At 51.6% G+C, this 60,948-nt stretch overlaps 4 protein-coding genes and 2 long non-coding RNA genes across 7 annotated transcripts; 2 read left to right on the forward strand and 4 right to left on the reverse strand.

The window, feature by feature from the left end:
- Positions 1 to 944: 944 nt before the first annotated feature.
- On the forward strand, positions 945 to 8,958 carry LOC147003473 (uncharacterized). Its single transcript, XR_015048012.1, has 3 exons — positions 945 to 1,626; positions 2,599 to 2,676; positions 8,898 to 8,958. It is a non-coding gene; the product is annotated as an uncharacterized LOC147003473 (long non-coding RNA).
- Positions 8,959 to 9,651: 693 nt separating this feature from the next.
- Calm3 (calmodulin 3) lies at positions 9,652 to 18,247 on the forward strand. 2 transcript variants are annotated; one of them, XM_021166928.3, is made up of 6 exons: positions 9,652 to 9,862; positions 13,989 to 14,019; positions 15,913 to 16,056; positions 16,145 to 16,251; positions 16,425 to 16,560; positions 16,655 to 18,247. In XM_021166928.3, exons 1-6 carry the CDS (start codon positions 9,860 to 9,862, stop codon positions 16,681 to 16,683), a joined length of 450 nt encoding a protein of 149 aa, XP_021022587.1. In that variant the 5' UTR covers positions 9,652 to 9,859; the 3' UTR covers positions 16,684 to 18,247. The 2 variants fall into 2 exon arrangements, with proteins under 2 accessions (XP_021022587.1, XP_085698253.1); XM_085842127.1 differs by lacking the exon at positions 9,652 to 9,862 and adding an exon at positions 13,797 to 13,820.
- Positions 10,209 to 11,964, reverse strand: LOC147003474 (uncharacterized). Its single transcript, XR_015048011.1, has 3 exons — positions 11,822 to 11,964; positions 11,145 to 11,293; positions 10,209 to 10,258 (listed from the first exon to the last, which is right to left on the reverse strand). It is a non-coding gene; the product is annotated as an uncharacterized LOC147003474 (long non-coding RNA).
- Positions 18,248 to 23,043: 4,796 nt separating the features above from the next.
- On the reverse strand, positions 23,044 to 27,324 carry Ptgir (prostaglandin I2 receptor). The gene is made up of 2 exons (XM_021168939.2): positions 26,229 to 27,324; positions 23,044 to 25,188 (listed from the first exon to the last, which is right to left on the reverse strand). The coding sequence occupies exons 1-2, from the start codon at positions 27,078 to 27,080 to the stop codon at positions 24,793 to 24,795; spliced, it is 1,248 nt and encodes a 415-aa protein (XP_021024598.1). The 5' UTR covers positions 27,081 to 27,324; the 3' UTR covers positions 23,044 to 24,792.
- Positions 27,325 to 38,836: 11,512 nt separating this feature from the next.
- On the reverse strand, positions 38,837 to 40,531 carry Gng8 (G protein subunit gamma 8). The gene is made up of 3 exons (XM_029480112.2): positions 40,400 to 40,531; positions 39,250 to 39,335; positions 38,837 to 39,038 (listed from the first exon to the last, which is right to left on the reverse strand). Exons 2-3 carry the CDS (start codon positions 39,331 to 39,333, stop codon positions 38,910 to 38,912), a joined length of 213 nt encoding a protein of 70 aa, XP_029335972.1. The 5' UTR covers positions 39,334 to 39,335; positions 40,400 to 40,531; the 3' UTR covers positions 38,837 to 38,909.
- Positions 40,532 to 47,213: 6,682 nt separating this feature from the next.
- On the reverse strand, positions 47,214 to 59,001 carry Dact3 (dishevelled binding antagonist of beta catenin 3). Its single transcript, XM_021168766.3, has 4 exons — positions 58,698 to 59,001; positions 51,149 to 51,245; positions 50,862 to 51,014; positions 47,214 to 49,302 (listed from the first exon to the last, which is right to left on the reverse strand). The coding sequence occupies exons 1-4, from the start codon at positions 58,944 to 58,946 to the stop codon at positions 47,969 to 47,971; spliced, it is 1,833 nt and encodes a 610-aa protein (XP_021024425.1). The 5' UTR covers positions 58,947 to 59,001; the 3' UTR covers positions 47,214 to 47,968.
- Positions 59,002 to 60,948: the final 1,947 nt, after the last annotated feature.

The following is a 60,948-nucleotide window of genomic DNA, read 5'->3' on the forward strand; positions in this document are numbered from 1 at the left end:
GTGTTTGGGGAAGGGTGTACCATTTTGCATACCGAAATTGGCCAGGAGACTGTTTATGTAAGATTGTCCTTGACAGAATTATTTGAACAAAAGAATCTGAGATTCTCTTAGAAATTGTTGTCAGCTCTGAACAAAAAGAACCCCCCACCCCCGAAGGCTGAATGCTGATTGGTTGCGTCTCTATTATCTGTTGCTATGGTGACAAGGGGTTAACCCTCACCTCTATTTGGTAGAGAATAAATACCTGAGGGTTTCTCTATGAAATCAGGAAAACGGTTTTGTCTCTCCTTCAGTGAGACTGGGAGGACGAGAGCACGATGCTCTTCGAGATTTATATTTTAAGAAAATAGAGGTTGTTGTCTTATATAAATTAGCAAAAGCTTTAACTCAATGTGGCGTAGATTTAAATCCTGGTGATGGCTCCCAAATGCAGAGCGCCATCTGGTGGTCAGTAATCAAGAACCATGAGCATGTGTGTGTGTGTGTGTGTGTGTGTGTGCGTTCGCGTGCGTGTACGTGCATATGTGTGTGTGCGCGTGTGCGTGAGTGTGTGCGTGTGTGTGTGTGTGCGCGCGCGCGCGTGTGCAGGACACAGGACAATTATTTTCAGGAGTTGGTTCTCTCCTGTCATGGATTCTAGGGGCTGAACTTGGGTAGTCAGTCAGCCTTGGCACTTTGCCACTTTCCTGACATCTTCACCCTCATATTTACATAAATAAACTCAGCAGTAAAGCCCTTGCCTAGAATCCCCCAGTGAGGAGGCTGGCTGTGGTTAGGTGGTAGAGCCTCTGCCTAGCACACATCAGCTCCTGGATTTCATCCCCAGTAACACAAAAACAAGTAAAAATGAACAATTGTACTTTTTCTTTTCTTTATTTTCACTTGTTGGTTTCATTTTAGTTTTTTTCACAGGGTCTCACTCTGTAGCTCAGGCTGTATTAAAACTCACTATGTAGCCCAGGTTGGCCTCAGAATTACAGAAATTCTCCTGTCTCTGTCCCCCAAGGATTGGCAGCACAGGTAGGAGATGCCATGCCCAGCTTTATCTCCTAGTTTATTAGGGCATCGAGGTATCTGTGGTTCCCTCCAGGGGACAGCTGGCACTGCAGGTACTTCAGTGTGAACCCCCACTTCCTCACACTATCCCTGCAAGTCCACAGTGTGCTGGACATCTGTTCTCTCTCTCCTGGTGACTCTTCCCAGTAGCCTCTCACGAAGTGGCCTGAAAATGGGTGACACAAACCAAGTTTTCTTGTAATCTGATCCTATTCCTGACAACCCACCCTGTTTCCTGTATCCAAGTTTTGGATGCTGTCGTTTCAAATTGCATTCAAAGAGGCTTAGACCCCAGAACGACCTACTAAAGCTTGGGAGGCAGGAAGATGATCATAAACGTTACCATAGCGCCACCTGGTGATAAGCAGTAATTGAGAGAGAAGTATGTGATTGGGTTCTAAGGCCCAGAGCCTGTCATCTCAGCCACTCAACATGTTGAGGCAGGGGGATAGAAACGCCCGGCCTACATATGTAGTGATTTCAACATCGTCCTAGCCCGCTTTTGAGGATGTAACCTGAAAACTAAAAATGAAATTGAGCATGGTGGGTCCCCGCACGCAGGAGGCAGAGGTACGTGGATCTCTATGAGTTTGAGGTCAGCCTGCTCTACACAGTGAGAGCTTCAGGACAGCCAGGGCTATGTAGAAAGACCCTGTCTCCAAAAGAGGGGCGGGAGCCTCCTATATTGCTCAGTGAGTGATGGAGCTTGCTGGGCAAAGCTGATGGCATAAGTTTAGAACCTCAAACCCATAATGGAAGGAGGGAACTGACTTCAGTAAATCATCCTCTGACTTCTACATATTTGTCATGATACACATCGATACAGAAAGATAGATAATAGATAGATAGATAGATAGATATGGAAAAACACTTATTGAAAAAATAAAAGTAAGCTGGGTGGTGGCGCATGCCTTTAATCCCAGCACTCAGAAAGCAGAGGCAGGCAGATCTCTAAGTCTGAGGCTAGCTTGGTCTACAGAGCGAGTTCCAGGACAGTCAAGGCTACACAGAGAAGCTCTGTCTCAAAAAAAAAAAAAAACTTAAAATGAAAGCAAAGGTATGGGAGATGTGGCTTAGTGGTGTAGTGCATGCTGGGTTCAATCCCAGCATCTGAAAAAATAAAATAAAATAAATAAATAAATAAATAAATAAAAATTCTTGAAAATACAGTTGAAAGGAGTCTTGTGAAGTTCTGAAACTAATCGCCACCCTGAATAAGCTGATGGTTTTAACTGGCTGTCTGCCTTCATCTGTTGCCATGGTGATAGCCATTGTGTCTGATGCTGTTAAAAGGAAGACCTGCTTTTTAAGTTTTCTTTCACCAAATCAGAAGGGGATCGTTGGTTCTATTTCCCCACAAACAGAATAGAACCCAAGGTCTGTGCCTTTGACCCAGTTTGAGGTCAGGGTTCTATCAACCATGGTAGAAATTAGTTAGGAGAGATGGTAAGAATCTTCACCAGAGAGCCCTCTAGTGGCACATGAATGAAGTGCAGGGCTCTTGGATGTCTATTTCCAGCCTTGCCTGTCTGTGCCCTGCAGGTTCTCATTCGGTCTTCACTGCAGTCCTAGCAGAGAGATTAAGTCTCCTGCCTGAAATCACGCAGCCAAGTATGAAAGGTATGATGATTTTCATATATAAACCCAGGTCCTGGGGAAAGGAAAAATGGGAAAAAAGGGAAAGAAGGGGGGGGGGGAACCCTGCAGGATGATAATTTGCATATATCCAATTTGCATATCTCTAATTGCAGTGTTCCAGCAAGAACACAATAGTGAAACACTTGGAAGGTAGAGGCAGGAGGGCCCCTGTGAGTTCCAGGCCAGCCAGAGATACACAGTAAGACCCTATGTCAAAAACAAGCAAAAAGGGGCTGGCGAGATGGCTCAGTGGTTAAGAGCACCAACTGCTCTTCCGAAGGTTCCGAGTTCAAATCCCAGCAACCACAAGGTGGCTTACAACCATCCGTAACGAAATCTGATGGCCCTCTTCTGGAGTGTCTGAAGACAGCTACAGTGTACTTACATATAATAAATAAATAAATAAATCTTTTAAAAAAAAAAAGAAAGCAAAAAGAACCGTGTGGCAGTTAAAAGCATCTGCTGTTTTTCCAGAGGACCCAAGTTCCATTCCCAGAACCGACACCAGGCATCTTATCCGCCTGTAACTCCAGCTCCCAGGGCATCCAATGTCCTCTCTGGGCCTCCCTTGGCATCAGAGCACATATGGAACATACATACAGCAACGTACACACAGACTTAAAACAAAATTTTAATACTGTGTTTATTTGTTTTTTAATATATTTCTGTGTGAAGGAGAAATGGATGTGTGCTGCATACCCATCCTACAGTGAGGCCCCACTCACTGTGGCAGTGCCAGGCCAGGCTGGTGGTCCTGCATTCCATAGAAAGCAGGCTAAGCAGGCGGTGAGGAGCAAGCCAGTAACTAGTGGTCCTCCATGGCCTCTGCCTCCACTCCTGCCTCCAGGTTCCTGTCCTTCCTGCCCTGACTCCCCTCAGAGATCTTTAGCCATAAGCTATAAAGTGAAATAAATTCTTTCCTCCCCAAGCTATTTTTGGTCATAGTGTTTTATTGCAGAAATAGAAACTCTAACTAATTAAATCTGGCAGTGGTGGCGCACACCTTTAATCCCAGCACTCGGGAGGCAGAGGCAGAGGCAGGGGGATCTCTGAGTTTGAGGCCAGCCTGGTCTACAGAGTGAGTTCCAGGAAGGCTTTTTAAAGCTGGAGTTACAGGTACTTGTGAACTCTCCAATGTGGGTGCTGGGAACAGAACTTGGGTCCTACCAAAAAAAAAAAAAAAAAAAAAAAAAAAAAAAAAAAGCAGTATCTATGCTTAAGCACTGAGCCATCTCTTCAGCCTCCTTAAAAATTGTTTTTGTTTTGTTTTCTGAGACAAGGTATCACTAGGTAATCTGGGCTGGCCTCTCACTCAAAGATCCACCTGACTTTGCGTCCTGAGTGCCCAGGACTAAAAGTGGGCACCACCATGCCCAGAATATTTGAAAACTACAACTCAACAATAAGAAGACAGCCTGATTTTAAAATGGGTAAAAGGCCAAGTAGTGGTAGTGTATATCTTTAATCCCAGCACTCTGAGTTTGAGGCCAGCCTGGTCTATACATTGGGGACAGCAAGGCTACACAGAGAAACCCTGTCTCAAAAATCCAAATAGTAACAATAAAATAATCAGGGCTGGAGGGATGGCTCAGTGGTTGGAAGCACTGGCTGCTCTTCCAGAGGACCTGGGTTCGATTCCCAGCATCCACATGGCAGCTCACAACTGTCTGTAACTCCACTTCCAGAGGATCTGATGCCCTCACACAGACCAATGTGCAGGCCAAATACCAAAGCATATAAAATAAAAATAAATAATTAGGGCTGGTGAGATGGCTCAGCAGGTAAGAGCACCCGACTGCTCTTCCAAAGGTCCTTAATTCAAATCCCAGCAACCACATGGTGGATCACAACCATCCGTAACAAGATCTGACTCCCTCTTCTGGTGTGTCTGAAGACAGCTACAGTGTACTTACATGTAATAAATAAATAAATCTTTAAAAATAAATAAATAAATAATTAAATAATTAAAAAAATTAAAATATCAAGAGATTTGAGTCAACCTTCTCCGAACTGTGCAGACAAGTCCAAGACACACACAAAGTGGGGTCAATACTATTAGTTATTAGGGAAATAAAATCCAAACAATGGGCTATTGCACCATACCCTCTAAGGAGGCTGTAATTAAAAGGAAAGATGGGGCCTGCCGGCACACCCTGGTTAGTAAAGTGCTTGCTTAGGGTTCACTCCTTGGAGTCCATCCTAGCAATAGATATAGTGACCTCAGCACTTGGGAAGTGGAGACAGGATCAAGCATTCAAGCCAATCCTTGACTTCACAGTGAGTTTGAGCTGGGTGAGAGTCAAAAACCAAACAATAAAACAAAATAGCAAGATTTGCAGATGTAAGAAGAAAACAAAACAAACAAACAAACAAACAAACAAAACAGGTGCCCCAGGGTTCAAAAAGAAACCCTGTCTCAAAGGAATAGACAGAGTGTCAGTGGACACTGACACTCTTCTGCGCTCTTCAAGGAACACAGCTGGTCACACACTCAAACACAGTTGCACACATACTCACACAGACATGTACACACAAAGGAAGAAAGGAAGGAAGGAAAGAAGGAAGGAAGGGAGAGAGAGAGAAAAACCTTTTAAAGAAATAATCTGCTGTGATAATTGCTTAAACAATCTATCTTAGATCTATCTATCTATCTATCTATCTCCATATCTATATATAATATGTATGTAGTATATATCACATATATAATATACACATATACATCATTGATAGTTCTGGAAGTTTCGGGGCCACGGCAACCTATCTCCATTGTTCTGGGCCCATTATGAGGCATAGCATGTGGCACACAGGCTGGAGAGATGGCTCAGCAGTTAAGGGCACTGGCTGGTCTTCTTGAGGACCTGGTTTTCATTCCTAGCACTCAATGGCAGCTCACAAACATCAGTAACTCCAGTCCTGGGGATCCAAAGCCCTCTTCTGGGGACCTCAGGTACTAGGCACGGATGTTCTGCCAGGTCATGCTGTAGGCAAAAGACCCACAGACAGAGAGAAAGAAACAAAGAGAAAGGGAAAGAAACAAACTTCCCTTTGACACAGGAGCTACACAGCTCCCATGGCCTCTGATTTTTTAATCCTCTTGTCTCAAAACAAAACAAAAGCAGGTATGGTGGTGTTCATCTTTAATTCCAGCACTCAGGGGCCAGAGGCAGGTGGATCGATCTGTGAGTTCCAGGACAGCCAGGGCTACAGAGAAACCCTGTCTCAAAACACAAAAACAAAAACAAAAACAAAAAAACAAAAAAAACAAAACAAAACAAAAAAAACCTAGCACAATCCCTTTTAAAGGTATAACCCTGGAATTGAACATATAATTTCCACTTATCTTCTTCAGTAGAATTTAGTTAATCACACCTAACTGGCAGGCCATTTGGAAATGTTGCTCTTATTTTGAATGGAAACCCAGCAACTGTTCTGGAAGATGGGGAGAACAGAGTATGAGAGAGAAACACAATGTAGGCTGGCCCTGGGATCCCTCATAAGGTCTTCCAAAGACTGGGCAGGTCAGGGTAGTGCTTGAATGCAGGCTTAGCTGGAGTGTGACTGCCTTGCATGCAGAGGGTTTTCCTGGCATGCAGAGGGTCCTGAGCTCAGCCCTAGCACTGATCAAAGCCGGCATGGTGGCGGCACACCTACAATCTTAGCATACATTTAGTGGAAGCAGAAGGGTAAGAGGACTACGATCACCCTTGGTACATTGTGAGTTCGGGGCTAGCTTAAGCTTGGGTCCAAAAAATAAAAAACAAACAAACAAACCCTTTAAAAGAGTTATACACAGGGCTGGAGAGATGGTTCAGTGATTAAGAGCACTGACTGCTCTTCCAGAGGTCCTGAGTCCAGTTCCCAGCAACTACATGGTGGCTCACAACCATCTGAAGTGGCATCTGATGCCCTCTTCTGGTGTGTTTGAAGACAGCTATAGTGTATTCATATAAATAAAATAAATTTTAAAAAAAGAGTTATACACAAATGGTATGTGTTTGCAATCCCAACACTGAAGCTGAGGCAGGAGAATCAAGACTAGCCTGGGCTACATAGTAAGACCCTGTGTACAGGTTAGTTTTATTGCAACTCGACACAAGCTAGATTCATCTGAGAAAAGGGAACCTCAATTGAGAAAATTCCCCTATCAGATTGGCCTGTGAGCAAGCATTTGGGGAGTCTTCTCGATTGATGATCTATGCGAGCAGGTGGTTCAGAATGCCATAAGAAGGCAGGCTGAGCAAGCCATAAGGAGCAAGCCTCCATGGTCTCTGCCTCAATTCTTGCCTCCTAGTTCCTGCCCTGCCTTCCCTTCAGGAAGGACTGTAGCAAGCTAGGCATGGTGGTGCATGCCTTTAATCCCAGCACTGGGGAGGCAGAGGCAGGCAGATTTCTGAGTTCGAGGCCAAGCCTGGTCTACAAATTGAGTTCCAGGACAGCCAGAGCTACACAGAGAAACCTTGTCTCGAAAAAACAAAAAAACAAAACAAACAAACAAACAAAAAACAAAGGACTGTAACCTGTAAGCTAAACAGACCTCTACTGGCTGGCTTTGTGTGTCAACTTGACACAAGCTGGAGTTATCACAGAGAAAGGCGCCTCCCTTGAGGAAATGCCTCTATGAAATCCAGCTGTAAGGCATTTTCTCAATTAGTGATCAAGGGTGGAGGGCCCATTGTGGGTGGTGCCATCTCTGGGCTGGTGGTCTTGGGTTCTATAAGAAAGCAAACTGAGCAAGCCAGGGGAAGCAAGCCAGTAAGCAGCATCCCTCCATGGCCTCTGCATCAGCTCCTGCTTCTTGACCTGCTTGAGTTCCAGTCCTGACTTCCTTTGGTGATGAACAGCAATGTGGAAATGTAAGCTGAATAAACCCTTTCCTCCCCAACTTGCTTCTTGGTCATGATGTTTGCACAGGAATAGAAACCCTGTCTAAGACCCTTTCTTCCCCCCGGCTGGTTTTAGAAATGGCTTCTATTACAGAAATAGAAACCAAAGTAAGATACCCTGACTCAAAAACAGAGAGGACACAGTTTAATGTCATAAGTCTGTGGTTCTCAACTTTCCTAATGCTGCAACCATACAAGTACTGGGGACTCCAAATCATAAAATTATTTCATTGTGGGCTGGAGATACTGTTCTGAGATTAAGAGCACTGACTGCTCTTCTAGAGGTCCTGAGTTCAATTCCCAGCACCCACATGGTGGCTCACAACCATCCCTAATGGGATCTGGTGCCTTCTTCTGGCCTACAGGCATACATGCAGACAGAGCACTGTGTATAATAAATAAATAAAAATCTTTTTAAAAATTGTTTCATTGCTAGTTCAAACCTGTAATTTTGCTACTATTATGAGTCATTATGTAAATATCTGATATGCAAGCCACAAGGGGGTCGTGACCTACGGGTTGTAAATTACAGGTTGCAGACAATTAAACCAATGTCAACAAGATCCTCCCTCCTCTCTGCCTCTGCTCTGTCAATTTTATTTCCTTCTGCACTAGATACATTTTCTTTCCTGAGAGCAGATTTAAGAGATGTCCATAGGTGGCATTTACAGAAAGACTATATTCTCCCAGTCTCTCCCTCCCCACAAAATAAAAATAAAAATAAAAAAGAGTTTTCTGACCCTAGAAGTTCTCTCGCTCTCTCGCTCTCCCCCTCCCCCCCCCCCTTCTCTGTCAGTTCTTGCCCTGGAGTGGCGATGCATGCCTTTGATTCTGAAGGCCAACCAGGGCTCAGGGCTACACAGTCTCAAAAAATAAAAAATAAATAAATAAAGGAAGAAAATGCCAGCTCCCATCCTATACGAGGGCTCTGTACAGTAGTGTACAGTATATATGCTGTGGTATACAATACAGTTGTCTCAGGTGCCCTTAGCAACAGTTCTTTTTCTTTCTGTGCCTGGAATCCCTAGAATAAGAAGTGAGTCACGCTGTCTAGGTGACAAGAGAATGATTGAGAAGTGTGATGTCACCAGCACAGCCCGGCACCAGATCTGTGCAGACAGCAGTGCCCAGTTCATGTTTATTGGATGAATGAGTGAGTAAATGAATGAATGAATGAATGAATGAATGAATGAAAACATTCTGCATCCAGAGATTGTTCTGGGTACAGATCCTGAGATCAAGAGTCAAGTCGAGATCCCCACATGTTGCTTTTGTGCGTGTTTTAAATTTGTGTTTGTTTGTTTGAACGTATTTATACAGCGCGCATGTGGAAGTCAGAGGACAACTACTTGTGGAAGTCTGTTCTCCAGGCCACCACGTGAGTCCCGGTGATCGAACTCACAGGATCTAGCTTGCCTGCAAGCGCCTTCACCCACTCAGCCATCCCAGCAAATTGTACGCGTCAGGGGTGGAACCTTCAGGAGACGAGCGGAACCTTGAAGAGCCAACCACTGTGAAGAGCCGGGCCAGGCCAGGCTCCTAGACCCCACGATTTTGGATTAAACCATCGTGTATCTGCTCAAAGGGAGAGAGAAGAAAGTCCTTCTGCTTCTTCCCCCATCCCATTTGCTATTTCCGAGCCATAGAGACAACGTATTTGCATCTCCAACACCCACCCTGTTTCCGTCTTAGCCCCTCTATTCCTCGCGGCTCCACAGAGCCACACAGGTCGTGCTGCCCCCCGCACACCGCGCGGTGGCTCGCCCCAGTTTGACGCATTGCAGGGAAGGCCGGACCAATCGGAGTTGCGTTCTCATTTCCGCCACGAGGCGGGTCCAATAGCGGCGTGGCTCACACAGGGACGTGTCACTCTCCGTAAACCGGTGCCCTTCCGCCAGAGAGGAAAGCGGAGCGGATGCAAGGGGCCGAGAGCGCCGAGAGCGAAAGTAGTCCCCGCGGTGGGGCACGCGCGTGCGCGTGCCCGTGCGACAGCAGATTCGCTGGACTCTGTGGAAGGGGCGAGCCGCGCGAGCCTGGCGCGAAGGGATCCGTAGGAAGCCGCAGTGCAGCGGGAGCGCGCGAGCCGTCTGGGGCGGGGCCGGGCGAGGCGGGGCGCGCGCGGCGGCCGTTGAGGGACCGTTGGGGCGGGCGGCGGCGGCGGTGGCGCGCGCTGCGGGCAAAGAGTGTGGAGGCGCGGACGCGCGGCGGAGCTCGAGCTGCTGCAGCTGCTGCCGCCGCCAGAGTAACCTCGATCCCCGAGCTCCGGATACCGGTGCCTCGCCATGGTGAGTGAGGCGGCCGAAGTCGGGTGGAGACCCCCCCCAACCCCGAAGATGGCGAGCGGACCCTGGGAGGGAGAGGCCGGGCCCCTCGGGACCTCCCATGCGGCCCTCGGGACTTCTAGAAGCGGTTTTAGCTGCAGATGGAATTGGTAGGACCCCCAAACAAGAGGCTTCAAATGAGGAGCTCCAGGACATCCCCACCCCCGCCACCTCCCAGGCAGCATTCGGATCCCTCTCGGGGCGATTGGTCTTAGAATCACATCTACCGGGTCCCCGAGAGGAGGAAATGGAAAACGCCGGCGATGAAGGCTTTGGGTGCTGGAGGAATGCAGGAGGCTGCTCCTGGAGGGGTGGCTGTGGGTAGCAGAGAGGGGGACCGGTCGGTTCCTAGGGAGTGTTCTGCAGAGAGGATAGATGGGGATCCTGGGTCACTTGTGCACTGTAGACCCCGGTGGGGGAGGGGTCTCCAAGGACAAGCATTGCCAAGGAGGAGGAGGAAGAGGAGGAGGAGGAGGAGGGTCAGGTGCAGGCTGAGGTAAGGAGGAGCCCGAGGTGGGTGGCAGCAGAGGCTAGAAGATGCTCTTGGAGCCTGTGAGGACCTAGAAGGGGATTGAGGAGAGTTGGGGGTCGTAGAAATGTTTTAAAGGAGTGGGGATGTGATCACGGGTAGTGTGGGGAACCAGGGAGCCTTGTGGAGAACTTGGTTGGGGGTAGCTAGGAAGGATTCTGAGGTCTAGGTTGTTGCACTAGAAAGAGAGATTGGGGTTTGTAAGGCGTGTTTTGTTTGGGTCAGAGAAAAACGGGGTTTCCAAGGTGAGGGCTAGGGGAGGACTTGAGTTTGGGTGGTGGGGGTGAGGTTGGACAGCCTTCTAGAGAAGTGTAGGAGACACTGAATGGTGGCTGAGGTAGGACTAGGTTTAGAGGTGGGTGTCTCCGGGGAAAGGTCCCGACACAAAGGCCGATGAGTCGGGCTTGGTCATGGGCTGCAGCAGAGGACCTGAAGGAGTAGCTGTGTGTTCCCCTTGCCTTGGCAAGAATGGGGATTGGGCCAGGCTGAAGGCACCGAGGCAGTGGGAGCAGGTGGGCGGAGTTGTTCGGGGCCCTATTGCGCACTGAAGCTGCATGATATAGGAGTGGGGTCAAAGTTTGGGGTGCATCAAATGATGGCTAAGCCAGGAAGCTTGGCCCCCTCATTGTCCCTTCCAGGCTAGGAGGACTGCCTTTCTCCTCCAGCTTCATGCACCTGCTTCTCCTCACTGTGCCAAATGACAGCGCAATACAGTACCGTTCGGGTCAGTGACAGACGCCCAGTTCCATCCCCTCAGGGCGGGGGCTGCAGTGCTTGTCCAGAGAAGACCTCCAAGGACCCTCTCGTTGACTCAAGGGCCACTTGTTCTTTCCAGGCCTCTTCCCCAGTGCCCAAAGCTAAAGCTTCTAGAAGCAAAATAGAAGATTACTTCTCCTCTGGTCCTGCCACCCACAACACCCCCAGCCCTCCCCACCACCACCCCCTCCCCCAGGCTCAGGCTGGGAACCGCGTGCACCACCCTCCCTGGCAAAGCTGGGGAGGACAGGCAGCCGCCACCACGTATCAGATCTCATACTGCTGACACAGACCTGAGGGCTCTTCTTGCCGCCACCCCATCCCCCCCCCCCCCCAGCAGAACCTTGCTAAAGGGGCCCTACAGCTTGGGCAGCTGCCAGCAACCCCCACTCCCCACCTCCAAAGGAGGGTCCCAGCTTTGGCCCTGACCAGGTTTTCTCTTCCTGTTTGTATCCAGCAAGGTGTGGAAGGAACTAGCCCTGGTAACTGGCCCTGGACTTTGGCCTGAGCTCTGTGGCTCCTCCTTGGCCCTGGGTGAGGGACCCTGGCCTTGGTTTCTGAGCTCATTTAACATTGCTTTCTGGCACCTGCTGGGGGCTGGGGCAAGACCGAGAAATAATCCCCTCTTTCCTCCTCACCTCAAGCTGATTTGGCTTGTCCAGCCCCTCTCTGGAGCCTGAGATGAAGGGTTGGAAAACTGGAGACAAGTGGCTTATTGTGCAGTGAAAGCTAACGATCTAAGCTGGGAAGGGCCACCAGCAGCAGGCAGTCTTGCTTCTTGGGCCATCAGTTTTCCAGGCCAGCAGCCCTGCTGTGGTATCTGCGGCCTTTCCTTGGTGGAGCAGGGGAAAGGGCTCCTGGATGTCAGGGAGAGTGTCTGACAGGCCCTCCACAGAGCCAGAGCCACGCCTATTTGCAGCAACCGTGACAGTGCCGCCTCTGCAGCTTCCAGCTCTTTGGGGAGAAATGGCACATAGCAGACTCCAGAGCCACCCTTGGCCATTCCGTCTGCAGCCTGCCTTGGCCTCTTTGCTCCCACCGCCTTTCAGTGTCACCAAGAGGGGAAGGCAACAGGGCTTCTTGCAGACCGCACTGTGTGATGGGAAGGTCCTTGAGTGGGCTGGCTTTTCCCAGCCTAGGCCCATGGAAAAGAATGAAAAGCAGATGGACTCCATAGCCTCCCTCCCCACTGCTCCTCGGCCTCCTCCTCCCCTCCCCCAGCACAGGCTGGCCTTGGGAACCAGAAGCCCATTCTCTTCTCACTTTCTGGGTGCAGCCAGCAGCAGTGTCCTCAGGTGTCAGAACCAGGGGGTGGGCCTGATCATCTTCAGGGGCCCTTGGGCTGGGGGCGGGGGATAGGTAGAACAAGGGCCCTTTGGCCCAGGCCACAAGGTCAGGATTAGGAAGCCCACTACTCAGTCTTGATAGCTGTGCAGAAGGCTGTCCGTTTGGCCTTCACCATCTCTTTGCACCTCCTTCTCCCCCGCCCATCCCCTCTGCAGGCATCTCCCATCTGTTCTCGTCACTGATCCTCCTCCGACACGGCCTGTTTGGGTCTTGGTCTCTAGTTTCTCTAGATTAGACAATACCCCTGCCCCCCATTGCATCACTTATGAATATAGAATGTGGAGGGATATGGATTATGGTTTTTAAAAGCAGCTCAAGGGTTAGGGGCAGGCGATAGTTTGTAGCCTCAGCTGGGACCTCCAGAGCCTTAGTAAAATGATGCACGCTCCTGCCATAGTTTACTTCCGCTTCAGGGACTTGCAAGCTCAGGCCAGGATCCTGCTGTGGCCTTGGTACCCTTTGCCTTCATGGGAAACGGAAGGGCAGCATTATGTGGACTACAGTGACTCCAGGGCAGAGGAGATATATATATATATATGTATGTATGTATATTGGGGGGCAAGATCCTCACACACAAAGAAAACTGGCCTTATTAACTATTCAAAGCTTGTAGTTGGGATCCAGCTCTCGTTTTGCCCCTCCCTCTAGGACTGCCACACCCCACCATAACCAGGGTTCCAGTGAAGGAAAAGCTGAGAGCTGTGCCTCCTCCGGGAAACCCTGGACACACACAGTAGGACTGTCTGCCATGGCTGGCTAGGCCTCAAGTAGTCCAGACTAAAAAGGGTTAAAATCTGCAGTGCTGAACCTAGAAGGCCAAAGCCCAAGCAGACTTTATTTCTTTGCCATCATTGCTGCTTGCTGCAGGCCCTCCCTGCCACTTGGCCCTCTTGTCTAAAAGTAACAGAGCAGGATGCTGTGCTGCATCTACTCTGCATGTAAGCAGGGAGAGCCGCCTATTCTTGCCTAACCTGGGTTCTCTAAGGCCCTGGAGCAACTTGGAAACACCAATTAAAAGAGATCTTGCCACTTGGAGGCACAGTGCCTAGGCCTAGTACCCCAGATAGGTAACAGAAACTAGCAAAGACGGCCCCACACGGCTTCCCTCTGCCCTACCCACAGTGACTGGCCTGTTTTGTTTTGGAGCCTTCTAGAGTGCTTGATGAGGCCTCTAGGGCAGCAGCTTCTTGCCTCAGCCTCTGGGGCTCCTGGAGTAAAACCTGAGCAGCGCACAGGGCCGGAGCAGCTCTGGATGCTGCCCAGCCTGCGTTGGGCAGGCCTGTGGTTCCAGTGAGTTCCAACTAGCCCAGGGCCTGACTCTGACGCGATCTTCCCTTGCTTAGCGGGAATGCTTTAGGAAGCTGGCCTTGGCAGAGGGGGCTGGGCAGGGGAGGAGGCCACGTCCAGGATGGATGGGTAGGTTAGCCGAGTGACTTATGCTCCCTCCTCCTTTTCCAGGCTGACCAGCTGACCGAGGAACAGATTGCAGGTGAGTTTGCCACTCTGTCTTAAGCCGGATCTTAGCTAGCCCTGAGTCTCATGAGATATGTGTCCATTATCACCGCACACCAGGCCTGTGGCCAGGATGTTGGTATATGTGTGGGGGGAAGAGCTTAGCCAGGAACTGCCACACCTGCCCCACGGCCTGCCACAGACCTTGGCCAGGCTTCAGGGGCTGAGTGCCCTCCCTTGCTATAGCTCACCTGGGGCCTTGAAATGGACCTCTTATGGCAGGACCTACTCAGCTGTGTCCCAGCCCCCCAGCCCCCCCAGTACTAGCCAGTCAGACTGAGAAGGTGCCACCTGCCTCTCCTGCAGTGGGCTGGCCACACCCACCTCTACTCCTCACTTGCTTCCTTCTACCAGAGCTCAGCTACCCTGACCCCAACTCAAGCAGGCAGCCCCTTTCCCTCCCTCCCTCCCTCCCTGTGTGGTGCAGGCTTGTCTGATGGGCCACAGGTGTTCCATTTTCTCTTCTGTTGTTGCCTGGCACCAGGAATCAATTCCTAGAGCACAGAACTTGGTTTTGTTGATTGCTGCCGTGTCCTCAATGCCTGGTGCATAGTAGGCATCCCATACATTCTTTCTGCATAAACAATAAGCACTCACCTCCCATGAGCTAAAAGAAACTCCCTAGCTCCCGTGTGACTTTTGTGGCTCTGCACCCCATCCAAGCTCCAGGAAGACTCACTGCAGGGCTGATGGACTATTATGTTTCTGTGGTTTTGCCCCTCCACAGCCTATGCTGCCAGAAGGCCTGAGGCAACTCCTGGTGTATCTGTCTCCTAACAGCAGGTTGCTGCAGCATTGACCAGAGGCCAAAGTGAGGAAAAAGGTCTCTGCCCTTAGCTTTGCCTGCTCTGTGACCAGGGACCTGTGACACAGGACCTGCTGTCTCAGAGTCACACATTGGCCCTAGGCAGTAGAGACCCACCCAGAAAAGCCAAAAGATTAGACTTTGCCTCGTGGGTCACATTACCCACTCAACTGGCACCCCACACCCCCTACAGCCAGGTCTCAGCACACGGAGATGACAGCATCCCAAAGGAGACGTGGGCTATTGCTCCGGAGTCCAGAAGCTTGGGTCACAGCTACCCAGCCGTGTGTGTCCCTCCCTCCCACCCCACCTGCCATCCCCTACCTGGCTGTCCTGTAAACACAAACACACAACTCTTTTTACCCAGTGCCCATTAGCAAAACGTCCACACTCCCCTCTGTCACCACCCCCAGCCCACACCCTCTGGGAACAGGCTGCAAGGCATCTGTTCTCAGAGGGTTTGGGGGTGGGGAGCTCTGGGTGCCAAAGTGGGCCCAGTGGGAGGGCAGGAGCCACATGCTTCGCTCCCCGCTCCTGATGCGGCCCCAGCTGCGGCCTTCCCACACAGCGCCACACTTGCTCTTCATCCTCCTGGCTTGGCAGCCATCCTCTCAACCCCACACACTGCCCATCAGCCAAGCCCTGCTGTGGACCACTCCCACACATCACTGCCCCCACAGGTTTGGCTCCTCCCTGGAAGTTGGTGGCGCCCACAGCTGGAGACTGGGCTGGCAGTGCCCAACAGAAGGAATTTGATGGCACAATTCCTTTTGAGGCTGGCCAGAAGACTCTGCAGCCTCCCGTTTCCCTCCTGCCAGTTGACCTTGGAGAACTAGTGAACTTCAGATGGAGAATTGTCCTGCCTCTTACCCACTCTATAACTTTGGTCCAGTGCATCATTTGAGAGAGAGGTCAAAGCCAGGGACCAAGAAGAAATGAGATAGTAGAGGAAGCTGTCCGGCCAGATCACTCACTGGATGGGCTGAGGAGATGGACAGTTTTCTCATGCTGCGGAGAAGGCCCTAACCTGAGGCCTGACTCCTGCACATTCCTTTCCTTCCCCAGAGTTCAAGGAAGCCTTCTCCCTCTTCGACAAGGATGGAGATGGCACCATTACCACCAAGGAGTTGGGGACTGTGATGAGATCGCTGGGGCAGAACCCCACTGAGGCGGAACTGCAGGACATGATTAATGAGGTGGATGCTGATGGTGAGTGCCCGCCCGCTCACTTGGTGACCCAGGGGACCCTTCTCTCTAGAGGGCTCCAGGCAACACCTGCCTCTTTTCCCTCTGCTAGGCAATGGGACCATTGACTTCCCAGAGTTCTTGACCATGATGGCCAGAAAGATGAAGGATACAGACAGCGAGGAGGAGATACGAGAGGCCTTCCGTGTCTTTGACAAGGTAAGCAGGCAGTCAGCCCTAGGACAGATGTCAAACAGCAAAGCCACAGCACCACCCCCGCTTCAGAGCCCCCTCACCCAGTGCTGTGTGGGAGTGGCAGCTGACAGTCCCTGCCCTCTGCAGCCCTCCCAGCAGGGGAGCCTGAGTGACAAGCCTTTTTCCCCAACCCCCAGGATGGGAATGGCTATATCAGTGCTGCCGAGCTGCGTCATGTCATGACGAACCTGGGGGAGAAGCTGACAGATGAGGAAGTGGATGAGATGATCCGAGAGGCCGACATTGATGGAGATGGCCAGGTCAATTATGAAGGTGAGTTGCACTGGGCTCATCGTCCGTGTCCCAGAGCTGGGAGGACTGTGAGGGCTTAGCAGGTGACAGACTCAACCCTGTTATCTCTTGGCAGAGTTTGTACAGATGATGACTGCGAAGTGAAGGCCCGGGCAGCTGGCCATGCCCGTTCTCCTGATCTCTCTCGCGCTCTCCTCTCTTCAACACTCCCCTGCGTACCCGGTTCTAGCAAACAGCAATTGATTGACTGAGAATCTGATAAAGCAACAAAAGATTTGTCCCAAGCTGCATGACTGCTCTCTCTCCCTCCTCCTGACTGTCCCTCCACGCCCTCACCGCTTCCTTTGGCCTTCCCCTTCCATTCCCAGTCTTCAGGCCTGATGCATTCACAAGGTGAACCCCATTGCCCTGCCCTGGGGAGCCTCTGCCCTCCTCCTCCAGCCCGGATGGCTCTCCTCCGGTTTTGGTTTGTTTCCTTTTGTTTGCCCTTCTTTTGGGTGCCAGGGTGGCCACCATTCCTGTCCCTGCTCAGTGAGGAGGGGAGCAAGGCCTTCTGCCAGGTGGAGGAGCGTGTCCCCTGCCACTGTCGCATGCACCCCAGCCCTGTGACTGTGTGCAAGCCCAGCAGCCTATGGGGCGGGGTGCCAAGAGGGGATGACGGGACGTTCCAGGACCGAGGGAATTGAGGATGTGACCCAGGACGGGGGCAGGGGGGTGGGGTGTGTGTGGAAGGGTGGGAAGGGACAGGAAGGCCTTGGAAGCTAACATGCTTTCGCTACTGGAGGGGGACTGCATAGAGTGGACGGCACTTGGGTCTCGCTGACGCTGTTCTGAAACCATCTGGCTGGCTTTCTGAGGTCAGGCTGGGTGGGGGGCTGTCCTCCATCGGCCATGCTGCTGATGACACTCAACCGCCCTCCAGCGACGTCCCGCTGTTCTGTAAATACCTGGTGCTAACATCCCATGCCGCTCCCCTCCCCGTGGCGCCCCCAGCCACCTGCCCAGTTCAGGGCTGGTCCAGGAATGGATGTGGGGGATGGTCGCTGTGTAATGTGCCGGTCATCTTTTTTTCCCCTTCCCCTTTATGCCCCTTAAAACTTTGATTTTTGTCCTAAACATGCCGGGCCAACTAAAGGGTGGGGAGAGGAGAGATGCACCCCACCATGCTCACAAGAACCAACCTGCAATAAACACTTCTATGGGCCGCCGCGCAGAGCACGCCGCGGGCACCTCTTGCCCCCTCCGTGGTGACTTGGCATCGCTTTCTGCCCTCGCCCTGCCTGCCCCACTCCCCAGCGGAGAGCATGATCCGCACCCTTGCTTCTGACTCTAGCCTCTGGGACATGTCAGTCAACGCGGGCAGTTCAGTCTGGGTTCCTTTCCTTTCTCTGTTCTCATCTGGCCCCCCAGGGTGATCTTGTTGCTTTTTGCTGGGACCTGCCCAGCTTTGAGACTCTCCACCCCTTGGCACCAGCCTTAAGGGAGGGAGGGACAGAGCATATCAGGAGACCCAGCCTAGAGTTGAGGGCAAGGGCAGGTAGGCGTGAGGCTGTGGACTTTGCGGAATGTTTCGGGGTTTTATTTTGGTTTTTTGTTTTTCCTTTTTTGTTTTTTTGTTTTTTTAAAAAAAACCGGGCAATATTGTGTTCAGTTCAAGCTGTGAAGAAAAATATATATCAATGTTTTCCAATAAAATACAGTGACTACCTGTCTGGACTCTTCCATCTGTCCTCAGCCTTCCTCTGTGGACAGGTCACCAAGAGGAAGGTACTGCCCTGGCTGGGCAGTCAGGGTCTGTGTATGAAGACTGAGAAGAGCGGCCCGACACCAGGAGAGCACCTGAAGGGCCCTGACTCAGGAGAAGGAAGGATGCTACAGCCAGAGGAACTACGGAGACCTTGTAACGGACATGGGTGGGGAGCAGAGGATGACAGGGCCTTCGTACCCATGGTGGGTCTCACAGGTGCCTTCTGGGTATGCCACCCAGGAGCCTGGAGGGGCACTAACAGCATCTCTAGTAGCAGTACAGCAAAGGGGATTCGACTTGAAGTGAAAAGCAGAGCAGCTTTGTCCCTGAGTTCGAGGCCAGCCTGGGCTTCAAGAGAGACCCAGTCTCAGTTTCGAAGCACAGCTGCTCACTGACACCCTGTACTTCCATGAGGCTGTGGGAAGAGAAGATCTCTAAGTCACCTGGGGCTCCAGTAGAGGAGGGTGTGTGAATGGGGGTGGGAGAGCTCCCAGCTGCAGACCCCTCACCTCCTAATGGCAAAGGCTGAGCTTTAGATAGAGGCTACTTTGGGGGCCAGAGAGACAGCTCAGCACAGAGGGTTGACAACCCGTGTTCAGTCCCCAGAAGCCAGTTACTGGAGCACACATCATGGTCCCAGCGCTCCTGTGGGGAGGTGGGACGTGGAGGCAAGCCGGCAGACAGACCCCTCTTCAAGGCAAGGGGGGAGAGCGCATGCACAACAGCACCTGCACGCATGCAGGATGCAGATGGGGGAGGCCGCGTGGCCGCACCGGGCTTGCTGACTGTGACTCTCGGCATGAGTTTACACATGGAAAGTAACTACCGAAATAGTAAAATGATCTCTGGGTTGTGCCACTGTGTGTTCCCATTCCTGCCTGGACCAAGTGGCCTGTCATGCTGATGGTGGGCATGCTCTGGCTTATGGACATGCTGCTGCAGTCAGTGGGAGGGTTTGGTTTGGGTTTTTGAGGCTGAAGGCCCAAGCAAGTAAAACCTCCCATTTCTTGGAAATAGTGCATGGCAAGATTTCCCCTCCCTACTCTGGCTCCCAGATACCAAGCATTTATGCACAACGTGCTCCACCCCAGCCCCCACCGCCTGTGGTTCTGGATCCTCATTACCTGCAGACAGACAGCCACATTGTTAAATATCCATCATACTGCCCCCTCTCAGGTTTTACAAACCAAAGACAAGAACTACATTCCAATTCCAGCAGCCCCGGGGTGGGCAGGAAGGTCTGATCTGCAGCCCGAGGTCATTGACATCCTTGTCAGGGTGTGTGTCCAGGTCAGGCTCCTGGATCTAGGCCACAGTGTGCCAGGCAGGGTCCCCTCCATGCCCAGAGGGCAGCCAATGAAGCTAGCCAAGGCCCCTTCTAAGTGTCATTCTCAATGTGACCAGCAGATGGGGCTATGAGGACAGAAGGCCCGCAGCTCGGCCTCAGGCCTGGAGTGTATTAGTGCTGTGTTGTTTAACAGTTCATTATAATCTAGTTTGTTTAGCAACCTAGGAAGCTTTTAGGCGTCTGAGATGGGCAGTGTGGCTGGCCTTGTAGGTGAAGCACATGGTCACCTTTGCTAGGGCTAGCTCTCTGACCTCCCTGGTTTCCTCAGCAAACTGGCACTGTACCTCAACATGGCTCCTGATGTTCCTGGTGTGTGTGTGTGTGCGTGTGTGTGTGTGTGTGTGTGTGTGTGTGTGTGTGTGTGTGTTCTCTGCACAATATAGCCATGACCATAAAATGCTAATGGATTAGTGGCATCTTCCTTCACAGCTACCTCTCTATCCATCACGCTCATAAAATTTTCTAACTTTTGCTCTCTAGGAACCTTTTTCATTGCTCCCATAGGTTCAGAGCCACTGTATGGCATTGCTACCACCGGGTTACAGCCACTTTCTGCAACCTGTTGTGTTTGACTTTGCTTTTATGTAATGTCCACGTCCCCAAAACTTAGTGGTGTGTTACTTTCTCTTTGATTTGGTTTGAGAGAGGGTCTCATGTAGCCCAGGTTGGCCCGGAATTTGCTATGCAACTGAGGGTGACCTCAAACTTCTGATGCCCCTGCCTCCACCTCCCCAGTTCTGGGATTACAAGCCTTTACCACCACACCCAGCTTCATATGGTGCTGGAGATGAAACCCAGGGCTTTGAGCGTGGCTAAGTCAGCAATATGACCATCTGGGCCGCATCCCCAGCCTGGCTTTGGTTTTATTGAGTCGGGGTCTTGCTATGTAGCTTAGGCTGTGGCCTCCCCAGCCTCCAAGTGCAGACAGTAAGGGTATTTGTCACAAGCCCAGCTTGTGTGTGTGTCAGTCAGTGCGGGGAGGAAAATGAGTAGAGAGATGGCTCAGCAGATAGAGATGCTCGCCACCAAGCCTAAAGCCTAGGTTCGTTCAGTTCCCGGAACCGACACAGTGAAGAGAGAACTCAGTCCTGAAAGCTGGCCTCTCACCTCCATGCGCACACAAAAAAATAAACGTAGAAAACTTATTAAAAGGTTTTAGAATGAATAAAGTCAAGAGACATTAAAGTGGAAGGGGGATCAGTTGCACAGAAAAAAGGGCCAGCGGAGCAGGAGAGGACGGGAGAGGGCCCTCATTTTTTTTTTTTTTTTTTTTTTTGGTTTTTCGAGACAGGGTTTCTCTGTATAGCCCTGGCTGTCCTGGAACTCACTTTGTAGACCAGGCTGGCCTCGAACTCAGAAATCCACCTGCCTCTGCCTCCCAAGTGCTGGGATTAAAGGCGTGCGCCACCACGCCCGGCCGGCCCTCATTTTTGTAAATGAATAGTCTTCATGATGGAGACAGACCCACTCCCAGCAGCCTGTTCCTGACTCCACCAGACTTTGGCAGGTACCCGGGATTCTTTACAGACATAACTCTGTCCCGTGCCCTATCTGTCCACAGCCCAACTTGAAATCTCACACAGATGCTTTCTGTAACACACATTGATGGGATTATTCATTTGTTGTCCCCCTGGACTGTGAGCCAAGCAGGGCCAGTTATTGCTCCATCAGACACTGAGTGGCTTCCGGCCCACAGAGGGCTCAAGGGAAACTATGATGAATTAGTAACACATGAGAGGCCCAAGAAGCCAGTGAGGCATTGGACACCAGAGTCAGAAATAAAACACAACAGAAACACGCCCTGCTACTTGACTGGATTGCTTCCTAAATCCCTGGCTCAGGGCAGCCTCCGCCTCCAGGAAGCCCTCCCTAGTGTCCCTCTACCCTCTCCAAGCCCTGTCCACCTGAACACAGGGCTGTCTTCCATACTGAACAATGAAACCCAGGAGGGCAGAACCAGGGTTGTGTCTGTCACTGGCATGTCCCTAACATCACAAAGGACACGCCACAATGGGTAAGAGGCCAGACATAGGTATATTCTGACAGGCTGCCATCATGGGACTAAAAGGGGTCAAGGAGGAGGCAAAGTTCAAGTATGGTCTTTTCTTCCACACCCATGAAATACGTGTCTCACCCCTGCCCTGCCCGCATTCCGGTACTGAAGATTGACTATCAAGTCCAGGGCACCTATTAGGCAAGAGCTGACCATTTTTTAAAAGAATTATTTATGTAGTTTATGTATATGAGTACACTGTACTGTCTTCAGACATAACAGAAGAAGGCATCAGATCCCATTACAGATGGTTGTGAATCACCATGTGGTTGCTGGAAATTGAACTCAGGACCTCTGGAAGAGCAGTCAGGTCATTGACATCCTGAGTGCTCTTAACGACTGAGCCATCTCTCCAGCCCCTGAACCACACACATTAAAAGCCAGAGTTGGCCTTAAACTTTCTGTGGCTGAGGGTCACCTCAAACCTCTTCTAGCCTCCTGCCTCTACCTCCAAAGTCCTGAGACAACAGGAGGGCACCACCTCACTTTGCTCCTGTTTTTAGAGAGTGCTTCTCTAAGTGGTCTACATTAGCCTCCAACACTCAATCCTCCCTCAGCCGCTCCAGCGCTGAGATTTACAGATGTAAGCCACCGTGCCCAGCTGAGTTTTCATTAATAACTTCATCCAACACACTATTATTCCTCTGGGACATGAAACTGCGCTTGGTGGTCTACACCTACAACCCCAGCCTAGAGAGGTAGAAGACGAATCAGGAATTCAAGGTTATCATCAGGACTATGTGAGACCCTGTCTAAAAAATTTAAAGGTGATCTAGGTTCAGTGGAAAAGTTAGGATGTGAGGTCCAGGTCTGAGCACCCCCATAACATACTGTACATCCCAAACCACTTATAGCTCCAGCCCCAAGGGATCCGGTGCTTGCTTCTGGACATACAAAGATGTCCAAACATACACATACGGGTAGGAGGAAGAGAGAGATGGGGGAGAGAGAGACACACACATGTAGAGCAAGAGGGAGGGGAAGGGGGACAGAGAGGAGAGCAAGGACGAAGAGACGTAGAGCAAGAGGAAACACACACACACACACATCTTTAAAATCAAACAATTAAAATCACGCTGGAGAGATGGCTCAGTGGTTAGGAGCACGGACTGCTCTTCCAGAGGTCCTGAGTTCAATTCCCAGCAACCACATGATGGGTCTCAACCCTCTATAACTCCAGTTCCAGAGAATCTGAAGTCCTCTTCTGATCTCCTCAGACACCAGGCACACAGCCACAAATGCAAGCAAAAACCCATCCACATAAAATAAAATAATGTAAAAAAAATAATAACATGGAAGTTTCTAGAAGTCTTCGTTATTTTTTCAGTATTACATTTTTTTTATTGTGGTAAAATACCCGTAAATAAAAATTACCATTTTAACCATGTATCATTCACAGCAAATTATCCATTCAGTGGTAGTTGAATCATTTACAAAGTCAGCAACTGGCATCAGATAGTACCTTTCAGTAGCTGAGGACTGACTGATCAACTCAGACTGGTTGGTTTTGTGATTTTATCTGTTGTTGTCATTTGGTTTTGAGAGTCTCAAATACCCCAGGCTGATCTTGAACCCTCTATGTAGTGGAGGATGACCTTGAACTCTGACCTCCTGCCTGATGAAGGGCTGAGGCGTTGTGGCACACACCTCCACACCCAGCTTACCTCTGCCTGTTTTCTCTTCTCCCGATTCTCTTTGCTTTTTCTGAGTGTGATGGAAATATACTTACTTGGGAGAAAAAACTCGGGAGAAATCCTTGCCTTGTTTTCTAGTTTTCTGTTTCTATGTTTGCCCAGACAACAGTAACAGATAAGAGTAACACTCTCTGTGGCTTCCTTCCAGGTCCTGTGTTAAATTGTTCTTTTGGGAGAGAGTCCTTTCATCCTCAAGACACCCCTGTCAGATTAGAGCTGAGGAAACTGAGGCACAGAGAGGCCGTGAGAAAGTTCTGTTGTGTGGCCCAGGCTTGGGCTTTGCCCTCTCTGGGCCCTGGTTCCACTTTCTCCGGAGAGGCTTTGGTAATATACTGCCGAGCAGAAGGAGTGGGAGGACGAAAGACCGACCGACCGGAGTCTAAGAAACAGGAACCAGGAGAAACATCAGCAGGAGCACTGGCTTGCCCTCCCGCACGCAGCCCGGCCCTCCAGCTGACTCACTTCCCCTCATGCCAGGCAGCTCATTTCCAAGCACCCAGGGTTCTTTGCTTGGAGGCCTGGGACTTTTCTGCGACCCTGCCTGATCCGAGGGAGGAAGAGTGAGCGCCGGCTGACTTCAGGGTCCCCCGGGAGTTTGTTGCATGAATGAGGGAAACTTTTGTGGGGATTCCGAAGATGGTGAGTCGTGGTTCCGTTCTGAAAGGTGGCAGTGAGTTGTTCCAGGATGGGGGGACAGGCTTGGGACATGCATCCTAGGAAGCATTCCTGTGAAGTCCTTTGGAGCCTCTGCATGCTAGATCACCACCATCTCCGCCTTGTCCCTGTGCCCTCCTCCAAAGTTCACACAGTACAGTTCCCCAAGATAGCTGTGGCATTTCTCAGACCATTTCTGTGCCAGACATGTGTCCAGCAATGTCACCTGCAGTGCAGTGGCCCTCCTTTCTTCTCACTTCCTCTTGGGGGTTCAAGATTTCCAAGTCAGATAGGGGATGGGAAATGGGGGAGGCAGATACATTTCTGAGAGAAGTTGCTGGAATGCCTTGTGTCCCCTGGGGACCTGGGGTGGGCAGCCAGAGGCCCCCTCAGTGGAAGAGGAGAGCAGACACTCTAACCCCAGTAGACTCGAGTCCACAGAAGCCTCTGGGAATTTTTCTGCTCCCTAAATATTTAGACAGAGAGATGGATGGAGGAGCCCAGGGGCCAGAGCAGCCTGCCCAGGCCCTGGTTATTTTGAGAGAATCCTTCTTGAGAGCCATAGAACCTTCGGCATCCCTCACCCTCTTCCCAAGGCCTCTAGCCACCATACCGAAGGAGGAGAAGCAGCAGCAGACACCCCCAGACTCTGGGGATCAAATATGTGGTTTCCGCTACCATCAGTTGAGTCCCTGATCTTCTGGCTTCTGGTCCTGTGACACTAGGCTTAGGATGACATGCAGGACCAGCTCAGATATCAGCAGAGGGAGCAGGCAGCAATGGCCTCTGACTTGGATGGCATTCCCACAGAACAGCCGTCACCACCAGACAGAGGCACAGCAGTCAATGGTGCCACCTGTCTCGTGCCCCAGGACGACAGGGGCACCCAGCTCCCTTCCTTAGCCTGGAGAGAAGTAGGAGCCAGGGGGTCTCTTCTCCCCGATGCAGGCCTGGAAAGGGGCATCTGCAAATCCCCATGGACAGAACGGGCACACAGGCAACACAACCAGAACTTGAGGCGTTGGAAGACAGCCTTTCGGAAAAGGATGAAGACCCAGGGGTCCAGGATGGGGTTGAAGGCATTGAAGCGGAAGGCGAGGAGGTCCCCCATCTCTCTGCTGTCTGGGGCGATAGCCTGAGTGAAGCCTCGGATCTGAGGGGCAGGACAGGTGACAGATGCATCATGGGTGGTCCTCCCCCATCCTTTCACCCCACCTCCCACTCATTACCCACAGGGATGGGGACTTATGCAGCCGGAGGGGAAGGAAATGAGATAAGATGAAGAAAGATGCAGGCTGAATTGCTAACGTGTGCAGGCATCCGGGGAGCAGAGGACAGGAAAGCCCCAGGACACAGCAAACATCGGGCAGGGGAAAGACAGGGTGGGGCAGTGGGTACCGACCTACCAGACCCACCGTTTGCAGCTGAGGCGACTCCCCACCCCACCCCCAGCCCACACAGAAGCCTGAGCCCACTGAGGCTCCCAAAGCCTCGTGTGGAGCCACCCTTGGAGATGCGTTTGTCAGACATTGTTAATCCTCAAAAGGCTCCAGCACCCCCAAATGCACTCCAAACCGTGTTCCAACCCCCAGCATAAGAATGTGGCTAGCCGCACTGGCTGCTATAGTGGGAGGGGATAGCACAAGGTCCCCGTGAGGCTGAAAGAAAGGTGTGGGGGACAAGGGCAGGGCCCAGGCTCCGGGAGAAGAGAGCCAGGATGGAGGAGACTCGGCCAGCCTTGTGTGATCTCGGGCAGCAAGCACTATCATCTTTCTATAAAGAGGTTGACAGGATGGGACTTCAGTGTCATTTCCTGCCCAGTGCTTCTGAAATGATTGTGTAAGGTCAATTTGAAATTCATCTGAAGAGGCATTTGGAATGCCATTAAGCGTTGTGTCAGCAGAAAGCAAGTGCTCGTGAGCTGTGGATCCTGTTATCACAACAGTGTGTTTGATAGGGGAGCCGGCTGAGAGGTGTTGACAGGACAGCTAAGGGCTGGAGATGGTCTAGTGGAGCGAAAGAAAGCAGAGAGACTTCTTGGAGTGCTCAGGAGTACATGGAACACAAAGTCACCATCTGACCCTTTCTGAGCCTCAGTCCTCACATCTGTCAAATAGACACTACAAGTGGAGAGCACTGATGGATGTTGTCCTCCCCTCCTCCCCCTGCACCCCAGCTCCGAGGGACACTCACCATGAGAGGCAGGGAGCACACAGCCATGATGACTGTCATGAGGGCCAGCAGAATCAGGTGGTAAACTTCATCCTCTCGAGCCCGAGAGGTCGGTACAAATGAGCCATGGTGGCGTCTCTGTTGGCGGTACATGTGATAGAGGCTGAGAGTGACAGAGCCGTTGCAGAAGAAGATGGAGGTCACCAACAGGGCCATGAGACTGGCGTAGGCCAGGGAGAAGGCACAGCCGCCAGGCTGGGCGGAACGCATGCGGATGAAGCACCAGCTCCCGGGGCAATACTGCTGATGCTCGCCCAGGCCCAACAGGGGCAGTGAGCAGAAGAGGCAGCAGAAAGCGTAGATGGAAGGCAAGGCAAAGCGGGCGCAGCGGGGCCCGTCCAGCTGGGCGTACAGGTAGGGGTGACTGAGTGCCAGGCACCGCTCCACAGCCATGGCAAAGAGGATGAGCGTGGAGGCCAGGCCGAAGAACGTCATGGCGAAGGCGAAAGTGTCACACAGCATCGTCCCACCGTGGGCCAGGCCCAGCAGAGAGCTGTTTCGAGCATAGGCCACAAACACTGCAGGGCTCAAGAAGCACGTGCCCAGCAGATCCGTCACGGCCAGCCCAGTGACCAACACCGCAAAGGCCGATGGGTGTGATCTCCGTCGGGCACCCAGGATGCCCAATGCCAGCCCGTTGCCCACTACACCAGCCACGAACATTAGCGTGCTGGTGGCAGGTCCTACCGAGTCTTGAACGTAGGTGATATTCCAGCAGGAGCCTGCCATGCCCTGCCACTCTCTGCCACCTGCACTGAGAGGGCTCCCAGGAGTGACAGAAGGGGGTCCAGGATGTCCATCGCTGGCCATCATCTTCACAGGATCTGGGATCTGCCAGTCAATTCCTAGTTGCCGTGTGTTTCTGTCTTTTGTTTCTGTCTTCTCCTGTGTCTGTCCCTCTCCTGTTTCTTTCCTTCTCTGTCAGGTCCTTGTCCCTTGGTGCCTCAGTGTTCCCTGTCCCCTACCCCCTGTCCTTTTCTCTACACTTCTCTGTCACCTCCTTGACATTTCTGCTTTCTGGACCCTCCGGCACCTCTGCCTTCTGAAGTCCCTCAGTCTCTCCTGTCTGTGTGCGAGTCTGTGTAGATCTCTGTCAGCTTCTCCCTCCTAGGGCCCGCCCTCCCCCTCCCTCCTCATCTTGCCTCCTCGCCCCAGCTTTTTTCATTTCCTCTCTGCCCCGCCCTCCTCCCCCTGTGCTGGTCTCCAGAGGCCCCCTCGGGCTCCCTGCCTGCTTTCCCTGGCTTGTACCCCATCTCCTTCTCTGAGTATCCATCTCTTGCCTCTGCCTCTCCTCCTGCCTCTTCCTCATACAGTCTACAGCACAGTCACCTGCTGCCACCTCCACCCCACTCAACTTTTTCTGTTTTTCATACGTGCCCCCTCCTCAGCATCTCATCTCTGTGTCTATATGTCTATCTGTCTGTCTCTATCTCTGTGTCTGTCTGCCCCACCCCTCTCCAAATGCATTCATATCTAAGTCCCTATTCGTGTTACCCAGGATCAGAACCCCACCACCACCACCACCAACAACAACAACCCAAGGAAGCCAGACAGGTCCTAGTGCTGAGTGGTTCTCCAGCTTAGCCATGGCCTGAACTGCGTGTGAACAGCCTCTGAGAGCTATTCTGGGCTTCAGGCCCTGGGGTGAGGCCCCGGCCCTGGGATTGAGAAATGACAAGGAAATTCCTCCATGATGTAGTGTTTTCCAGACACCATGGAGAGTCCTGGACCCTGGACACAATTCACTCCTTCCAGGAGTTGAGGAAGGAGGCCGCCTGACCAGACCTCATCCGTGGGCTCCTAGCTCAGGATCTCAGAGTCCTGTGTCTGTCAGGACGCACAGTCCATGCATGATCTGCAGTTCACAGGGCTTTGGTGACCCACCATTAAAGGTTGACCTTTCCTTCTCACCATAGCACTACCAGGCCCCAGGCCAACCGCTCATGACACTGACTTCCGATACTAACACTTTGGCGATGGATAGCCATCTCAGGCTCCAGCTCTGCTCCCACACACAAGGCTCCATCCGTCCTCCCTCAGCAACACCACCCCCCACACACACACCATGCCGTCTCCCTCAGACCAGTGTCAGCCCAGCTGTCAGTACAGAGGTGATGGGACCTTCACTGACTCCACAGTCCCTGCTGGAGGGTCAAAGGGGACCTTAGAGACCCCAGTCACCTTGTGTAGCTTTTCTTTTCTTTTCTTTTCTTTTCTTTTCTTTTCTTTTCTTTTCTTTTCTTTTCTTTTCTTCTTTTCTTTTCTTTAAAAATCTGTTCTTGCTGCTGCTGCTGTTCTGCTGTTTTTTTTAAACAGATTTCATGTGGCCAAGGTTGGCCTCAAACTTTCTATGTAACCAAAAAATGACCTTAACCTTAAAAAAACAAAAAGATATGTGTGTGTGTGTGTGTGTGTGTGTGTGTGTGTGTGTGTGTGTGCGCGCGCGTGCTTGTGCGTGTGTGTATGGGTGCACCCATTTCATGGTGTAGAGTACAACTTGCAGGAGTCTCAGTTCTCTCTCTCTTTCCCCCACCCCCGTGTCTCTCTCTCTCTCTCTCTCTCTCTCTCTCTCTCTCTCTCTCTCTCTCTCTCTCTCTCTCTCTCTCTCTCTCTCTCTGTGCGTGTGTGTGTGTGTGTGTGTGTGTGTGTGTGTGTCCACCCTGTGGGTCCCTGGGATAAACTCAAGTGTCTGCTTGGCATCAAGGCCTGCAAGCTTTGTTTTCTTTTTTCTTTTCTTTTTTTTCTTTATTTCTTTTTTTGAGACAGGGTTTCTCTGTGTAGCCCTGGCTGTCCTGTAACTCACTCTGTAGACCAGGCTGGCCTCGAACTCAGAAATCCGCCTGCCTCTGTCTCCCAAGTGCTGGGATTAAAGGCATGTGCTACCACTGCCTGGCAACACCCTTGTTTTTCAGGGAAACTGTTTTAGTGAAGAGGTCACACATCCATTTGACTTTCATTTCTGTAGCAATGTGACCCATCACCTTCTGATGCATTATGGCCCTGGGCAAAGGGTGGCTCACCCTAGTCTCTTCCTCCATGATATGGGTCCCAGGCATATGACTGAGTATATCCAGTATCCCACCTGCCGAGGAGCAGGGGAAAGGCCAGTACAGAGATGTTCCATGTCCAAGGGCAGGGGAGTTCCTGATGCAGGGCTGGACTGCAGGCAGCTGCTGCCTTGCCCTCTCTGCACCCCCCCCCCGCCCCGTGGTGACCACATCTTCCTATCACCCATGCCCAGCTGCCACCCAGCTGGCGTTCCTGGTTTCCGACAGGATGGATCCCCAGTACCAGCTGCCCTGGGGATCCCCAAAGGACCATCCAGCTCTGCCCTGGGAAGTGAGGAACCTGATGGGGTGAGGGGTCTGGGGTGGGAGGCTGTGAGGGGCAGGCCTGCAGGCCATGTGGTCCCTGTCATGGGCTCTGATTCCCAGGCAGAGCAGAGGGAACTCAGGAAGTCATATCATATTAATGAAGGATGATGCCTGGCAGGCTTGGCGTCCTGTCTCAGTAACAGGGGAGTTTGGAGGAGGAGGTGGGACCTCTGCTTCCCGGAGCTTTCTCCTGCTGACTTCCTGTCCCTATCACCATCACTTACTATTTGGGAAGTCCCCTGGCTCTTATGCCCAGGGACCTTGGACAAGCCCTCACATTCTCCTAGGCCTCAGTTTCCCCTCTTAGACCTCTAGGAGCCATTACCCTGTGGGTGCCAGCCTCTGTTCCAGGTGCTTCTCCCTGCTCCTAGGTCAGAAGTGGATAGCTTGGGGTGTGGAGCTGTGTGCTCCAGAAGTGTAGTTAAGAACATCAGAAGTTCAAGGTCTTCCTCACTACACAGTGAGTCCCAGGTCAGCCTGGGCTGTATAAGACTCTCCCCACAAAGGGCAGAACCAAACAGAAGCAGGTAGAGAAGCCATAGCTCTCTCCTGAGGAGGGGGCAAAGGGACCCTGGGATCTATGCCAAGGTTACCCATGGCTCTGTGTGCCCCCTTGTCTGGTGCCCCTTCGTGTGAGGGGTGTGCCATCTGCACCCCTCACCATGATTTCTGGGAACGGAGCACTGTCCTGTAAGGGTGACTCAGCAAGTTGCCTTCTACCCACTACAGACAGCAGGACTCAGCCTCCCCAGGGGACCCCAGGGTTCTTCAGAAGAGGAAGGACAGGCCAGACAGAGAGTGGCCTGTCAGTTACTCAGAGACACAGCTCTGAGGGGGGGGGGGGTGCGGGGAACAGAGAAAGGATGATGGGAACTGAGAACTTAGCATGTGAGACTACAAGTTAAGGTGTGAGTCTGTGTGTGTGTGTGTGTGTGTGTGTGTGTGAGAGAGAGAGAGAGAGAGAGAGAGAGAGAGAGAGAGAGAGAGAGAGAGAGAGAGAGAGATACTACACAGCTTCTGTGGGTCTCTTCATTAGCTCTTCATTGGCCAGGTCTTTAGCTGGCTGCTTTCTGTGAGGTGAGGATAGACACACAGGAGTCACAGGTAGGGGTGTGCACAGATAGTGACCAGATGGGTGTGCAAAGGTATGGCCAGGTATACAGATATGTAATTGCAAAAAACAAAAACAAAAAAAACCACCACCAACAACAACCAAACAAAAAACAAAAACAAACAAAAACCAAACTATTCATTTTATGTGTATAAGTATTTTTGTTTCCATGTATGTCTGCACAACCACATGCATGCCTGATGCCCACGGAGGTCAGAGGCAGATGCCGGATCACCTAGAAATGGAGTTATAGACAGCTTTGAGGCACCATGTGAGTGTCTGCAATTAAACCCAGGTCCTCTGCAAGAGCAAGCGCCCTTGTCCACTGAGCCATCCCTCCTCCACGGATACATTTTTGCTGCTGTGTGTTATGCACAGATAGGCACATGTTTGTGAAGTGTGTGAGGACATGTGTACTGCCAGCTCACAGGTATCTTTGCAGACATGCTCACAGTAATTTTATATCTTTTTTTTTTTTTTTGGTTTTTCGAGACAGGGTTTCTCTGTGTAGCCCTGGCTGTCCTGGCACTCACTTTGTAGACCAGGCTGGCCTCGAACTCAGAAATCCACCTGCCTCTGCCTCCCGAGTGCTGGGATTAAAGGCGTGCGCCACCACGCCCGGCTGGTAATTTTATATCTTATTCATTGAGTTTATGTATGTTTTGCTCACGTGCCAAGGCATACCGAGGTCAGAGGACAGCTGTGGGTATCAGTTCTTTTCTTCCACCATGTGAGTGAGTCCTGGGGGTTGAACTCAGGCCCTCAGACTTGGTGGCAGGTGCCTTTACAAGAAGAGCCATCTTCCCAGCCCCATCTCTACCACTCACTGTGAAGTATTGGTGTGTTCTTCAACAAATGTCCACGCGTGGGGTACTATGTAAAAATAAGAGGCTCTTCTTCCTCTCTCGGATGGGTGTTGAAGCTATCATTCATTCAACAAACCTAACAATCACTGTGTAGTAAGGCTGGAGGGACAGAGAGGGGCTCAGAATACAAGACACCATGCAATGAGGATGTGTACTGCCACATGGTGTGTGGAGTCTAGGTAAGAGGTCCAGTGCAGTCAGTTCCTGCTGCAGACCCCACTTGCCCTGACACCTTGGTCCCTTCCTTCCTGGGACCATGTCTGTGCCTCACTCCACCCATGTGTTCCATACGTGTGCTACCCACTGCCCACACATGCTGTCAGACCTGTCTTGTCTCACTTTGCCCTCACATTGCTTCAAGAAGTTTCTAGACCCTTCCAGGCTGTCCTGCTCTTTAGGGCTTTGAGCTTTCTCTTTTCTCCCAGGTCTCCAGAGCCAGGCAAACGCTGCTCCAGAGCTTGTGGAGTGGAGAGCAGGAGACAGGGAACTTATTCATGAGAATGGACAACCCAGTGCGGGGTGGGGGCGTGGGGGGCCTGGAAGGGGCACTTCCTTAGGCGTGCACACACTCTGCCTCCACCTCTCAGCCTGTGTCTGACTCCAGCTAAATCCTGGTCCCTGAAGCTGACATCAGAGCTGGCGCTGACAGGAAATAGCTAGGGTGACCAGAGACAGCGCTATTAGGAGTTGTGAAGTTAATGAGATTAATTAATCAAGTGCTTCTGGCGTCTGTCTGGTGACGCTAGGACTAGCCTTGTCTCCCTGCCCCCACTTTAGGTTTAGCTTCCTCCCAATTTCTGTCATTCCCCCCCTCCTGCCCCGTCTCCTGACTTCCCTCCTGCCAACTAGCCCCCAGAGCTTTCCCAACAGCCTCCCCCAAACCCTCAAGGTGCAGGAGGAAGCCAAGACTACACAGAGTCCAGTATGGAAGGGCACTAAATTTCAACAGCCTAGGCCAACGGTTCTCAACCTTCCTAATGCTACAACCCTTTAACACGGTTCCCAAGGCTGTGGTGATCCCAACCATAAAGTCATCCTCGTTACTACTTCATAAGTGTAATTTTGCTTCTGTTATGAACAGTAATTTAAGTATCTGCTGTGTTTCCCAGTGGCCCCAAGGGGGTCAGGTGAGAACCACTGTTCTAGGCTCTCCAGGTTCTTCCTCACAAGGCTGTAAGACTCTGGGAAGGGAGAGCCTGGTGGAGTTTATACATCTAACCCCAGCACCCCTGAGGCTGAGGAGGCAGAAAGATTGCTCTGAGTTCAAGGCCAGCTTAGGCTACAGAGTGACAGACAGACAGACAGACAGACAAACAAACAAAACAGGTATAACGGTTTGTCTGTAATCACAGCACCAGAGAAGCTAAGGAGGCAGGAGGATTGCTAGGAGCTTGAGGCAAACCAAAGTTACAAAGCTAGATCCCAATTTAGGAAAGAAAAAAAAAAATCCCAGCATTCAGGAGCAGAAACAAAAGGATCATCATTTGTCCTATATTAGCCAGGGCTACATTGTAAAAGTAAGACCTTGGAGAGACAGAGACAGAAACAGGGAGAGATGGAGAGAGAGAAGAACTTGGAGGGCTAGTGAAATGGCTCAGCAGAGAAAGGCACCTGCCACCAACAGTTTCATCCTCAGGCCCCATGTGGCAGAAGGAGAGAACCAACTCTCACAAATTGTCCTCTGACTTTCATACACATGTGCACTCGTGTACACACACACACACACACACACACGTAATCACTATCAAATGTAAAAAGAAATAAATAAACTGAAACTTGGGGCTCAGCAGTTCTGTGAGCCCAGATTCCCTCAGGTTCTGAGCTGTGAGGTTTATGGCAATCCAGCAGCCTTGGAACCTGTGCCCACCAGGTGTCCTCCCCAACTCCTTCCCCCACCCCCAGCTCATCCTTGGCTCTCTCTGTCCCCCTTTTCCCTTGGGGCTCCCACAGACATGATGCAACCAGACTGGAGAGGGCTGAGAAGTGGGAGCAGGACCAAGATGTAATTACAGCTGCTCCTGCCTCCGTTCTACAGGAAGCTGAGTTGGGGCCCAGGGGACCCTAATCCAATGCAAACGTAGAGCACTTAGCAGGCTCGTGCAAGGCCTCCTGGGGAGGAAAGCCCAGTGAGCCACTTCAGGAGACAGAGAGTCCAGTCTCCATCAGCAAAAATAACAGACTCTGAAGTGGTACGTGTCTAAGGGAGACCAAGGAGGGAATGAGTAGTTTTGAATTCAGTGAATGTACAGATAACTAGATAAATCAAGTCCGACCCCCCCCCGGTTTTGTTTGTTTGTTTGTTTGTTTGTTTGAGATGGTGTCCCTTCCTGGGACCTAGGGTTTACAGATTTAGCTAGATTGCCTAACCAGTGAGTGTCAGCCGCAGGGTCTCTGCTTCCCCAGCAGTGAGATTACAACTGAGTTTCACCATTCCCAGCTTGTTACATTGTTGCTAGGGCTTTAACTGAGGCTCCTATGACAAGCACCTGACTGCCAGAGCCACCCCACCAGCCCCTCCCTAGTTTCAATGGAAACAACATTTCCCTTTTCATTCCACTGTCAGAAGTCCCTAAGCAGCCCCCAGGGTGAAAGGCAACTCTGATTTCCTTAGCCTACTGTTCTGTAGCTGTTCCTCCAACTAAAAATGTTCTCCTCTGGAGGGAAGAGGGAGGCACCTAAGACACAAAAAACAAAGGAACTGTCAAGGCCTAGGAAGCTCAGAAAGTCACAGAATCCATATGCACACACACACATGTGTATATGTGCACTGGCACTGACACATGCATTGTGTACACAATGACATGCAAAAACATCTTTGCATACCTGTACGCATACATGCACGTACAATGTGCAAACGAGTACCTATGTGCACATGATCGTTCATACACACTCAACCCAGGCACAACACACACAACCCAGCCACCACACACACGTGGACACACACACACACACACACACAAACTAGGGGAAAATAATTTATCTATTTGGCCATACGCTCACTGACTTTAAAACCACTCATTCTGTCCTCAGACTCCTGTAGCCCCTTTAGAAGCAGTAAACAGTAGCTGTGGAAGAAGACACTCTTCTGTGGATCTAGGAGCTCCGGGGATGCTGTTTTCCTGCATCATTAACTATGCCACGGTGGGCTTTTCAGTGACGTGGCTGCCTTTGAGTCACCAATGTTCCTGTAAGTGACCTCAGTAAACTAATTGGGTTCCCAAGCTAGATCCGGGTAGAATCATTTCTTTTGTCTGTCACTGATAAACAAATAATTGCTCATGTGTGCCTCCTAAGAAAGTTACACAACAGGGATGTAACAGGGCATGGTGGTGACATTGCCCATCTGGAAAGCCCAGAAGCCTTATAAAACCGCAGGGAAGGCCAGGCATGTTGGCATATCCCAGCATTCAGAGGGATGAAGCAAGAAGAAAGTGGGTCTGAAGCCAGCATGGCTGCAGAGCAAAACCCTACATTAAAAATAAATCCATTCCGGCTGGCAAGATGGTTCAGGGGTTAGCGGCTGTCCTAAATCCAACCCCCAGCAACCACATGGTGGCACACAACCATCTTTATGGCTCCCATGCCCTCTTCTGGGGTGTCTGATGACAGCTACAGTGTATTCATATACACAAATAAATCTTTTTAAAAATTGCCTCTCAAAATAAATAAATAAAAAATAAAATTTACCCTCAGGGAAGCCGGAAGGACTTTGATGAGAAATCCTCTCTGCGTCACGACCAAATTAAGAACATGTTTAAGCATCATCTAGGCCAAAAATAGCCTCCAAACCACAATTGCAAGCTACATATACACTGTTCTAGAGTGTGTACAGGAAATAGAACAGGGTCCTTTGTCCTCACAGTTAAGAAAAACATGGCTGATTTGGAGCCCACAGAACCCCAAATTAAGAAAGTAGCAGGAGGGATGCAGAGGGGGCTCCCAAGTGGTTGACTCCTTAATGCATTGCTTCTTGTGCCATCTGATGACAGGACTTTCTCTTTTGTATTTTTGTTTGTTTGTTTGTTTGTTGTTGTTGTTTTTTAAAGACAAGGTTTGTCTCTCTGTGTAGCCCTGGATGCCCTGGAACTCACTCAGTAGACCAGGCTGAACTTGAACTCAGAGATCTGCCTGCCTCTGCCACCCAAATGCTCGGATTAAAGTCAGGAGCACTGTCCCCACTAATTACATGATTTTCTTTTCTTTTCCTTTTTTTTTTTTAAAGATTCATTTATTTATTATATGTAAGTACACTGTAGCTGTCTTCAGACACTCCAAAAGAGGGCATCAGATTTCGTTACGGGTGGTTGTGAGCCACCATGTGGTTGCTGGGATTTGAACTCGGGACCTTTGGAAGAGCAGTCGGTGCTCTTAACCACTGAGCCATCTCACCAGCCCCCCCCCCCTTTTATTTTTCTATTAGATATTTTCATTTACATTTCAAATGCTATCCTGAAAGTCCCCTATATCCTCCCCCCAAATGATTTTCTTTTTTTTTTTTTAAAGATTTATTTATTATATGTAAGTACACTGTAGCTGTCCTCACACACTCCAGAAGAAGGAGTCAGATCTCGTTACGGATGGTTGTGAGCCACCATGTGGTTGCTGGGATTCGAACTCTGGACCCTCGGAAGAGCAGTCGGGTGTTCTTACCCACTGAGCCATCTCACCAGCCCGCCAAATGATTTTCTTAATCAGGTCCCCAAGTCTTTTTTTTTTTTTAAGATTTATTTATTTATAATATGTAAGTACACTGTGGCTGTCTTCAGACACTGCAGAAGAGAGTGTCAGATTTTGTTACGGATGGTTGTGAGCCACCATGTGGTTGCTGGGATTTGAACTCAGGATCTTTGGAAGAGTAGTCAGTGTTCTTAACTGCTGAGCCATCTCTTCAGCCCTCAGGTCCCCAAATCTTATCAACCCTCCATATTAGCCCGGATGTCCTTTCTGCAAGGAACCCCTCTTTGACCTCTCAGCTGAGCCAGGAGTGTTTCTCTCTCTCCCCCTCCCTCTCCCTCTCCCTCTCCCTCCCCCTCCCCCTGCCCCCCCTCTCCCCCTACTCTCTGAACTGTCTAATCTCAGCTCTGCCCAGTGGAGGCAGCACCAAGGCTGTCTCTGCCATGGTCATATCCCCAGCACTGCCCAAGTCAGGACTGTTCCAGGGATGTTTTGGAAGAGTAAATGGATGGATGGATTAAGAACGAGGTTAGTGTTTGAAGACAGAAGTAAGTTAAAGAGGACCAGACCTGGTAGCACAGGCCTGAAACCGGAGAAACTCAGTGAAACCCTGTCTCTAAACAGCAACTGAAGAGGGGAGCCAGGGGCTGGAGAGATGGCTCAGTGGTTAAGAGAGCTGACTGCTTTTCTGAAGGTCCTGAGTTCAAATCCCAGCAACCACATGATGGCTCACAACCACCCATAATGAGATCTGACTCCCTCTTCTGGTGCATCTGAAGACAGCGACAGTGTACTTATCTATAATAATAAATAAATCTTAAAAAAAAAAAAGGGGGAGCCAGATGTGACACACTCCTTTAATTCCAGCACTCAGGAAGCAGCGGCAGATCTCTGAGTTTGAGGACAGCATGGTTTACAGAGCAAGTTTTAGGATAGCCAAGGTTATCAGAGAAACCCTGTCTTGAAAAAACAAAAAGAAAAAAATTTTAAAGAAAGAAAAAGAAAAACGTACAGTAAAACGAGGACTGGTGAAATGGTTTAAGAGGAGGCATCTGCCTAGAATCCCCGAGGGAGGGACTGGGGGCGTGGTTCTGTAGTAAATTGCTTGTTTGTCCTGGGTTCTAATCCCCAGTACCTAAAAGGGGGCCGGCCAGGAAGTCAGGCATTCTTATGTATTCCTTTCATCGCAGCTCTCAGAAAGCAGAGACAGCAGATTTCTGTGAGTTTGAGGCCAGCCTGGATTACAAAGCAATCCCGGGACAGCTCGGGCTAGGAAATGAGAGGCTGTGAAGGAGGAATGAGAGGGCCTCGTGTGGGTGTGTTTCTGGAGAGTTTGCTCAGTAGTCAAGAATCCACTCTGCCCTTCCCGAGGACCAGAGTCTGGTTGCTCGTACCCACATAACAGCTCAGAGTCTCTCTAACAATAGCTCCAGGGGAATCTGACACCCCCTCCTCTGCCCACTCTGAACATCTGCACTCATGTGCACATATGCACAAACATACACATATTCATAATTTAAAGTAAAATAAATCAGGGGGCTGGCGAGATGGCTCAGCGGTTAAGTGCACTGACTACTCTTCCAAAGGTCCTGAGTTCAAATCCCAGCACCACATGGTGGCTCACAACTGGCTGTCATGAATTCTGACTCCCTCTTCTGGAGTGTCTGGAGATAGCCACAGTGTACTTACATATTATAAATAAATAAATAAATCTTAAAAAAACAAAAACAAATAAATCAGGGCTGGAGAGATGACTCAGAGGTTAAGAGCACTGGCTGTTCTTCCAGAGGACCCTAGTTCAATTCCTAGCACTCCAGTTCTGGGGATCTGACACCCTCACATAGACATACATGCAAGCAAAACACCAATCAATACACATAAAAAAATAAAAAGAGGGGCTGGTGAGATGGCTCAGTGGGTAAGAGCACCCGACTGCTCTTCCAAAGGTCCGAAGTTCAAATCCCAGCAACCACATGGTGGCTCACAACCACCCGTAATGAGATCTGATGCCCTCTTCTGGTGCATCTGAAGACAAAGACAGCTACAGTGTACTTACATATAATAAATAAATAAATAAATAAATAAATAAATCTTTAAAAAAATAAATAAAAAGAAATCATCAAAAAATTTTGTTTTCAAAATAAGCCAGTGGTATGGACAACACCATGTGAAACCTGGCTCTTCGGAGGATGAGCACAGAGGCCCGGAGGTCTCACCTAGAAGGGAACAGAGGACTTGAGGCAGCTGGGGCAGGGAGCTAGTACTTGGCGCCTCAGTTAGGACCTCTCGGTTGTGTAACTAACTGAGAAGGAGACCTTCAATTCCAACAGATGTGAAATGGTTATCCTGCAACTAGTGTCTCAAGTTCATGGGGAAAATGAAAAAAAAAAAATAGAAACATACTCATCTCGTGCGGGGCTGCAGTGCTTCACCATCCACAAAGCTCTCCACACACGCTCAGAAGGAAAGAGAAGAGACGGACGCAGACCCCCACCCCCAAAAGTGGCCCCCACGTTCTGCTCTTGACTCGTTTTTCCCCTAAAGTGCAGGCACCACCAAGTCAGCAAGTTTATTGGATTCATACTTCTGAGGGGGAGGATAAAGCTGTCTTGAGGGCTCAGAGCAGGGTGCAAAAGAGTCGCTTGTCGCGGAAGGGATTCTCGGCGGCGGGGACAGGAGTCACCAGTGGGTCATCCTTAGCGTGGGTTTCGCAGAAAGCCAAAAGCTCGGCTGCTGCCTGCGACACCTGCAGGTGAGGGATAGAGATGCAGTTGATCAGTTCTGGCTTGGTTCCCCGGGAGCTTCCAAATTCCCGCCCCGTGTCCTGACCACGCCTCGACTGGCCACGCCCCCGTCCCAGTCCCCACCTTCCCATCCCACCTCAGCTCTAGGCTCCGCCCTCAACGGAGCCTAATGCAGACAGACCCTCAACCTATTTCCCCATCGGCTTAATGCACCTTCATGCGATCGATGTTCACTTCCAGCTTCAGCTGCTCCACGGTCTTGCGGGCCTCAGCGATCTTGGCCATGTTGTTGGACATGGCTGCAGCAGGAAAGGGGTTAAATGTCTGGCAGGAGTGTGGACTGGGGGCTGGAACACTCTTGGATCCCCCGGGGAGTAGTGAGAAGGGGTGGCGTGACCCAGTAACAGGAGACGTGGTTGGGACTATGAGTGAATGGGATCCCAGAGACAGGTAGAGGAAAGGATGACGACTCAAGAAGACAGGAGGATGGAGGGGTGCACGGATGGAGGTATCAAGAGGCTGCTGGAGGAAGAGCAGAGGGGCTGGGGAAGGAAGGAGGGATGGATGCACAGGATGGGAGGCTGAGAGGCAGGTGGAGGAGGGAGGGCCAGAAGGACAGGGCCACAGGTGCTTGATCAGAATCTACTCATCCAGGTGCCCTCACCCCCTGGGGGATAGAGCCTGAGCCAGGAAGGGGGGCCCCTCCCCAGGCCAATTAGCAGCGACTCCAGGGAGAACTGAGAATTAAGATCTCGGCGGGAGGGGCACAGAGGAGGCCTCATTAGGGCCTCAGCAGCAGCTGCCCCCTCTGCCACCCTCAGGGACCCACCCCCTCCCCAGCCCTGACTGACTCAAAGGCTCCTCTGCTCATTAGCAGGCAGGGGAGAGGGTTGGGGCAAGCCAACCCAGCCAGCCATTCGGAGTGGCAGAGAGGGTGACAAGTGAAAAAGCCAAGGGAGGGACAGAGTGACAGAAATGACAGGCATGAAGAAGGAAAAATAGACTGAGGATGGAGATAGAGATACTGGGGGAGAGATGATGAGGAAGAGGACAGGGGGAAGGAACAAAAGGAGTAGAGGCAGCTACAGACGGACCAGAAAGGGAGGAGATAGGGAAACAGAGACGGGAGAGGAGAAACCCAGACAGAGAGGAACATGGCAGCGTTAGAAGAGAAATGGAGCGAGGAAAAAGGAGAGAGATTGGGAGGCACAGGCAGAAGGAAAGGACAGAGGAGAAGATGGAGACACACGGAAGTATAAAGTCATTGATTCTCTCAGTCACCCATTCACTCATTCAGTCCCACAGAGACAGATAGTGGCCATCTAAACAGCTACCAGGACCCGGACAGGAGCTTCCTACCTACCTGTTGCAGCTCAGGGCTGGGATGGCTGATGGGTGACAGAGGCTGACAGAGGCGGTGGCTGGTCCCCTTCCCAGCCCCGCCCCCTCCCCTGGGGTGCAGCCCCTCAGGACCGCCTTCTCCTTCTAAGCACCACCTGTCTCCATGCCCTGGGTGTCTGTCTCTGAGTCCTTGCAACGATGAATCTTTCTCTTTCTCCTCCTCCTCCTCCTCCTCCTCCTCCTCCTCCTCCTCCTCCTCCTCCTCCTCCTCCTCCTCCTCCTCCTTCTTCTTCTCTCTCTCTCTCTCTCTCTCTCTCTCTCTCTCTCTCTCTCTCTCTCTCTCTGTCATTCGTGTTTAGAGCCTGTCTTTCTCTGGAGTCCCTCTGTCACACTTGCACTAAAAAACGGGCCCTCCAGGTGTATACGCTCATGCACACAAGCCTCTCCTCTTCCCACTCAGCCTCTTACTCTTTCACAGGCCATCAGAGTAGCAGCCTCACCCCATCACAGGACATCACAGCACACAGACTCAAAAGTCGCTCACACAGGGATGCATCCTATTTTGCTGGGTCACTGAGTAACCCAGCCCCCCCTCCCCCCAATGCTTAACCCAGCACACAATGACAAAGGTTCTAATACACCTGCCCACTGCTGACACTCATGATTTCTCACAGCAGAGGCCACTGCACAGTCAGGCACAGTATCTTAGAGAGTCAAATGTATACATCGTTACCTACCAGTGCAGCTTTAACTTCTGAAGTTCACATTCACACTGTCTTGGAGTCTCACACATCCACATACTCGTTCAGCCTCACCGCCAAGCACCCCATTGCCTAGTGTGGCAAAGAAACATGTGCTTTTCTTTCCAGGAGCGCCTTTGTGTGGTCACATTTACTCCTGGTCAATTTCCTGATACACAGTGGCCCACATTCTCCCTCCCCATACTGTGTCATATGTCATTGCTATCATAGCGGCACAATGTCTTTTGGTGTCATACATTGTTGACATTTGATAACATGGTCTTTTACACACACACACACACACACCATTGTGGACACAGCCTTTGCTGGGCCTTGAAGTCTATACCACAAACCCTTGTCACACTCACACACTGTCTCTCTCTTCTACATTCAGCATTCCCTGTCTCAAAGACCCTGTACACTCACCTCTGCCACCCAGAACAATCACACACCTTTGCACAGGCAGTCACAAACGCAAGCAAACCTCTCAGCGTCACACGTGGTCACCAGTTCCCCAGGACTCACCAGTGTGGCAGACATAGTCACATCCACACAGTTGGCCACACTAGGTCCCTCTCCCGAGCCTCCTTCTTGCATTCGATCATTTGATCACTTGGGCATTCCAGCTCCCCTGACTCTCTACGCTCTGTAACACGCGTGGCCACCCTTACATATGGTCAGACTTACGAACAGTCTCCAGGCAGTTCCTCTCTCAGGTCCAATGCCATACACAGTGGCCCACAGTCTCGCTGATAAAGTGTAACAAGTGTCAGCCACACATTTCACCTACTCTAACAGTCCCACTCAATCCTTTCTTGTCATTCCTAATCTCACCTTGTCATACAGTCACACATCATCTGCTGGCGTCCCACACCACCTCTGAGGCGTGCCCTTACACTGGCGTGGGTCGCACCACCTCTGGACATCGCGTCCAGACCACAGCATCGCTTGCTTGCCTCGCCGCCATCAAGGACTCCCTATTGGCCACACGGTGGCGACCGCGAGCCAAAGTCGCTGTAGGAGCTCAAGCAGAAAAAGAGGCGAAGACTAGGCGTCCCTGTCCGACCAGCAGAAGATAGAAACGGGAGATCTGGGGGACCCAAGAAGGATAAGAGAGGGAGATGGCTTCCTAGGAAAGTGAAAGAAGTAAGGGATCAGAGTGAGAGGACGGAAAATGGGACAGAGTACTTCAGAGAGCGGTGAGAACTGCAAAGAGAAACAGAACTAAGTTCACAGAGAGACAGGCGAAGGATAGATGGGATGCACAGGGAGAGGCCACAGGAGACAGATACACAGACTGTGCCTTGGAGACACTCAGAGACCGAGTCAAGCCGGCCAAAAGACAAGAGAGACAGAGGGAGCCTTCCCCGCAGGACCACACGGCGGAGGCCGTGCCTATAGCGAGAGAGCATGCTGTGGGGTGTGATCAAGGGAGGGGCTTTGTGGGGTGTGTTGAATGGGGCGTGGCCTGAAGGGATGTGAGGGCGGGGTTTAACGTTCCTTTTCATTCTGGCTCTCTGGGATGCTGGAACCCTGGGCAGGGGTGGAGTAAGGAGAAGCGTTTCTTTTGCAGACAGCTCAACCCTATTTTCACAGCCAAACTGGTGGGGAAAGATACCAGCCTCTAATAGTTCCCACCTGGCAGTACCGGAGATAGAATCCAAAATCTCGTATGTGCTAAGCAAGAGCTCTACCACTGAGCTGCATCCCATGGCCCTTTTTTACTTTTTCATTTTGAGACAGTCTCCTATAGTTGCGCTAGACTGGCCTTGAATTTTCTCTGTGGCCAAGGCAGGCTTTGAACTTGCGACCTTCCTGCATTGGCCATTCCAAGGGAGCTGGGATGACTAGTCAGAGCCACCCTGATAGCTTTTTGGAGTTGGGAGTATGGAACCCTGGCTCCCTGCCCCCACTCCCTCGTGGGTTCACAGGGCCAGGTTGGAAGGAGAACACGGCCCACATCTGGAAAGTATCAGGCGCGCCGGACGTGCCAGGGCCTGGGGCCGGGACTGCGGGAGGGGGAGGGGAGCCAAAGATTGGTGTCTGCCGGCGCCTAGGAGGGGCCTGGGCGCGCGCCGAGCCCGGCGCCTCCCGCAGCTGGTTTTCATCCCCAGATCTGGCCTCGGCCGCCACTGGGGAGGAAACCCGGCTTACTTAAAGCTGGAAAGGCAGGGTGACAAGTCCGTCTCCGGACCAAAGGCTAGAGGAAGGAGGATGGAGGACAAACAGACACGGTCTGGATAACCTCGAGCCCCCTCCTAATCTGCAGACCTCAGCCGCCTCTTGATTATTTAAATATATATTTACATTTTACTTATTTAGTTTTTGTGTGTATGGGGAGGTGTGTGCCAGTGCCACAGCCTTGGTGTGGAACTGAGACCACCTTGGGAGCCTCGGATTTCTCCTCCCATCATGCGGGTGCCAGGGTGGAACTCGGGCCCACAGGCTTGGTGGCAAAGGCCGTCTTCCAGCTGAACCATCTCGAAGTCCTTAATCATTAAGCATCTTAAAGTAAGTCCAGAATCCAGTTTCTTCCCACAAACTCAATTCAGCTTCGATATTTTCATGGCTTCCTCAGCTGGCTTCTGCCTTCTGCCTCTGACCCTGTCAACATGTTCCTTGTAGAGTTTAGAGGCTTTTGTCTAGAATCAAGTCCTAGGGTACCTGTAATCCAGGCACTGGGGATGATGAGCCTGGAGGACCAGAAATTCTGGAATAGCCTGGACTACACAGTAAGTTCCATCTCAACTGGTGCTAGAAAGTGGACCAGCCTAAAAGGGGGAGTGGGGGAGGAGACTGGGGGGTTGTATTTTAGTTGGTAAAGGGATTCCTATTGTGCAGGAAACCACAGGTAAAACACATACCAGTAATTCCAGGATTCAGCATGTGGCCAGCCTTGGCTACATAGCAAACATTCTTTTTCATTTTTCCAAAGATGTATTTTATGTGTACGAATGTCTTGCTTCTATGTATGTATTATGTATGTGCACCATACAGGTACCTATGACTAGTTATGGACCACCATGCGGGTGCTGGGAACTGAACCCAAGTCTTCTGCAAGAACAAAGTATTCTTAACCACTGAGCCATGTATCCTGCCCCCAAAACTTTTTATTATTTAAAAAAAATAGTTATTTTATGAGTGTTTTGCTTGCATTGCATGTATGTCTGTGTACCACTTGTGTGTCTGGTGCCTGAAGAGGTCAGAAGGGGGTGTTGGATCCCCTGAAAGTGGAGTTGCAGATGGTTGTGAGTCACTATGTGGTGCTGAGAATCAAATCCCAGCCCTCTGTAAGAACAGATGCGCTTAACGGCTTAGCCACAGTCCCAGCAACCACAGCAAGCTCAGAAGACTATCAGAAGAAGAGGTACCATGGGGCTAGTGAGGGGCAGGCCAGGAACTCACCATGGAGTCCAGCCTGGTGAAGTTTAAAACAGTTCTTCTGCTTGTCTTTTGAGCACTGGCACAACAGGTATGTTAGCCATGCCTAGCTGCTATCCCCAAGTTCTCTCTCAAATTTTAAGTCACCCCATCCATGCCCAAAGATCTCTTCCTGGGACCAAGGAAGAGATGAGTATAGCAGATATGTTGAGAAAGGCAGCATTAAGGATACGGCTAGAGGCTGGAGAGATGGCTCAGCGGTTAAGAGCACTGACTGCTCTTCCAGAGGTCCTGAGTTCAATTCCCAGCAACCACATGGTGGCTCACAACCATCTGTAATGGGATCCGATGCCCTCTTCTGGTGTGTCTGAAGACAGTGACAGTGTACTCATATACATAAAATAAATAAATAAATAAATAAATAAATAAATAAATAAATAAATCTTAAAAGAATATGGCCATTTGTGTGAAATGGGCACCTAGCTGTGATACCTCAAAAGGTTTAAATCAATACATATAAAGAGAGAAGTGGGAAGATATGCTTAGGGGTGCACACCCTCAATCCCAGCTCCCATCACCTGGGAGACGGAGGTCAGGGGGATCAGGAGTTTGAGGTCATCCTCAATTACAGAGTCCAGAGGGGCTGGGAGGAAGAAGAATAACCATTCCTATCTGTGTGGACCGTCTCTAAGGAGGGCCTGTGCAGTCCTAGCCAAATCCCTTCCCCTTCTGACCGCAGCCGCCTCTGGGGAACAACTTTTGAGAATAACATCATATCCACTCCCTAGTGCTAAGGATCAAACTCTTGGCCCGCGCCTCCTAAGCAGGAGTGTTCTACTTCAGAGCTGCACCTCTAGCTCCCAGCCTCTAAACACCCATCCATCCATCCACCCACTTTCCTAGTTACCTATCTATGAGTTTCATGTAGCTCAGGCTAGCTTCAAACTCACTCCGTTGTAACCGAGGGTGTCCCTCAATGCCAGATCCCCTTGCCTCTACCTCCCATGTGCACAGCCATGCCTGGCTTCTGGGTGCTGAGCTGGAGCTTAGGGCTTCATTTATGCTAGGCACATGCTCTACCCATTGGGCCCCACCCCACCCCATCATTTCCTGTTACTTGTCTCCTCTGTCCCCACTACAGTGGGGCAGGGCCTCTCTTTTGTTCCCTGCTGTGTCCCCCTGGAACATGGCTGTGCGAGAGATGAACACAGACCTAGACTCTTTCCTCTCAGTGTTGTAAGGGACATACCTGGACAGACACACACCCCATTCTTCTCACTGTGGAAGCAGGTAGAGGTTGGAACCAAACGCTGACTGTCCTAACGCCTTGTGACCAGGGCTAGTAATGGCCTCTCCAGGAGTCTCTTTACCCACCTATGAAATGGGCATAAACCAATAGCAAACACTGTGGAAAGGCTACAAACAGGTAATTCACGTGAAGAGGAAATGCAAGGATCAAATCCACACAGAAGGATGTGCCAAGGCAGAGACTTGGCAGGGACTGGAGAGATGGCTTAGCGGTTAAGAGCACTGGCTGGTCTTCCAAGGAAGACCACTTCTAGCCTTCGAGGGCAACAGGCACACATGCAGGCAAAACACCAGCACGCATAATAAAAAGGAAAAAGAAAAGCATACGGACAAACATGCTAATTAACACAGCCATCACCCCCCATTTCCCGCCATGAACATGACTGGAAGATAGAGCGAGGCAGGCCCGTGTTTCCAAACCCCAGAGGCTGAGGCAGGAAGACGTCCAGCTTCAGGCCAATGTGGGCTACATAACAAGTTCATGGCCAGCTCAGACTGCTCAGGGACACCCATCTCCATAAAACAGGCTGGGTGTTATCCCTAGTGTTATTCTGAGACAGGATTATGTAGTCCAGGCTGGCCTGGAACTCACTATGTAGACCAGGCTGGCCTGGAACTCACTATGTAGACCAGGCTGGCCTGGAACTCACTATGTAGACCAGGCTGGCCTGGATGTGCTCACCTCTACCTCCCTGGCTTCTACATGAGTGTAAGTGATTCAAGTTCAGGTCTTCATGCTTGCACGTGATTTCTTCATACCCATTTAATGTGTGTGTGATGTATACACAAGCAGTGCTTTATGTGTGGAGACCTGAGGACAAGCCAGGGTGCTGGCCCTTGCCTTCTACCTCACCATAGTCTGCTGTTGACCACTTCATATACCAGGGTGGCTGGCCCTTGAGCTCCCAGGGAGTCTCCTGTCTCCACAGGAGCACTGGGGTCGCATATGAACACTAGCGAGTGGGGCTTTCCAAGGCGTCTGAGGACCAGCATTCACATCCTCACACGGGTACGGCAAGGGCTTGATCCACTGAGCCATAGCCCCAGCCCTGGTCTTCACTTGCCCTTCTTAGGAATACATAACAATGTCCAAGTATAACTAGAAAGTCACAGTCACTGGGAAAGAAAAACGGCCGTGGAGTGACATTCAAAGCCAGCCTGGTGCCCACCGCCTGGCTGGGCTCATTGCCGCTCCACAGCAAACTGAAGGTGCTCCATACATGCAGGTTGAAAGAAAAAGAGACGCAGCTCTCATTCAGTGCAGAACAAGAATCCGGGGGATATGTAACACTGTGCATTTATTTACAAAGAGGTTAGAGAAACACACAGAATCTGGCCCCCCATGCACTGGGGAGTCACCATTGTCATAATAAATACAGGAATTTCTTTAATCAAAAAAAAAAAAAATTTAAAAAAACCCACTGGATTGGAACAGCTGAGGGTCATTCAGCTTCCCCCACCCCCCGTGGGGAGAGGCACGAGATTGAAACCATCTTCCTTCCTCTCTCTAACCTCCCAATTCCCCATGACTGTCCAAGGATGGAGCAGAAAGAGTCCTTTCCAGGTGTTGGCAACTCCTACTTGACTCTCAAAGCCCCTAAGACAGTGCCACTTCCTATTCCAGGGCATGGCACTCTGTAGGCATAACCTGAGTCAGACGGTCTCTGACTTGGGGGCCCCAGGGGGTATCCTAAGGGTCCAGGGACATGGAGGGGGCACTTTGTGAATGAGAAGGGGGCCCTATCTGGGCAAGGAAAAGAGGAATGAGAAGGCTATGTCAGAGAAGTGGAAAACAGACTAAGCTTCTAAAATTAAAACGGGGGGTGGGGTGGAAGAGGGGAGATCCGAACAGAATTACTGCATTTGCGTACACGGACACCCATTGTACAGATGGGGAGAGTGTGGCCCACGGAGGGGCGCCTTCTGGTTCAAGGCTTTGAAAACCAGCTGTCCTGGGACAATCTGGGCGCCTCCCCGTGGGGGGAGAGGGGCGGCCTCTCCAGGACGGCTATGGACGGCGGGCGGTGAGTGAGGAGGGTCTTTGGAAGCAGAGAAAACCGGTGGTCTTTGGAAGGTGGGTGTGGAGAGGGTTGGAGGATGAGAAGTGTGGGGGTGCGGAGGCCATGGAGGTGAAGTGAAGTTCAAGCCCATCCCGCCCCAACTCACACAGTCGTCATGACCTTCAGAGAACCCGACCGAAAACGAAGAATCTTTTTCTTCAGCGCGTGCGATGCCTTGATCTTCACGAAGACCTTGGCAGGGCCCGCAGGCGTCCCTCCACCCGCAGCACCCCCGGGCCCCGACGGCGAGGCCCCGGCGGCCGCCACCAGTTGCTGCGGCCACACGAGGCCTCCACTGCCGTCGGAGTCGCTAGAGGCAGAGCTGAAGGCGGGCGACTCGCCCTCGCTGGCGCTCGACTCGCTCTCGCCATAGCCTCCTGGAGCGCATCCAGACGGCATCCGACGGCCGAGCGGCACCGGCCGCCCTGCAGCTGAGCACTCGGAGTCGCTGCCTGCGCAACCATACAGCAGCCGGCGCGGGGGCGCAGATGGCGAGGGTGCGGGGCCTCGTGGCGCGGGCACGCGGGCTCGGGGGCGGCGGCCATCCGGTGCGTCGATCTCAGCAGTGGATCGCCACCGACGGCAGGCCTGGACCGTCGGCGTGGGCGCTGGGCCACGACGGGGCCGGGGCGGTCGGGGCTCGTCTCGCTCGGCCGTGGGGTACTTGGGTGGCGGAGCGGCGTGCGCGCGGCCCAGTAGACTGGTCTCAGACTGCGAGCGCGCCGCTTTGCGCGCCCTCGGCGATCCCCGACGCCCCGACGGCTCTGCCAGGCGGCCCCGACGGCCCGCAGCGCGCGGCCGTTCCCTTGGCGGGGACTGCTCCACGCTGCGACCTCGCGTAAGCGGCGGAGCCCGGCGGCGCGCCGCGCGGCCCGGGAGGCCCCTGGAGGCCGCGGGCGCGCCCGGGATGTACTGTGCCTTCACGAGGCGGCCCTCTGCCGGACTGGAGGGCGGCGACGCGGCAGCCGGAGGCGCGGGTTCGGGTGGAACCTCCGCCTCCCACGCCGCAGCCCAGGCGCGCTCCGTCGACGGCTCCCTCGCGGGTCGCGCGCCTCCGGGGGGCGGGGACGCTTCGGGCGGCCGCGGGCGCGCGCCGTTCTGGCGCCGCGCGCCCCCGTCCGCGCCCCCGGGACTTGTGCGCGGTTGGCCCGCCCCCCGGCGGCGGCGCCTGCGCAGGAGCGCCGAGATGTAGCCGTCAAGGGGCCGGCTGGCCGCCCCGTCCGGCGAGCCGCACGGTACGCGTCCACTTGGCCTTGGGCTGCGTAGAGCCACCGCGTGCAGCGGGCTAGGTGTCAGGAAGGGCCCCGCACGAGCCCGCCGTTCCGCGGATGAGCAGGTCTCAGCTCCGGCTGCTGCCGTTGGATAGGGAGCTGAGAAGGATCGAGGCACTGCAACCCGGGCACCCACCGACTCTGGAGCGCTGGGACTGGCGTCGCCTGCAGGAGAGAGGCAGAAGCAAAAAAAAAAGGAGGGATTCTCAAAGGCCTTTTTAAGCCTAGAATTAAAGCAGCTGAGGCAAGAGGATCACCTCCAGTCCTGGGCCAACCTAAGCTATGTAGCAAGTTAATAGTGTAAAATAAATAAGTAACTGACTTCGTGGTGAACGTGATCTGTCACAAAACTGAAGAGGTGGAGGCCATGCTCAGCTACTGAGCATGTTGGGAGAACCCACCCCAGCTCCCACTTCCGTAAAAAATTAAAAATAAGTTGGGCATACTGGTGCAGTCTCAGCACAGGGTAGATGGAGGTAGGAGGATCAGGAATTTAAGGTCGCCCTCAGCTACTTAGCAAGTCTGTGGCCAGCCTGGGCTGGGTGAGAGCCTGCCTCAAACAACAATTAAGTTGGATGTGGCGGCCCACACCTGCCAACACTCCCAACCCTGGAGAGGCTGAAGCAGGAGAACTGCTGCAAGTCCAGGAGGGGCGGGTCAGCCTGATCTACACAGGGAGTTTCAGGTCAGCCAGGGTTACATAGAGTAAAATCAAGGCTTCTCTACCGGGCCTGGATAGGGCAAGCCACGCCTCTCCCCCACCCCCAAGACCCAGCCTCACTCATCCCCTCCTATATGGTTGATGGGAAGATCCCTTCAAATCTCCATTTCTTGTCTTGCTCTGACCCTCACCCACTGCTTACACTGCCCAGTCATATCCTTACATCTGCAGCCACGTTGACCTCCTAAATGCCCCAAATTGCCGGCCTCTGGCCCCAGGGCCTTTGAGCTTGTGGTTTCTGCTTCCTGGACTGTTCTCCAGTGTCAGTTTGGCCTATTCCTCTCATTTCTCCCAAATGTCAGGGGTCAGGGGCTCAGTGAGGCTTTCTAAAGTTCCTTGGTGGCAGGAACCTTTAATGCCAGCACTTGGAAGGCAGAGACAGCTGATCTCTGTGAATCTGAGGCCAGTGTGGTCTATATAGTGAGTTCCAAGATAGCAGGGCTATATAATAGAGATCCCTGTCAAGGAGGAGAGAGAGAGACGGAGAGAAGGGTAGAGTGTGTATTAGGGACAGTGACCTGGAACTTTAAATGTACTCTAGGCTGACCTCAAACTCAGAGATCTGCCTGCCTCTGCCTCCTGAGTGCTAGGAGTAAAGGTGCACCCCAGGGGCTAGAGAAACGGCTCAGAGGTTAAGAACACTGACTGCTCTTCCGAAGGTCCTGAGTTCAAATCCCAGCAACCACATGGTGGCTCACAACCATTTATAATGAGATCTGATGCCCTCTTCTGGTGTGTCTAATGACAACTACAGTGTACTTACATATAATAATAAATACATCATTAACCCTGCCCCCTCCCCCGTAAGATAGACCTCCCAGAGTCTGGTGATGTAGACACTCTTCGGATCGCATTAACTAAAGGAAGGAAAGCTCAGAAGGAAGAGAGATGCTAAAACTGCACCAAGACTGACGATCCTAGCCAGTCCAAAGTACAAATTGGACCCAATTTTATGTTCAAAGCTATCTTCTGACTGTCAGAGGACCCCACCCACCTGCCATACCTAAGGACTTGGGTCTCTCGCTGGCATAGATGCCCCGGGGGTCCGAGGGACCCAGGCGTCCATAGGAGCCAGATCCGGAGAAGCCACTGTCCCCGCAGAAGGTGGAGGGTGGTGAATCTGGGCCTCCAGTAGAACTGGGGTCTTCATAGAAGCCTGGATTCCAGGAAGAAGCTGAGACATTTAAGGGGCAGGGGTGGGAAAGGGAAGAGGTGGGTCTGGGAGAGAGGGACTGCAGAGATAGATACTGAGGAAGACTGAGGTGTCCTGGAGAAACCCCACCCCCTCACCTGAGCTGCGCCCACTCTCCTGGTCCAGGCCACCAGACTCCAGACTCAGGTCTCCCAGCTGCTGGCCCAGGTCCCAGATGAGCCCAGGCAGGGCCTCCTGAAGCACAAAGAAAACAAGGCCGTTAGAAGGCTCCAGAACCCACCTGCCTCCTGTTCATGAATTCCTGGCAGAGATCCACTTGGAAATGTCAGGTCCTGTCCCTTATCTCCGTTAGGAAGTGCTGTCTAACTTCCAGTCTTCATGCTGTAGCCCCATCTATGTGAGCTAAGACTTCAGAAGGGCCCCTTGTTAGTTCATTCTCTATTAGCTATGCTTGCATCTGCTCCTGAAACCCTATTAGAATAGCTTTCCTCCTGTCTCTCTTCACATCTTTGTTTTTTCTTTTTGTGTTTTGAGATAGGATCTCTCTCTGTAGCCCTGGCTATCCTGGAACTCACTCTGTAGACCAGGCTGGCTTGGAACTCACAGAGATCTGCCTACTTCTGCCTCCTGAGTGCTGGAATTAAAGATGTGCACCACCAAAATTGGCATCTTATCAATTGATTAATTAATTGGCTAATACATTAACTATATGTAGATGGGTGTTTTGGCTGAATGTATGTCTGAGCACCATGTGTGTCCAGTGCCCTAAGAGACAGGAAGAGGATGTAGGAGCCTCTGGAACTGGAATTAGAGATGGTTGTGAGCTGCCATGTGGGTGCTGAGAACTAAGTGCAGGTCCTCTGGAAGAGCAGCCAGTGTTCTTAACTGAGCCACCTCTCCAGCTCCTGCTATCTTTTTATTTGGGGGTGGGACAAGGAAAGGATGATCAGGTGTCTTTCTCATTGACTCGCCACATTATTATTATTTTTTTTACATTTGTGTGTGTGCGAGTGTGTGAGCTTGAACACACGTGCACATGTGTGGAGGTCAGAGGACAGCTTGTAGGAAGGAGTCAGTTCTCAGACCCTTCTATTGTGTAGGTCTCAGGGACTGAATCACGTAATAAGGCTTGGCAATGAGTGCCCTTTACCCACAGAGCCATCTCATTGGCTACCCCCCCTTAAAAGATTTATTCCATCACTCACACACAATATTTTTAACATGTATGCACGTTTTGCCCACACCTATGCCTGTGCACCACGTGCATACCTGGTGCCCATGGAGGACAGAATAAGGCATTGGATTCCTTGGAATTGGAGTTACAGACACACGTGAGCCACACGGGTGCTAGGAACCACATTCAGGTCCTCTTGAAGTGAGCCAGTGGTCCTAGCCACTTCACCATCTCTCCAGCCCTGTTTGTGTGTTCATTTACTTATTGAGAGAGTGTCTCACTATTTAGCTCTATCTAGCCTAGAACACCCTTTGTAGACCAGCTGGCCTTAACTCAAAGAGATCCTCCTGCCTCTGCTTCCTGAGTGCTGAGATTAAAGTTGCATGCCACCATGCCCAGCTCCCTTATTTTTTTTAAAAAATATTTACCTATGTCTGTAGGTGTCTGTGTGTGTGTGTGTGTGTGCACGCATGTGTGAGCTCCTGTGCGCCTGTACTTGAGTGCAGAGGTCAGAGGTCAGAGGAGGGTGTCAAGTGCACTCTATCACTCTCTGTATATTCCTGTGAGGCAGAATCTCCCCCTGAACCTGGGCCTCAGGTGCTCAGTGATTTTCCTGTCTCCACCCTCTTGAGAGCTGCAGTTAGAGACACATATAAGACATTCTGTTTACCATGTGGTGATGGGATTCGAACTCATGATTGCACAGCAAGAGCTCTTAACCACTGAACCATCTCTCTAGCTCCATTCGCCTTATTTTTTGAGGCAGGGTCTCACTTTCTTAGGCTAGCCTTGTTCTGATGAGCTCCACAATCCTCCTGACTCTCCCAGGCTCACCCCAGCCTCTTGCCTGGCTTCTTAGGTGGGTCCTGGAGACTCAAAGTCAGCTCTTCATGCTCAACCTGCAGGCACCTTATTGAGACAAAGTCCCTAGATGTACCCCAGCCCCTTTTTGAGCCAGAGTCTCACTCGCACAAAGCGCAGGCTGGCCTCAAACTTGCCCTGTATGGGGAGTATGACCTTGAACCCATGACCTTCTTGCCTGCACCTTCTAGTAGGATGTTGCTGGCACATGACACAGTACATGAGGGCTTTAAATTCAGGTCTTCTTGCTGTGGGAGAATTCAGTGGTAAAGGTCGGGGTGCGGGGATGCGGGGGGCAGGCAGATCCAAAGGTGGTCTTGAGGCTGCCTCATCAGTTTTGACCCCCCTTTCGGAGGTACTCCACTTCCCTTTAACACCAATGGGAAGTTCTTACGGAAGCTCCCCTTAGTGCTTCCTGCTGCTGCAGCAGACTGGCAACCTCATATAACAAACAAGCAGTGCACTTCACAGGCCTCACAACTCCTCCCTTCAGAAGGAGCCACACCCTCCGTGCCTCCTGTAAGTCCCTCTGTAAATCTAGCTTTCCTGGAGGCCTCAGCAGTGAGCACAGACCAAGGCACTCGGGACTGGGATGGGGGATGGAGCTAAGTTGGAAGAGTGACTGCCTAGCAGGAAACTCTGGGTTTAGTCCCCAGTATTGTATAAAAGACCTGTAGTCCTAGCACTGACCAGGGAGGTAGACGCAGAGGATAAGGAGTTCAAAGCCATTCTTGTCTACCTACTGAGTCTGAGGGCAGCCCGGTCCACAAGACCCTGTCTCTACAATTTAAAAAAAAAAAAAATCTAGGATTTTTATCTTATTTTGGAAGCCACAGAGGCAGGGCCAGGGAACGTCTCACAGGGGACTCAGTGAGACCAGAGGTAGCGGCTGCCAGGGGCAGACAGTTGACCCTCAGACAAAAGCGGCTTGTCTGGAAGCTGGCGGGAGGGCGGGGCCAGCACCCAGCCCTGCCTATTTAGGGCAGAAAGACTGGCCTGGCTCTAGGCAGCAGCCACAGTCCTCCCCCACCCCCCAGCCCTTGTCTCCTCCAGGCCTGGCCTCTTCCCCTCCCAGAACAGAAAGAAACCCCCATGTGGCCCTGTCTGTGCAATGAAGGTCAACCAGCCTCCCACCCTGGGTGCACTCGGATGCCCGTGGCCTAGTCAATCAACCTTAATTTAAAAAGAAAAAAGAAAAGTTTGTGCATATACTATCAGGAGGCATCTGAGGAAAAAAAAAATACGAAAACCCCACAGGCTGCCATCAACTGCCTGTGTCATGTTCCAAGTGGACCAGACTGGTCTGCTGCCTGGCCCTCTGGTTACCACTGAATTCGGTGTGCAACATGACCCTCACCCCCTACACACACACACACACACACACACACACACACACACTGCTTGGGCTTTTCTAATGTGATCTCCCATCCTTTGCCTTTTAAAAATTGTCCCTTTGCCATTCTGCACCCTGTCGCTCTCCCTTTTCTCATGCTTCCTCACGCACATGCACAAAAAGTGTCACAGGTTTATCATGTCTCCCAATAGGAAGTGATTTCTCACCAGGAGAGAGGTTTTATGTTCACAGTGGCACTCTTCTCCCTTGGGCTTAGAACTTAGGAAACGTCTGATGAATGAATACCAGAATGTTCGTGGTGGAATACTACACAGCTGTTAAGAGGGATGAAGGCAGATGTTTCTGTGATACAGTACTGAGCAGAGAAGGGACATGCAGGGGAGGGAGGAAGCCAGAATCACAGTCACAGGGACACATTCTTAAAAATGTGCCATCCTGTAACGTCATCATGATGGGAGCAGAGCAGACTTCACTTAAGTGAAGACAACTACAATGCCATCATCGTTTTTGGGTTTGGAGACAGTTTCAGGTAGTCCAGGCTGACCTTGCACTCTCTATGTAGCCAAGGATGACTTACTTTCAATCTTCCTGCCTTCATCTCCAGAGGGCCCGAGTGCTCAGATGAGAGCACTCCTGAGTGTAGACCCAGTGGTGACAATCTAATGGGGGGTCCACCATTCTATATGCTGCACTGCCGACGGGAGTTGGCAATGGTCGTAAAGGCCAAACATGGGGGCTCTTCAAAACCTAAAGTTGCCAAGTCCCAGCTTGTGAGCTTCTGGACATACCTAGATTTGAACCCCAAAATTTGTGTTATCTAACCATTTCCATACCTGGTGTCACTTCTGGCTGGATCATATTTCAGGGACCATGGGCAAAGCCTTGGGACCGCACCCAAGAAACTGGACTTTTATAAAACAGCAAAACCTTTGAGACAGGCCAGGGGTGGGGTTTGACATTCTTTAGTGCTCTGGGAAGCAGACAGGAGCATGCAAATTTCAAAGCCTGTCTAGGAATCAGAGAATTCCAGTCTCAAAAAGAGGGCTAGGGCCAGACAAGATACAGAAGCAGGTGAATCCCTTTGAGTTCCAGGCCAGCCAGGGGTTACACACTGAGATCTTGTCTCAAAAACTGAACCAAACCAAAACTAAACTAAAAACAACAAAGGAGGAGAGGTAGAGCCCCTGTGAGGGGCTGGAGGTGTGGCTCAGTGGTGGAGCCCCTGCCTAGAATCCCCCAGTGAGGGGCTGGGGGCGTGGCTCAGTGAGAGAGCCCCTGCCTAGAATCCCCCAGTGAGGGGCTGGGGGCGTGGCTCAGTGGTAGAGCCCCTGCCTAGAATCCCCCAGTGAGGGGCTGGGGGCGTGGCTCAGTGGTGGAGCCCTGCCTAGAATCCCCCAGTGAGGGGCTGGGGGCGTGGCTCAGTGGTGGAGCCCTGCCTAGAATCCCTCCCCCCCCCCCCCCCCCGTGAGGGGCTGGGGGCGTGGCTGAATAGTACAGCACTTGCCTATCCTGTTCCTTGCCCTTAGTTCCATCCCCTGGATTGGTAAATAAAAAACCAAAGCTTTGCCGGGTACTCTCCATCTCTTTCCTGGCATGCAAACTGTTTTTGAGAGTAGATACATTAGAAGAAAATCAGAACAGACTCAAGACAATTCAAAAGGTAGTGGCCTTCTCAGCATAGGGAATCAGATGGAAGATGACGTGAACTGTGCGGGCCAATGAATATTTAAGGTGAGACTTGGCCCCCAGTGTCCAAGATCCAATCATCTCTTCCACTGTCCAGCTGTAAGACCTTAGGTAGGTGTCTTGATCTCTCTGGGCTTTACTTTCCTTATCTGCAATGTGGCATCACATGACTTGGTCTTTAATATGCTCGAAGGAAAAGCTAAAAGGACTTGAAGGATCAGTTCTCTTTTTCAGCACTTCATCAAGGCCAGTTTACATTATTACAAGACAGTATCTTACAAGGAATAATTTCTAATACTGCTTGCATAATTAAAATAATATGTGGGGGCTGGAGAGATGGCTTAGCGGTTAAGAGCACTGACTGCTCTTCCAAAGGTACTGAGTTCAAATCCCAGCAACCACATGATGGCTCACAATCATCCATAATGAGATCTGACTCTCTCTTCTCGAGTGTCTGAAGACAGCTACAGTGTACTTACATATAATGAATAAATAAATCTTTAAAAAAATTATATGTAAAATGATGGACTTTTGGGGGAGTGATAGATTCCACAACTGTCATTTCAGTTTTTCCACCAGGGGGAGGAGTCAAGAGTTGGGGAACAGACAGCCTGAGTTCATCTCTAAATGACCTGATGTCCCCAGAGACTCCTTTGCCCAAACGTCCCCATATCTTTTTTCCTCCCCTTACATTCCGGTGCCCTTTCATCTATGTTAACAAGTCCTTCTGCAAGTCTGGAAGGGATATTTTCCCTTCCTAGGAGCCAACAGGACCCCTCTATACACAATATCCACTCCCCTCTCTCTGCAATACTTCCACTCTGAATGTGACATGCCCACATCATGTCTCACAGAGTCACCAAGTCTAACTTCGGGGTTTTCTGTTTTGTTTCATAGGTAGTGTTTCTGAGTGCTGGATGGAGATGTAGGTTGTCTTATAAGACAGGGTGTTTCTGGAATCAGGAGTGACCCCACTTCCTCTTCCGAAAGACCCAGGAGCCCTCAACACCAGAGGTGTTTATATTTAGCGCTTTTATACTCCTCCATCAGGCAGGCTCTTGTCCCAGCCTTCCACCTCCTCCTCCTCTTTGAGGCCTGGCTGAGAGCCTCTACTGCTTACAAGGGGTGGAGTGTGAGGGACAGGTCCGCTCTCCCATCACCACTTCATGCTAGCCAGGAGGACTAAGTACTGAGAAGAGGGGCAGAGAGTGAGGAGGGAGAGAGGCCAGACCACTACTGGTCTGCAGCGGTGCCTTCTCCCACCCTCTTAGTGGGCTGGATGGAGGGGTCTGGCAAAGCGCAGGCAGCAGAGGGCAGGGGTAGCGGCTGAACACCTCCCCTTCTCGGTAACTTTTGGAGGGGGCGGGGCCTCCCACAGCTGTTTCTGCTTGGAGAAGAATGTGTAAGGTCTCACTCCCTGCACCGTCAGGCCGGTTGGGGGTGGGGCTGGGCGTCTGGCCTCAGCCCCTTTCCCCATTTCCCATCTGGGGAGGGGGCAGCCGAGGTCAGCAACAGCCAGATTCCCCTCTCCACCCCCACAGCCTTGGCTCAGGTTTCCCTAAACGGGAAGCTCTGACCACACACATGTACACACATAGAGGCTTAGGTACCGGGATGGAATGGGCCAGGGGAGTGGGCTGGGGGAAGGGAAGAGAGATGGAGACAGACGTTAGGCAGAAAAACATTGAGGCCTAGAGACAGACCACGACCCTATTTCTAATCTCCTCTGTTTTTGGAAGCTTTACGGGTCTTGGAAGACCATAGAGACAGGGACAGTGTTGATGAAATGAAACAGAGATGCTGGGGTATGGAAAGGTTGGAGCAACAACCGGAAAGGGTCTCCAGACTCAAGGAGTGATGTAGGGAGGGAGAAAGAGCTGGGGCCTTTTCAATTTGAAAGTCATCATTAGAGTTCCTCGGTGAATCATACTCTCTCTCCTCTCACTCCCCAGCTATCTTCACCTGGCCTCCCCGTGTTACTGAGCCATGGGACCAAGTAGAAGACAGAAGTGTCATTGGGTTGATCAAAATGCCCCCGGGGGTCCTCAGGGACTATGCATTTCTCAGCAGCCGGTCTCTCTCTCCAGAGGCCTGAAGATTCCCCTTCCCCCACCCCGCCCCCTCCAGGGATCTCCAAGCACCCCGAGACTTAAGGAAAGATGGATCACTTAAGGAAAGATGGATCCCGGGTAGCGGGGCCCAGAGGGAGGTTATGTTTGAATGCCGGCTGTGTGACCTTGGGTGAGTCTCTTTCTGTCTCTAAGCCTCAGTTTTTTTCTCTGTAAAATGGGGACTTTCAAACCCTCATGAAATAGGAAGACTGTAAGAAGACGAATGTTTGGTTTAACACACACTAGGCATCCAGGACGGTTAACATGGTCCATGCAGAGTCCAACGGAGGCCGTGCATCCTCCCTATCAGCTCTATTTGGGGGTAGGAAAAGCCAGGTCTCCAGTCTTATCTCTTCCCCCTGCCTGCTCCCCTGCCCTAGGACCGGTGTGCTGAGCATACACTACCAAGACAGACAGACAGACACACGAGCAGGGAGGTGGGGGAACGGATGGGGGAGGGAAGGATGCATGGATGGACGCATGGACAGGCGACCCCTCACCAGCTGCTCCTCCAGGGCTGCTGCGGCCCTGCGCGCCGCTGCCGCATCCTCGTCCTCCTCGGCGTCCTCCTCGTCCTCGGCCTCGGCGCCCCCCATCCCGGGCTGGGCCAGCCGCAGCGCCTGCTGCACGCGGTACTCCTGCCTCTCTCGGAGCCAATGCAACTCGCAGAGCCCGGCCAGGCTGCCTTCCAACCATCCCCGCAGCCGACCCCGCTCCGGGCTCACCGGGAACGAGAAGGCCCGGATCATGGCTGCGGCCCCCCGCCCCAGCCCGGCCGGGCCCCACGGCCGCCCCTCTCGCCGGTCCCACCTCCCCGCCCCAGCAGCCCGCCCGCCCGCTGGCCGGGCTGTCACCGTCTCATCTGCATAGGCGCCCGCCCATTGGGCCGCCCACCCGCGCCTCATCTACATGACCACGCCCCCGATGGCACGACAACGACCTACTATTGGTTGTTGCCTTCCGTGACGGAAGGATCCGCCCCGCCCCGTTGTTCCTTATTAACGCATGCCCAGGACTACCTACGGGGGTATCAGACTCGCCACGCCCCTTTAGGCGGCGACCCTGGGGCTGTGGCCACGCCTTCTTTATAATCACAATGAAACAAGCCCGCCCTTGCTCCAATTCCATTGGTGCTAGTCGCTTGGTTCTGGAGCTGGTTCCGCCCCCTTGCGGGCGAGCGCTGGCTGCCATTGGGCTCTCCAGGTCCAGGGAAGGGTGGTCTATAAATAGGGACTGGATCCACGTGACAGCTCCGCAGCTGCTCTTGCCGCCCCTCCCGAACTTTCAGCTTCTGAGTCTGCGCAGAAGGATCATCAGTGATGATTGGGTCCGGATCACGCCTCCTCTTCCAGGCAGCTTTCCCAGACCCTCAGAAGTAAAGCGGATTGAACATCTTACGGTTTGATTACGCTTTTAAGCAGGACCCGTTCAAACCGGCTCTGTAATTCCATCATAGGGGAGGCTGAACCAGAAGGAGAATTGAGAGTTCAAGGCCAGCCTAAACTACATAGTGAATTTCAAGCTAGTTTGGATTACACAGCGAGTTTCTGTCTCATCAAAACAGCACACTTACGGAATTACAAGACCCTGGGTGAAATATTCTATGCTTTGACCAGAAGAGAATCTGAGGTCTTTTTTGTCTTCCAGGTGCGGTGGAGCTGAGTTCCACCAGTCTGAGCTCGCAGGGGCCTTTGTTCACGGTTCTAAGAGGCTTTGTTCTCAGTCTTCTGAGATGCTCTGTTCTCAACGTTCTGGAGTTCTAAATCTGAGCCTGCCTGCTTTCCAAGGCTGCATTCTGCCTCTTCTCACTGGGCAAGCAGGGCTAGCGCCCCCTCACGCGGCCAGCATGTGTCACTACACCCGGTGTGTCGGCAACGTTTGTGAAATAGCCCATTTCTCAGACGGACCTTTGACTCCTTAAAAGCTGAGATCTGGAAGGGAGGATGGGGCCGTAGAATCGCGGTGAGTTCGAGGCCAATCTGGGCTAACTATGACAGCCTGTTATTGAAAGAAAAATATAATGTGAAACTGTCTTTTATAATGTTTTATGGTCGTCTGGCAATAACCAACTTTGATGTGGTGAGTCTATGCCACTTTAAGGCAGAGTAACACTAGGAATCGAATTTGGTCTCTCTGTGCTCTTCATCTACATCTAAAAAAAAGTTATTCTGAACGTTTAACAGCATAATTATGTTTTGTTTTGCTTTTTGAGGGTTTCACTAAGTAACCCTGGCTGATTTGTAACTATGTAGACCAGACTGGCTTGTTACTTTCAGACCTCCTCTGGGTTGTATCTGACTCCCCCTCCTCCAGTGCTCGTATTAACGGAGTGGGTCACCACGTATAACCCTGTTAATTTTTTTTTTTTTTTTTTTGGAGTAACAGCTTCTACCACTCATAAAGAACTGAGTCCTGGGCATGGTGAGTCATATCTGTAATCCCAGCACTGGAGAAATGGCTCAGTGATTTAAGAGTGCTGTTGCTCTTCCAGAAAACCTGGGTTCAGTTTCTGGCACACAGAGGGAAAAAGAGGCTCACAATCCTCTGTAACTCCAGCATCACGGGATCCACTGTCCTCTTCTGGTCTCCTCAGGCAACTGCACTCTGTGTGTGTGAGCACACACATACACCACACCCTAAAATAGTCTTGCTGGGCAGTGGTGGTACACACCTTTAATCTCACAGCACTTGGGAGGCAGAAGCAGGCAGATTTCTGAGTTCGAAGCCAGCCTGGTCTACAGAGTGAGTTCC

This window comes from Mus caroli, unplaced genomic scaffold, assembly GCF_978045245.1.
Source record: "Mus caroli unplaced genomic scaffold, Mus_caroli_1 scaffold_8, whole genome shotgun sequence".
NCBI lineage: Eukaryota > Metazoa > Chordata > Mammalia > Rodentia > Muridae > Mus > Mus caroli.

Coding starts and splice junctions, on each gene's coding strand:
- Calm3 (XM_021166928.3), top strand. Junction 16,057..16,144: donor TAATGAGGTGGATGCTGATG/GTGAGTGCCCGC, acceptor TCCCTCTGCTAG/GCAATGGGACCATTGACTTC. Junction 16,252..16,424: donor CCTTCCGTGTCTTTGACAAG/GTAAGCAGGCAG, acceptor CCCAACCCCCAG/GATGGGAATGGCTATATCAG.
- Ptgir (XM_021168939.2), bottom strand. CDS start 27,080: ATGATGGCCAGCGATGGACATCCTGGACCCCCTTCTGTCACTCCTGGG. Junction 25,189..26,228: donor TGTGCTCCCTGCCTCTCATG/GTGAGTGTCCCT, acceptor CCTGCCCCTCAG/ATCCGAGGCTTCACTCAGGC.
- Gng8 (XM_029480112.2), bottom strand. CDS start 39,333: ATGTCCAACAACATGGCCAAGATCGCTGAGGCCCGCAAGACCGTGGAG. Junction 39,039..39,249: donor TGAACATCGATCGCATGAAG/GTGCATTAAGCC, acceptor CCTCACCTGCAG/GTGTCGCAGGCAGCAGCCGA.
- Dact3 (XM_021168766.3), bottom strand. CDS start 58,946: ATGATCCGGGCCTTCTCGTTCCCGGTGAGCCCGGAGCGGGGTCGGCTG. Junction 51,246..58,697: donor CAGCCCTGGAGGAGCAGCTG/GTGAGGGGTCGC, acceptor TTTGTGCTTCAG/GAGGCCCTGCCTGGGCTCAT. Junction 51,015..51,148: donor GGAGAGTGGGCGCAGCTCAG/GTGAGGGGGTGG, acceptor CCTGGAATCCAG/GCTTCTATGAAGACCCCAGT.